Source organism: Prunus mume, linkage group LG2 (assembly GCF_029339155.1).
Source record: "Prunus mume cultivar Tortuosa linkage group LG2, ASM2933915v1, whole genome shotgun sequence".
NCBI classification, from domain to species: Eukaryota; Viridiplantae; Streptophyta; class Magnoliopsida; order Rosales; family Rosaceae; genus Prunus; species Prunus mume.
The window spans coordinates 23,190,059-23,254,057 of NC_142699.1; the positions used below are offsets into that span (position 1 = coordinate 23,190,059).

The 63,999-nt window shown below is 40.3% G+C and overlaps 3 protein-coding genes, 2 long non-coding RNA genes and 3 pseudogenes across 6 annotated transcripts; 2 read left to right on the forward strand and 6 right to left on the reverse strand.

Moving 5' to 3' along the window:
- Positions 1-4,269: 4,269 nt before the first annotated feature.
- LOC103322008 (stemmadenine O-acetyltransferase-like) lies at positions 4,270-5,660 on the reverse strand. Its single transcript, XM_089044462.1, has one exon. The coding sequence runs from the start codon at positions 5,602-5,604 to the stop codon at positions 4,270-4,272; it is 1,335 nt and encodes a 444-aa protein (XP_088900588.1). The 5' UTR covers positions 5,605-5,660.
- Positions 5,661-34,238: 28,578 nt separating this feature from the next.
- On the reverse strand, positions 34,239-35,629 carry LOC107880287 (stemmadenine O-acetyltransferase-like; annotated as a pseudogene).
- Positions 35,630-38,560: 2,931 nt separating this feature from the next.
- On the reverse strand, positions 38,561-41,054 carry LOC148919853 (uncharacterized). Its single transcript, XR_016124782.1, has 2 exons — positions 40,702-41,054; positions 38,561-38,863 (listed from the first exon to the last, which is right to left on the reverse strand). It is a non-coding gene; the product is annotated as an uncharacterized LOC148919853 (long non-coding RNA).
- Positions 41,055-41,456: 402 nt separating this feature from the next.
- LOC107880288 (limonoid 7-O-acetyltransferse-like) lies at positions 41,457-42,730 on the forward strand (annotated as a pseudogene).
- Positions 42,731-42,916: 186 nt separating this feature from the next.
- LOC103321950 (putative ABC transporter C family member 15) lies at positions 42,917-49,808 on the reverse strand. 2 transcript variants are annotated; one of them, XM_008223800.3, is made up of 11 exons: positions 49,664-49,808; positions 48,501-49,452; positions 46,979-48,405; positions 46,786-46,872; positions 46,097-46,693; positions 45,813-45,977; positions 45,297-45,591; positions 44,682-45,202; positions 44,548-44,611; positions 44,201-44,440; positions 42,917-43,990 (listed from the first exon to the last, which is right to left on the reverse strand). In XM_008223800.3, exons 2-11 carry the CDS (start codon positions 49,072-49,074, stop codon positions 43,866-43,868), a joined length of 4,095 nt encoding a protein of 1,364 aa, XP_008222022.3. In that variant the 5' UTR covers positions 49,075-49,452; positions 49,664-49,808; the 3' UTR covers positions 42,917-43,865. The 2 variants fall into 2 exon arrangements, with proteins under 2 accessions (XP_008222022.3, XP_088902964.1); XM_089046838.1 differs by lacking the exon at positions 49,664-49,808 and having other exon boundaries at positions 48,501-49,550.
- Positions 49,809-53,338: 3,530 nt separating this feature from the next.
- LOC107880415 (uncharacterized) lies at positions 53,339-54,948 on the reverse strand. The gene is made up of 2 exons (XR_016123629.1): positions 54,096-54,948; positions 53,339-53,874 (listed from the first exon to the last, which is right to left on the reverse strand). It is a non-coding gene; the product is annotated as an uncharacterized LOC107880415 (long non-coding RNA).
- Positions 54,949-55,640: 692 nt separating this feature from the next.
- Positions 55,641-57,341, forward strand: LOC103321952 (mitotic spindle checkpoint protein MAD2-like). The gene is made up of 7 exons (XM_008223801.3): positions 55,641-55,838; positions 55,956-55,971; positions 56,103-56,233; positions 56,416-56,536; positions 56,652-56,755; positions 56,851-56,972; positions 57,081-57,341. Exons 1-7 carry the CDS (start codon positions 55,766-55,768, stop codon positions 57,135-57,137), a joined length of 624 nt encoding a protein of 207 aa, XP_008222023.1. The 5' UTR covers positions 55,641-55,765; the 3' UTR covers positions 57,138-57,341.
- Positions 57,342-57,537: 196 nt separating this feature from the next.
- LOC148919854 (putative ABC transporter C family member 15) lies at positions 57,538-59,863 on the reverse strand (annotated as a pseudogene).
- Positions 59,864-63,999: the final 4,136 nt, after the last annotated feature.

Genomic DNA, 63,999 nt, shown 5'->3' on the forward strand with positions numbered 1-63,999 from the left:
TCAAGAAGCCTTCAAAGACAACCGATCCTGATGAGTTCTCTCTTTGGCAACGTTGCAATGATATGATCCTATCTTGGATCTTGAATTCCCTTGATCAAGACATAACTGATAGCGTTATCTACTCTGACACTGCTCACGATATATGGGAAGATTTGAAGGAGCGTTTCTCTCAAAGCAACGTTCCTCGAATTTTCCAGATCCAACGTGACATTGCTTCCCTTACTCAAGACCAAATGTCGGTTCTTGCTTATTACACAAGACTTAAGGGGCTATGGGATGAGTTGGCATCATACAGTGATGTGCCGACTTGTACCTGTGGTGCCATGAAAGATCACGCTGAACGTGATGAGAGGAATAGGGTGATGCAATTTCTCATGGGTCTGAATGATTCATATGCTGCTGCTCGTGGACAGATTCTTCTTATGCAGCCCCTGCCATCCATACGCAACATCTATTCCTTAATTTCCCAAGAGGAGAAGCAACGACAACTGGGGACTCCTCATACTACCTTGGAACCTGCTGCAATGGCTGTTCGCCAACACCAGGGACCTTCGAATTCTAATCGCAAGCCTCTTCATTGCACTCACTGCGATCGGGATCATCACACAATTGATACCTGTTATAAACTTCATGGTTATCCTCCCGGGCATCGACTGCACAAATCCAATCGAAACAAGAAAGGCTCAAGTTCCTCTGCAAATCACGTGCAGAACAATCCCACTATGCAAGAATTAAAGTCTGCCATGCCCAATCTATCTGACAGTGAGTATCAACAGATTCTTACCATGATGAATGATAAGAAAGAGCCACAAGCAAACTCTGCAGGTTTGTCATGTTATCCTTTACCTTTACACCGCTGGCTGATTGATAGTGGCGCAACAGATCATATTACATCCACCTCACATTCTTTTACGTCCACAAATAACAACCCTTCCATTCCACCAGTTGTATTGCCTAGCGGTGAAAAGGCTTCTATTATTTCTGTTGGGAATGCTTCTCTCAACTCATCTCTTTCTTTAAACAATGTCTTGTATGTGCCTAGCTTCAAAGTTAATTTGATGTCAGTAAGCAAACTTACACAAGGACTTCATTGTTCCATCTCTTTTTTTCCTAATTGGTGCATTTTGCAGGACTTGGCTACGAGGAAGACGATTGGTCTGGGTAAACAGCAAGGAGGTCTTTACTACCTGGTTTCTTTGGCGTCAGACAAGCCTTCCCTTCTCCCACCATCTTGCAACCATGCTCATGCCTCAACTCACCTCTGGCACAGCCGTTTAGGCCATCCATCATCTTCTCGTCTACAATTTTTAGCTAAGAATGTTTTAAATTTCCCTTTTTCAAATAATGCTTGCGAGGTTTGTCCCTTGGCAAAGCAAACTCGATTACCTTTTAATTTAAGTTCTATTTCCTCTTCTAAACCATTCTCTCTTATTCATTGCGACATTTGGGGGCCACATAAAATTGCATCTTTTTCAGGGGCTCGTTATTTTCTAACTATTGTGGATGATTTTACTAGGTTCACATGGTTATTTCTCATGCAAACTAAATCTGAAACACAGAACCTGCTTAAATCATTTTTTGCCTTTGTCCAAACACAATTCAATACTCAAGTACAACAAATACGCGTTGATAATGGAGGTGAATTTTCTTCCATGCGTCGCTTCTTTCATGAACATGGGGTCATCTATCAACATACTTGCGTCTACACACCACAACAAAATGGTGTTGTAGAGCGCAAGCACCGACATATCATAGAGATGGCTAGGGCTTTACGTTTTCAGGCACATCTCCCTATTTCTTTTTGGGGAGAGTGTGTTCTCACCGCCATTTACTTGATCAATCGTCTTCCCACTGCCCTTTTATCCAAGATATCCCCATATGAGAAGCTGTACCATAAACCTCCTTCTTATAACCACCTCCGCATTTTTGGTTGTTTAGCCTATGCCACCATTGTCCAACCTTCCCATAAATTTGATCCTAGAGCAAAACGATGTGTTTTTCTTGGTTACCCTTTCGGTCAAAAGGCCTACAAATTATTTGATCTTACCACCAAAAAAATTTTTACCAGTCGCGATGTGGTTTTTCATGAGAGTCACTTTCCTTTCCAAACTCTTCCTTCTTCCTTTCCCACGGAACCTCCACCTCATGTTTTACCTCTTCCTTTATCTGATTTGTCATCTCCTCCATGTCTATCTCCTGACATACCCTCACCACGTCCTCCATCTCCTTCTACCCCACCCGATCTCACAACTTCTTTCGACACCGCTGCCCCATTTTCCCTCCCACACTCTGCCGTACCGGATCCGTCACAACCTTCCTCTCCTTCTGTACCACCAGCCCCCATCCGCTACTCTCTTCCCACAAGGTTAAACCAGCCCATCTCCACGATTATGTTTGCTCACAGGTTACTTTACCTACGCTTGACCAATCGTCGGACTCCTTGCCATGTCGCACCAAAGGTACTCGTTATCCCCTTTCTAATTTTCTTTCTTATCACCGTTACTCACCATCACACTTTGCTTTCATTGCTAATATTAGTCGGCCAGTGGAACCTAACACTTTTGCAGAGGCGTTTCTAATCCACACTGGCAAGCGGCCATGCAATCTGAACTTGCAGCTTTGGAATCCAATCAGACTTGGTCCCTCACTTCTCTTCCACCTAGGGAAGCAACCCATTGGATGCAAATGGGTCTATAAAATCAAGCATCGTTCCGATGGCACCATTGAGCGCTATAAGGCTCGTCTAGTGGCCAAAGGATACACTCAAACTGAAGGTCTTGACTACCATGACACATTTTCTCCTACTGCAAAAATGGTTTCTTTCGGTGTGTTCTTGCTCTTGCCGCTGCCCACAACTGGTCTTTGCATCAACTTGAGCGTCCACAATGCATTCCTTCATGGCGATTTACATGAGGAAATCTATATGTCACCTCCTCTGGTCTTGGCGGCGAGGGGGAGCATTTGGTATGTCGCCTTCACAAATCCTTGTATGGATTGAAGCAAGCATCTCGCCAATGGTTTTCTAAGTTCACTGAAGCCATACAAGCTGCTGGTTTCACTCAGTCCAAAGCCGATTATTCGCTTTTACCTGCAAAAATGGCAAGTCCTTCACTGCTCTTTTGATCTACGTTGATGACATCTTGATTACAGGAAATAATTTGGCTGCCATTGATGCTCTCAAGCGATTTCTTAATACTCGTTTTAAGATCAAAGACCTTGGTGATCTTAAATATTTTTTGGGCATTGAGGTCTCACGTTCCAGGAAAGGTATTTCTATTTGTCAAAGGAAATATGCACTGGATATTATTAAAGATGGAGGAGCTTTGGGAACACGTCCAGTAAGCTTTCCCATGGAACAAAATTCCAAAATTTCTTCTGATATAGGTGAGATACTTCATGATCCAGCAAAGTATAGACGATTGGTGGGACGTCTAATTTATCTCACCATAACAAGACCTGATATTACATATTCAGTACATATACTCAGTAGATTCATGCATGAGCCTCGCAAGCCACACTTAGATGCCGCCATGAGAGTATTAAGGTATCTGAAAAGTACACCAGGACAAGGACTCTTCTTTCCTGCTGGAAATGAGATGAAGTTGACGGCATACTGTGATTCAGATTGGGCGGGATGTCCAACCACACGAAGGTCAACAAGTGGCTATTGCGTGTTTCTTGGAAATTCTTTAATCTCATGGAGAACAAAGAGACAAAAAACAGTATCTCTTTCTTGGCAGAGGCTGAATATCGTGCAATGACAGTGCTTGCTGTGAAATTACTTGGTTGCGTTATCTATTACAAGACCTACAACTCCCAGACCCAGGACCAGCTACTTTACACTGTGATAACCAAGCTGCGCTGCATATATCTGCCAATCCAGTGTTCCATGACAGAACTAGACACATTGAAATTGACTGTCATTTTATCAGGGATAAAATTATGGACAGAACAGTGGTTACAAGATATATTGCATCTCAACAACAAGTAGCAGACGTGTTTACGAAGGCCTTGGGAAAAGAAGATTTTTCGGCTATGGTGTGCAAGTTGGGAGTTCACAATATTCACTCTCCAACTTGAGGGGGAGTGTTGAGAAGTCAACTAAATCCCAATATATTTGGGATTGAGTGATTAGCCAGATTATATGTAATTGATTGTACATGATTTACTTTCCTTTATTAGTCTCTTGATTGTATAGGAAATTTGGGTATAGATACCCTTGACACTGTAAAGAGAAAATGATCAAGTAATCAAATATTCTTCCTTTGATTACAATTTTACAAGGAGCACCCCACCGGATGGAGCAACATAGGAGAGCAACTCGCCATCACATTCAAACTTAGCCATGACTTCCTCCTCCAAACTAACATAAGCCTCTATTCCACCACCCTCTTTGGTGTCCATGAAAAGCACAAGGTTCTTGTAGGTGAGTGCCGGTGAGCCGACCCATGTAGGCCTCCCCCAACCAAAATCATTGTCATAAAGAGGAAATCTACAATAGCTACTAAAGCTAAGTAATGTAGCCATCTCTCCTCTCTTAAAACTATCAGCTTGTTTTTTCATCACACCTAAATGCTCATCACCTTGCTTTTGTAATTTCTTTACGTACTCATTGTCTATATTGTCTATTGCTTCTCGTACCACTGGGATCACCACGCCGTGACCACATTCTTCATCGCTACCACCACTACTTGGAATTTGCAGTGGAGCTGTGATGGCCAAACGAAAAAGATTCCCAAAAAAACTTTGAGGCAATGGTGGATCAAACCTCGGACGCAAGTTCACAGCATGTATCACCCTGTACAACTTATTCAAGGTACTATCCTTTGTAACCGCAACAAACCGACTCCATAAGAAAGTGGATAAGGTTTCCACACGTGTTGGGCGTTTCTTCATATTGTGCATACTTTGTTCATATCTTTCTCGGAGGTTCTCTATTTGAGAGGCAGCAAACACAAACCGCTTTGTTACTCTATCCTTTGTGATGCCAACGCTACCATCAAATCCAATATTAAACTCCTTTGGTGGGAAGAGTGTGGATGAGACAAACTCCGGAGGGTTTATGTTGGCTTGGTCTCCACGAGCAATGGCTGCCCAAATTTTGCTAAACATGAAATACGACAACCCATCAGCAATCTTGTGAGAAATGCATTGACCAATTGCAAAGCCTCCACATTGAAATATGTTGAGTTGGACCCCTAGGGGCAATGAATTGGTAATATCATCAAGTTCAAAGGGCATGAACTTGTTAAGCTCACCAGGGATAGGGTTGCTGAGAACATCAGAAAGTGTGCAATCTAGTACTCGAGCTTCGACGAAAGGGATGCCCTCGTCATTGCAATGTATGAACTGGTTGTTCTTGATGCGTCCGGCTAAAGGATAGAAAAGGTTTAAGACCTCGCATAATGAGTTCTTGAGGTGGTTGGATATTTCAGTGCTGTTGGGTTGTGTCTTGGCATTGTGTTCATAAAAGAGGAGCAAAGGGTTGTAGACTTGGGGAGCTATTTGATCAAGAAAGGAGAATTGGTAGTGGCGAAGATGGTCAGGGGTTGGAGAAGATGGTTTGATAATCTCTTTGGAGATTACTTCAACTTCAACCTTCATGATCTTCTGCTTAAGTTCAAGTACCTTGGTAACAAAACAATGAGGGTATGTTTAGCTGTGATTGTATGTGGTTTGTGTTGCTCTTCAAGGAGACTTATATAGAGCTAAAGTAACTCCATGTGCTAAAGGACTCCTAGTAGCTCCTAATAATTTAATGTTGCTTTAATTTATGCATAGTTAAAAAAAAATCATTAATACTAACTATTTTTTTTTTTTTTTTTTATAAAGATTGACCAATCATATTGAATTAAAAAATAATTATAGTATTTATGACTCTCTAAACTAGGGAGTATGATTAAACCCTAGCTTCCTATCTCCCAAAACACCCTCCTAAAGCCGTTTCACTTTGAGGGGAGAGGAAGCCATTGTTCTTTCCTCCCTCCCCCCTATTCTCTTCCTCCCTCTCTTCTCCCCTCATTTTCAAAGACAAAAGGTTTTCCCTATTTGCCTTCGTTTTGTTAAATGATTTTCCTCCAACCATCACAAGCGGCTGAGTTTCGGTGTCAGATCTCCACCACTATCCTTTTTGCAGTTTCTTTATATTCGGAATAAGTCACACAAACTATTAGGGTTCTCTGTGTAGTTTTCACCTCTCCTTTTGTGAGAGCTTTTCACCTCTCTTTTTGTAAGAGTTTTTCACATCTCCTTTGTGAGAGCTTTTCTTCTCTCCTCTATGAGATCTTTTTTCATCTCTCCTTTGTGAGAGTTTTATTTATATTGTTATGGCTTGGTTTTTTCAAGCTTTATCTCTTTTTGATTACTCTGAGTTGACAATCTTAATTGGGATGCTTATGTCAGAGTTTCTTCGATCTTGCATAGTCGTTAGTGGAAGCACACTAGATTATCTTAATTTTGATGTTAGACCGCTTTGTTATTATAATGATTTTTCGTGGCTAGTGACTTTTTTGACTGAATTATGAATGCAATCCTAGAATTTCAAAAAAAATAAAAATAATAATAATAACTAGGGAGTATGATTGGAATTCAAATTTTATAAAGAGCTCGTAAAATAACTTTTTTTGTGTTTTTAGTCAAATTTTAACTAAAGAATAGTGAGTATGATTGTAGATGCTCTTAGTTGTTGTTTCTTTTTGGGATTTCCCCCCTCATATTTCATAAATAAATAAAAATTTAATGAACTAGCTGTACCTAGTAAACCAACTCTTTATTCAAGCTTGAATTAATGCCCATTTATGTGTAATATTGGACTTATCTCATTTATGTGTCCTTGAGGTTCTCTGTATATTCATGGGCCATAACTGACTGACATTAACGCGGTTGAAAATTTTCCATCTCTTTTAAAGTAGTTGAAAATTTAGTAGATATTTCTAGCTAGCTATAGCTGATTGATTCAGGGCAGCATTCAATTTAGTTGTTAATGGTTTTATCACCAACTACTAAAGTCAGGTCTGACATGGATAGCAACGGCAAGTTAACTTCAAAGTCCAAGTCCAAACAATTAATAGCAATACTTACTCAAAAAGCTCATAAATATATACCAAAAAAAGATTAAACTTAGAAGTCAAGTCGTCTCTAAAGATATCATTTGAGTGGTCAGTCTATCTCCCATTGCTCTAAAGCAATGCGAGCACGCAATGACCCAAACAGACCTTCGCAATAATCCAATTCTGAGACCTAGTCTGTATTATGAAAACTAATCTGTATTAATGAATTCACATGATTATGAACTGGTAATGTGTATGTAAATACCTGAAGATGCGCTAAATATGATTTGATATAAGTTTAAATACCTATGTATATGGGCTGAAATACAATTTACGTTTCAATGTGGAGTTAAATACCTGAATATGAGGTAAATATGAATTAAGCACATGTAATACCTACAACATAGGTTGAGAAGCAAAGTGATATGCAATTCGTATAGGACACCATACGTATAGATATAGTATACATACAAAGTGAAACATAAAAGAGCCAAAATCGTAAACAAACAAGCATCTTACCTTTCTTACCTATTAAATAGGTCTTTTAAATTTGTTATAATGTGGTTCCATCGTTTGGGCTTTCGTCAGATATCATCGTTAGTTGCTTAAATATTATATGAATATTTTCTTACAACTAAATATATATATATATAATAAAAAATGTAGGACTCATAAATGTCATGTAGGCAACTAATAGGAAGATCTGATGGAAATAACTCTAACCATAGAACCACATTATAAATCTTTTTAAAGACCGGGGTATGTAATTGTAAAAATTGAGAAGATAAGGACTAACATGTTTTAAGGGTGTAACCACATGATACTAAACATTATCATTAACCCAAAAATAAATGAACTACCTAGCCTCCCCATGCTAATAACACCGTTCCCAGCCCTGTCCAAGTAAGACTGAAGCCCAATCTAAATTTTCTGGAACTTTTCCCTACCTATATACCCAAGACCAATCTTCTAAGAGAGAAAGAAGACCCAAAAAAAAAAAAAAAAAACCCAGCCACTCCACCCAATCTGGTTTTATCTTCCCAAGAGTGACACAATAGGAAAACAATCACAAATGGTCCCTGAGGTTCACGAAATTATCACCTTTAGTCTTTTTTTTTTTTTTTGTGACATAGTTGGTCCTTAATGTTACTACGCATACATCAAATTGGTCCCTCCATAAAAAATTCCCGTATGTGGAGCCCACACATCCAATGATATAGAGTCACGTGGCTTTAAATAATAATATAAAGATGAGCTAAGATGAATTACACACATGACAACTATGATGACTAGACATGCATATTTGACCAATCATACATGACAAAACTATAATGCCTGCAATGCAATGTATAATTTTTACCTTGAGTTCTTGACTTCATTTGAGCCATGACAAGGTCGATATCAACTTCTGTAATCATCTTGAATGTAGACTTAAACTACCCTAAATTCCTTGAACTTAGATGATTACATATAAGATTATAAGTTTGTCAAGAAAAGCTTAAAACATTAGTTAAACAAAACCTAACAACTAGTTAGTTTTGGGAAAACTCATATAAAAAGATAGCAAACACATAAATTAGTATGTGACCACTGACTACACACACTACCACCTACCTAAGCCAGTCATAGAAAAACAAAGATGAGTTCATGCATGACGCTTGACAGAAGTCAAGTATTGAAAATATACTCAAAGAATTAATTAATTAATTAGCCATGTCCCTTCTGAATAATTAATGAAGGAGAAGCAACTGCACGTGGTTTGACAATCTCTTTGGAGCCATGTCCCTTCTTAATTAATGAATTAGCTATGTCCAACATGTTTTTTCTTGGATGATGTAGTCACTGTGTTGAAGTGTCTCATTTTAAGGGAATGTTAACAATCTTCTCTCTAACCTTCTCTTTTGGACATTCTTCCTTTTTAGCTTGACATGTGTCATTCTCCTTACATTTAAAATAATGTCATTAATATATTATACAAACTAACATTTGCTTTCCAAGTTTACCCTTATTAAATGTATTCAATTTATCCAAAAAAAAATTCACAACTTTCTTACCATCTTATTAAATTTTTTTTAACTTCAAATTTTTTTTTAAATGTTTGCTTTAAAAATAAAAAAATAATAAAAAAAGAGGAAATGCCCCTTATTTTTTATATAAAAAAAAAATTTAACACGAAGGGTATAGATAGAAAGAAAAAAGTCCTTATAACAATACCATATGGTATAACTTGACCAGCAAAATATTCATGCATGTCTGAGGTCTAGAAATTATAATTTCTGTATTACATATAGTAGATATGCACCTTAATTAATACAAATATATTAGTAATAAAAACAAATAAATCATATATGACAATTTTAACTACCATTAGGGTGCTTACGGATGTGAAGCACTTTTTTTTACTATCTAAACCCTTTGTGTTAAAATAAAAGGACATTCCCTTTTTTTTTTTTTTTTTTAAAGCAGACATTTTCTTTTTAAAAAATAATTCATAAGATGGTAAGAAAGTTGTGAATTTTTTTTTGGGATAAATTGAATATATTTAATAAGGGTAAACTTGGAAAGCAAAAGTTAGCTTTTATAATATATTAATGACATTGTTTTAGTGTAAGGAGAATGACACATGTCAAGCAAAAAAAGGAGAAGGTTAGAGAGAAAGTTGCTAGCATTCCCCTTTTAAGGAAGGGGAAACAATAGAATACATATTGTGGAGACCAAATCTCACGTATCATGGCTTAACCCATATGTCACAACTAAAATACGTGGGATGATCGAACTTCCCTCCCACTAGAGAAGTGCGGAGCAAGGGAGATGCAAATCGCTCACCTGATCCCACTACCATGAAGTGGAGGACGGGATGCGCAAAGCTTGGGAAGTGGGGCCAAACCCAAGAACTGAAGCGCTATTAAAACCCGGCTAGAGACCCTAGCCAAAGTACGAGAATCCAGTTGAACACTAAAGTCGTTGCACAAACACGACTTGAGCGTCGAGTGGCCTTTGCATGTACTCACCCCATTTCCACCGTTCGACTTCGGGAAAGTAATCTGGAGTTCTTTTTCAACCAAGGAAGCATGCGGGTTTCAGTCAAGAACCTATGAAGGTATTTCTTCTTGAAAGAAATCCTACTCCAACGATTGGTGCCGTCTGTGGGAATCTCGCAAAATTGATCATAAATATGGTGAACCAGCACAAGGAACTCCAAACACTTCCATAACGGGGAATCGATGTCCACTCCTCGACCCGAAGCGCAAGGTCCAACGCCCAGAGGATAGGAACCAAGCCTTGCTGTTATCGAGTTGAGAAATCATGAAAGAATTGCTTGAAACAAGAAAGGTAGCAGAGAAAGCTCTGGAGAAGGCGCAGAACACTGCTTGCCGTGAGGGCTCAAAAGAGGGCAAGAGGAAGCAAAGACATAAGATCTCTGAGGGAGACTTCTCCAGCAGTACATACTCGAGCGTCCGTGACAAGGCCACGGCAGAAGATCAAGACAAAGATCATGACCTGCATAAAATGGCGAAAAGGGTGAAGCACACTGATTTGCGCAATCAGATCAAGAAGATTGTCAGAGGGTACAAGCCACAAACATCTGCGAAACTAGCTTTGGAGGTGGCGAAAGGAATTTGCAAGTCGTCATTCACGGAAGACATCCTAAAAGCCAAGAAGCCAGTTAAGTTCACCCAACCTAAGTTTAAGTTGTTCGAGGGCACGACTAATCCCATTGAACATATCTATCATTTCCAACAACAAATAGTGCTTGAAAGAGATTACAAAGCCCTGTTATGTAAGTTGTTCCCCTCAAGCTTGGCAGGATCGGCCCTGATTTGTTTTAGACAGCTGAAACCAAGGTTTATTGGCAGTTTCACCCAACTCTGTGAAATGTTCATATCTCAGTACAATTGCAATCAAAACAGGAGAAAGGATGTCATGATCCTATTCAGCACGAAGCAAAGTACCGGAGCAAGCCTTAAAGACTACTTGAGGCATTTTACGAAGGAAATGTCTACTTTTGAGAAATGTGATTCTCATATTGCTTCACTGGCGTTTCATGAGGGGGTCATACCTAGAACAAAAATGCACAGGTCTTTAGTGAAGACCCCACCAGTGGATATGAGGGAAGTGATGGCTCGGGCGGATGGAATCATCAAACTATAAGAAGAAGAGCTCACCCAATCAAAACGCACCATTTTCATCATTGAGATCCCAAAGCCTTTACCGGAGCAAAAAGTGGAGAAGCGAAGCGATATTCCTCGAGACAAGAACCTAGCAACGGACCTAAGCAAAGCCGACCCTTCACCAAGCTGAAGGTGAATTTAGCCAAATTTTTTCACGAAAACAAGGGCAAAGATATATTTCGAACACCACCTGCGATCCGCGAATCCCCAGAAAAACGAGACAGGAACAACATATGGCCCATCATAATGACTTTGGACACACTGCATGAGTGCCGAAGTCTCAGTATCAGGTGGAGGCAATGCTGAGAAATGGAATGTTATCCCAGTATCACGTTGAACTTAAGGGTAGGGCAAGTGAAGAGGGTAGGAAAAAAACAATGACCGGAAATATCGTAAATGAAGAACTGCTGGAGATCAACACTATCCATGGTCGACCGAATCCGAGGAAGGAAAATGGGCTCAATCTGGTTCGAAAAAAGACGAGCTGAAAAGGTGAGACACATAAATGGGATCGCCCCTGCCTCTGAATCTGCCAAAGCCCTGGAAAGATTAGAGTCATCTCATTTACGCAGAAAGACATGGAAGGAATTGAGTTTCCTCACAACGACGCATTAGTGGTGACCCTCCGCGTTGCTAATTCGATGGTAAAAAGAGTGACGATTGACGGGGAAAGTAGCGCAGACGTGCTATTCTAGAGCACATTTAAAAGAATGAAGCTGGATGAAAAAGAGATTCAACCAAACCCAACACCGATCTACGCATTTGAAGGGACGAAAGTGCAACCGATTGGAGACGTGACTCTACCGGTCATTAAGGGAGGTAAGATCCTATTTGTCACTTTCGTAGTTGTAGATGCGTCGAGCACGTATAATGCTATAATGGGAAGGAATTGGATTCATCGAATGGATGGAAAAGCATCGACACGTTGCCTGGTGATGAGGTGCATATCCGAAGATGGGAGAACCACAGTTGATATCAAAGGGGTTCAAGTGAAGGCCAAAAGATGCTATAGCATAGCAACTAACATTAAGGCTGCGACTTCGCAACAAAGCGAGGATTTATAGCAATTAATGGAGGACCCCCCAAAACAAGAGGAGGAGGATAACTCAGAGTTTTTGATGATCGAACCACACTAGGAATAAGTTATGGATCCTTCTTATCCTAGTAGAAAAGTGTTGGTGGGCTCCCTCTTATCTGAAGATAAGGTAGAACAACTAATTAAGTTATTAAGAGAGAATAAGGATGTGTTCGCATAGTCACATATAGACATGCCAGGGATCGACCCGAAGATCACATGTCACCGGCTGAACATTGACCTAAACCACCCCCTGCACCAGCAAAAGCAGAGGAGGTTTGTACCTCAGTGAAACTAAATTATTAGCGATGAAGTGGACCGATTGCTCGAGACAAGATTCATTCGAGAAGTGTGGTGTCTGACTTGGATCTCGAATGCGGTGGTAGTAAGTAAAAAGGATGGGAGATGGCGTGTGTGCATAGACTACATCAACCTAAATAAGGCGTGCCTGAAATATTGTTATCCAATACCAAAGATCGATCAAATGGTGAATGCTACCGCCGGGTATGAACTTCTCTCATTCGTGGATGCTTATTTGGGAAATAATCAAATCCTAATGGCAATTGAGGACCAGGAAAAGACGACATTCATCACCGAGCGAGGCTTGTATTGTTACACAGTGATGCCATTCGGGCTGAAGAACGCAGGGTTGACGTATCAAAGATTAGTGAACAAGATGTTCAAAAGCCAGATCGGCAAAATGATTGAGGTTTACATCGATGACATGGTCGTCAAGAGCTAGGAAAAATCCCAACATGTCAGGCACCTGGAAGAAGTCTTCAACATACTAAGAAGATACCACATGCGGCTTAACCCGAAGAAGTGTACGTTCGGTGTTTTCCTTTAAAGATTGTTGTTTATCATTAATTAATATTATTTGATAAATTATGTTGCATTCTACTATAGACTGGTATCGCTAAATTGTGAATATCTCTATTATTATTGTGATATTTGAGACTTATAATTATTCGGAATACGGATTATATATGTTGAGTACCATCCCTCAAATACTAGACATCCCATACGTGGCGTTGGAATTTCCAGCGTATGGGAAGAATGTATGATTACTAGGTCTCACACGTGGCGTTGGAATTTCCGGCGTGTGAGACACTTTCCATACATGGCGTTGGATTTTCCGGCATATGTGAAGAATATATGATTACTAGGTCTCACACGTGGCGTTGAAATTTCTGGCATGTGAGACACTTTCAATATGTGGCGTTAGATTTTCTGGTGTATGGGAAGAATATATGATTACTAGGTCTCACACGTGGCGTTGGAATTTTTGGCGTGTGACACACTTCCCATACGTGGCGTTGGATTTTCTGGAGTATGGGAAGAATGTATGACCATCAGGTCTCACACGTATGCGTTGGAATTTCCGGCGTGTGAGACACTTTCCATACGTGGCGTTGGAATTTCCGGCATATGGGAAGGAAATGTAATTATTGGATCTCACAGGTGGCGTTGGAATATTACGGCATGTGGGACATTATGATTAGGTTATTTGCTCATCACACGTGGCGTTGAATTATCCGGCGTGTGATAGAGTAATAGGGAGAAGAAAAAGGGATTATTTTACTATATCGGGGAAAGAGTGACGCTTAAAAGAATTATGTTTGGTATGGTGTGATTTAAATTAAAAATGGAAAGGAATAAATTCTAGAATGTATTATTTGTATTGCTGTAATGGTTTGTACCATTACTTATTTAGTTTTATGGAATCTGGCCCCTGGGACTATTGGTGATAATTCATAGATGATAGTTGATGCATGCCCAAAATTTAGGATGTTAATTTATGTTATTTGCAGTGGGCATGTATAAATAAGTTTGAGTTTATTATCTGCATTGTTTAATGCATTATTTTGATTGAAGAACATTGCTGGCGGTTCTGTTTGCAATTATGTGAGGGCCAGAGGCCGATTATGTGATTTGCCTGAAATAAATTTGTGCATGCTGCCTGTTGGAATATTAAATTGTGAATTTTGTTTAGGTTAAAATATGGGGAAATGTTAAATTTACAGGGGAGACGCTGCCAAAATTTTGGTAGAAAGTCTCAATCTTTAGTAAGTGGGCCCCGACATCTGTATGATGTAGGAAATTTCCATAGGATTCGTCCCGGGTTCCGAGGAATTCAAGGGTCCTCAAATTAGGCCTTTATGGCTATAAAAGGAAAAACATAAAATGTTTATATGAGGAAGGCCTCTGAATTATTCAAAATTGGAAAGTTCATAAAACTACTGATTCTATAGGTGCGAACCCATAAGTAGCATGGGCTAGTTTGATGGCTAGGGGAGACGATATCAATCCACATAAGGATAAACCATTTTGGCCTTGGTGCAGAAGTGGTGGATACCCTATCTAAATCTGTCACGTATGCCATCAGAATGAGCGGCGGACACGGCGCGATCCGCATCAGAAGATCACTCCGGAGGTGAGTGAGTCACTTGGGCACCGACATGCCAGATCCTCCTTGAGTAAGTCGCGTTCCATAAGCAGCGTATTATGGTCGGGACAGGAGCAATGCGAGGAACACGAGATGGATCAACTTCAACCCGCGCCCTTGGGGTCCTCCTTCTCATAGTAGCCTTTCCTCCACCTCTGCATCACTGCACGGGACCTAGACCCATGAAGTGAATTGGGGACTGCTGAGTAATCTGAGGCATTCATTGGAGAGTCGGCAAGAATTCTGCGAACATATCTCAATAATTCCGTTAAGGCTCTTGGAATCTTGCTGCTGGGACTCCCTCCTTGACAGAGACGAAGTCCTCCCCCTCGGAGAATCTTCTTTGTTTGGAACATCTGTGCAAAGCCGGAAGTGGAGTTTTAGCTTGCGTCTATGAGCCATGAGTGGGATAGGTATGTTCACCTAAAAACTAAATTACCTTTTATATAGAGGTTTACTCAGAGACATAGCTCACGAAAGAACGCCTGCTAAGGTCGTAATGCGGAGATGATAGGATATCCAATCCTTGCTTTTTGAATTTGAATATGGTGATTCATCCTAAGAGAATCTTGGCCAGGTTTGAAAAATCATCACATTAAGCCTCAGGTACTTACGTTAGGGTTAAAATTCAAATTAAGTGAATAACTCATAAAGTCTGATAAAGTGAGTCAGGAATTCTGGGAACGGACTCGAGATAATTGAGTACATCAAAACAAAGACAAAACTGAAAAGATAGAAAATATAACAAGTAGTGAATAAAACAAGGCGCATCATCAAATAGGTCAGGAATGGCCTCCGATGTAAGCCTAGCATAAGTGGAAAATCCAGCATGTGAGGTGAAGCCTGTAAATCCAATGACTTGCCCAATACTGGTAATAGACAATGCAACATTAGCGCTAGGGACAACGGTCCCAATTGACCTAGAAGGGGTTGGCCCATGAAAGGCTGCTAGTGGGATCCTGCGATGAGGGATGTAACCCGTCAAAGGACGATTATTAGGTACATACCTTGAACCAGCGGGGTCAAATTACAACTCATCGTTATAATCATCTGGGCCCGCCACAAACCGGTGCTTAGGGAGCTGTTGACCTAGAACCCAACCGTATCTAAATTCTCTAGCCATCTCGACCCTAATTTGCTTGGTGTTGGCTTGATACTCCTTGTCCCGATTCCGTGTGGCATCCATCAATTCTTGCTTAAGGTGGTCAACCTCCATCCGTACAGTGCTTTGGCCGCTTCTCAAGTTTTGTAGTTCATCTCGCTGTTGTTCGAGCTCAGACTCACATTCCTTGATGTGATTTCAATAAGTTTGAGGATTGCCGTCTTTTCACATATATCGCGGCTCATAACCTGAAACCTCGCCATTTGTGCATTGCGAATTCCAACCATCTGCGAGAAATAAAAAGTGAGCAGTAAACAGGCAACTATGATAAGACATGGCAATTGGATGACACAAGCACAAATCCCAAACGTACCGCATTCAAGCACTGTGATTGGTAGCCCCACATTTGTTCGTCCATACTCGTGAAGTCATTCCTGCCTAGTGAGCTAGTAGGAGTGGGGGCACGAGGGACTTGCTAAGGTCGGGACGGAGTACTCAAAGCGGATAAATTGGGTGAGCCCAAACCCAAAACGACCTATGAAGCATGGCGGGACTTCTTCGCAGACCCGGAGGGCTCGGGCTCTTTTCCCGGTCTCCTTTCCCTACCGCCGAGACCAACAATGAGCGTGGCGCTGACATATTTGACTTATCGACTCAGACCCGGATACGCAGTTCGAGCAGCTTGTGTGTTCATCTAACTCAGCCTCCCTTTCTTGAAAGTCGGCATGGATAAGAGACGCTCAATCTTCGGTGCAACAAAGCTCAACGTCCGACGGAACAAATGTCTTTGAATAAGTTTATTTTGCGTAGGTTTGAGTCAACCAAAATGAACTGGAGGTAAGTCGCCAAACTACGAGCAGTGGAAAGACGAATGAAAGTAGCAGGATCGAGGAAGTGTGTGATATCCCACCCCCGACTAGCCAAGTTCTCCTCCAACCAAGCAATCTGTCCTTAAGAATGAGATACCTTTTGTTTTAAGGAAGTACTGTCCAAAAAGAGGTTAGTTAGACCTGCAAAAACACAATAAGCTGTATTTCAAAGACATAAATATGTATACCAGGTTTTGGGGCAAACGCAAAAGGGATAGGCATGTTAGACATCTCAGGCGCCGCCCGCTCCCTAGTGATTAAGAAAGGTTGGTTTTTCCAGACTTGGTGGAAGTGGGCTTTCAAGTAAATACCTTTTTACCAGATCCAGACGTAAAAAAGAAATTGTGACTTTCCCCCCTAACACAATCCAAGTCGTAGAGGTAAATGAAATCCCTAAAGCTAAGGGACACACCCCATTTCAAACCGATGACTAGAAACCCAGATATGAGAAGGTAAGAATTCGAGTTTAGTTGCATGGGGCGGAGGCCCAAGAAGAACAGGAGCATATGAAATAGGGGATGGAGTGGAAACCTAACATGCTCTAAGTGGGCCTGCGAGAGAATTAAGGAACCCCGAGGGATACCGGCACCAATGTATATATCCGACCCCAAAGGCAGAAGATGGATCCCCACATTGTCAGGAACACATACTTTAGTGCGAGCCTTAAGTATCTCGTAGCTTGGTGGGACATCACAGGACTTGGGCCAAATCTCATGGCTCGACATGAAAATAGCAAAGATGAAAATAGTACTTACTAGGTGGTGGCAAGAACAAGAACCATTCGACGAAGTTCTCAAACGCACAGAACATTTTCCTCTCCCTTACTTGAACTGCAGACCGATCACTATTCACAGCTAATATTGCAAAAATATTTGCACAGGGTGGGTTTCGAACCCCTTCCCCTTTTGTTGCTGGGTATTCCAGCCTCCACTAGAGCAATCAACTTTCTTTGTAAATAATAAGTTTATTTAACCACTTTCTAGTAGAATAAATATTATAAAATATGTTTGGATCTTTTTTTTTGGCACCACTTCTCTCTCTTTTTGGACGGCTTCTTCATCTTTTTGTCTTTCTCTCTCTTCATTCTTCTTCCTTCCTCTGTTTCTATTCTGTCACAGATTTTTTCATCTTCTTCTTCCTCCCTCTCTTATTCATCTCTTTCTTATTGTATGGTAGTCCAAAAAGAACAAAATCATACCAGCCATTTTTACAAAGGGAATAAATAAGTTGGAGCTGTGAAGGTGGAGGGGCAAGCCGCAAGTCGTCGAACCCATCCGTGAGGGCTCTCGAACCCGGCCACCGGTTAATCACCAAAACCGAAAAACCAAACCGCTTCTCGTTAATCGAGTTGGTGGTTCGCTCAAGTGCCAAAAATCTCTCCATCAAAGCTACGGTTCGTACTATTTTGGGTAAAACTCCGAACTAAACCAAATTGTGCTTAGCCCTAATATGACCAATCAAAATTATTTCTATCCAATGCATGCGCTTCCCTGACAGAAAACTGCATGTGCTTCAACAAAAGCCAAATAGAGCAATAGATGTAAGCAATAAGTGGTGCAAGATGGTAAGTACACCTACGGAGCTAGGCTTGTTCACCCCTCTCACGCAAATACTAGATCGTGGACCGCTTGGGAGTCGGTGAAAATGAAAAGGAGAAATTGAGGGCATATGTAGTCCAAAAGGTCAGCCCAAAAAAAAAAAAAAAAAAGGCCGTGAACACCTTCGAGAGATTAAAGGTCCACGGGCCGGAAGGACAGCTAAGGAGTATTGGGGCATCGTATGGACAGCTCAAGCGCAAAGAAAAAGGAAAAAGGGGAAAAGAAGAAGAAAAAAAGTTCGTGAACACTTTGGATCGGTTGAGAAACCAAGGCGCCGGTCCGGAAGGACAGCTAAGTGGTTTGGGGCCTACGTGACGGCTCATGTCACGCCCTAGACCCAGGGTCGATGGAAACTCCGCGTCCGGTGCGTGAGAAAATAAAAATAAAAATAAAATAAATAAATAAATAAAATCCGAAACAAGGGTTTTAAATAAAATTCTCTTATAAAAATATATCCAAAATCTTACAACTTTGCAATAAATAAATAAAGCTCTACTACTCTCATCTAATTCAGCCTCAATTGGTTTATTCTTTTATTGCCCACTAATTCGTCTGAAAAATTAAACAGGGTGACGGGTGAGCAACCACACTCAGTAGGGACATGAGACCTTACCACAGTAGATCGATATAACTAAATTAAGTGACATGCACTCACAAAACCAAAATATCACATTATTAATAATAATAATGCATGAATGAATGTTTTTCATCTACTCCCGTTAATTCATATAACTGGACAAGCAGACCTGCACGTCCCATACTATGCTTATACCACTTGGTCTCGAATGCCTATTTATATGAACTAACACCCATCTCAATCATCCCATAATTCCCCTTTTGTTAGTCATGTAACAACCCAGTCCATAATTAATATCTAATTACTAATTTATTCCATTAAAAGACCATTATACCCTTAGAATATTTTATTAGTTTAAAAGTTGACTTTTTGACTGAAAAGGAATTTGGGGATTTCAATTATACAGTTGCATAGAGCGTGAAGAAACGAGTCCGTAGACATGCAGTGGACTCGAATCGGAGTTGTAACGAAGGAGTTATGATTAAAAGAAGTTCAGTGGCATAACCGTAAATATTGCGAAGTTTAGTAGTTTTAAACCCATAATTCTGCATTTCGGGCAGGGGGAGCAGCCGACTTCGGGAGGTGTTTTCTCTCAACTCCGACCCCCGATTTGAGCAAGACTAGTTTCGTTAGAACCACCACACTTTCCTCTTCAAGTCCCAGCCTTTTTTTGCCCCGATCGGCAGCCGTGGTAGCCGAAAACAGCCAATAAATAGGCAGGTATTTTTTTCATAAACTCGCTGCTCGTTCTCCGTCATCCGGCCACCATTTCCGGTGATCCAGGTATGGAAACTCATCTATTTCTTGAGCCCTAGCTGCTGGTTGGATAGGATTTCAGAAATTTCTAGCGTAGATAACTCAATCTTGGATCCACAGTTTAGCCGGATTTCAGGTTGAGATTCCGGCCACTTCCGGCCAGTTTTTGAGGTAGGTCCAAGAACAAAAGTGGATCCAAATAGGGTGTTATAGCTAGGGTACGAGTCTTGAGCTGTGGTTTAAAGTTTTTTCTGGTAGAGTGTTATCGCTTTAGGCACCACGCGCTGCCGGCGCATGTGGCGGTGCTTGGGCAGCCGGGTGAGGACCAGAGTCAGCCCTAGAATAATCTCCTAGTCCCCACGAGCGAGTAGAATTTTGCGGATCTTAATTCGGATAACGTTTGAATCCCGAACGGATCTCACCTAATGTGTGATTTCCGGGTTCAATACGTTTGAACCGCTTGGATCGTAACCATTTTCGATATGTTAATTTGAGTAATTGCAGGATCGTATAATAGTTGACATGTATCGTAAAACGGTGTCCCGGATACTCTAGGAATGTCAACCCTAGTGCGAAGCCATTTACGGATAAATAAATCGATTCATGTATAAACGAACCAGATTGCGCAGATCGTGAACAGAGAAAAGAACTACGTGTGGCTTGATCCTCATGAAGTGCACGTAGGCGCTTATAGTTATCGGCGCAGCCATGAGTTAGGGCTCAAGGTTTATGTTATTGTTTTCGGGCATTTTGGTCATTTACGACCCACGGTTGCAGTGTCACTTTAAAATAGGTTTCGACGGATTCCAAAGTGGAAATTGGGTCAGTCGTTTCAAGTCATCTTGTCTAACTCCCTTTCGCCAGTCCCGAATCACCCAATAAAAACTATGTGCACTGTGGGATCCCTAAGACCTGGTACCTGCCAAGAGTTAGACTCAACTACACAAAAGACTATTCCCATTACCCTCTTTTCCATCATTATTTTCTCAACCCAACAACTCCAACCAATTACCATGACATGATATAATTATGCCAACATTATTCAAATAGTTCACAATACGTAAATATCCTATATCAAGAACATTATACAATATCACACATAATATAGAGCTGAGCTCACAAAATTTAATTAAATCAATCCCCGTAAAGGCCCCCAAGAAACCCTTACCTCGATTCCAAAGCATTGCTCCAATTTAAGAAAATACAAGCTAAGCTCTATATCTCTTTCAAGAATTTCATCATCTCTCTCTCTCTTGGTTCATTTGCTATGCACATAATGTCCTATATATAAGGAAATAAGTCGGCAGTAAAACACTTCTTATTGGATAGTGTAATGGCGGTTGATTTATACTTCCTAACCAAGTAATATATATAGCAGCTAAGGAAGAATATCTTTGTGATTATTCTTCTAACTCCTCCAATCATATCCTTTTCTCTTTGGTGAGTTGGCTAACCTTGCTACTTAACATAGTTTTCACTTTGACACGTACAAGGACTATTAATAAGGTCTATGAATTGACAAAACTAACTAAAAAGGTCTATTAATATATATATATATATCCATATATATATATATATAATAGAATAAGATATTTATGTAATACATATATATATATATTAAGATATATGTATATATATATATATATATAATAGAATAATATATTTAATAAGATATAAATATATAAGTATTACTATAATAATATAATAATTAATATAAAAGTATAACAACAATATTTACATATATGTACCAAGATAATTACACATACTAATATATATTTAACCAAGATAATTATATATTAAAAAAAACATACGGTTTCACAGCTCAAGTGCAAGAAAAAACAAAGAGAAAAAAAAAATGTTCGTGAAAACCTTAGATCAGTTGAGAAATCGCGCACGGGTTCGGAAGGACAACTAAGGGGTTTTGGGGCCCGCGTGGAAGGCTCAAGTGCAAGAAAAAAAGATGAGAAAAAAAAAAGTTCGTGGACACCTTGGATCAATTGAGAAATCAAAGGCGCACGAGTCCGAAAGGACACTAAGGGGTTTTGGGGCCTGCATGTCAAGTGTAAGAAAAAAAAGGTATGGACACCTTGGATCAATTGAAGAACCAAGGCACATGGGTTCGGAAGGACAGCTCAGGGGTATTGGAATCTATTTGGTAAAAGCTCAAAACCAAGCGCACCCTAAGGGGTTGGGATCAGCTAGCAAAGAGAAACCAAGACGCATTGGACCCACCGGATTGGCAAAGGCTCAAAACCAAGCGCACCCCAACTGGGGTTGGGATCGGCTAGCAAAGAGAAACCAAGAGACATGGGACCCACCGGATTGGTAAAGGCTCAAAACCAAGCGCACCCCAATTGGGGTTGTGATCAGCTAGCAAAGAGAAACCAAGAGGCATGAGACGCACCGGATTGGCAAAAGCTTAAAACCAAGGGCACCCCAATCCATTTGGGATCGACTAGGAAAGAGAAACCAAGAGGCATGGAACCCACCGGATCAGCAAAAGCTCAAAACCAAGAGCACCCCAATTGGGGTTGGGATCGGCTAGCAAAGAGAAAGCAAGGATCATAGGGCCCACCGGATCGGCAAAAGCTTAAAGCTGCAAGCACACCCCAACGGGTCGGTTACAAAGAGAAAAATGTGCATGGGCCCACCGGATTGGTAGAGGTGCATAAATTTAAAATAAAGAAAATGGTCCACTTGTGCATGGGATCGGCTGTCCGCACTTGGATACCCCACATAGGGATAACAGTCTACAGCTAGAACATGAAAAGGTAGCAACGTGCATGAAAATTCATATTTGAATATTTCACATGCAAGGTGTGAAAGCAACATGCATGGATTGGTGATAGGCTAATAGGAATCATATTTTTGGGCTTGACCAACAAGCCCAAGGGAAAAAGGTGTGGCTTATTTAGGCTCAGCCATGAGCGCATCAGGATGTCATGCATTCATTTCGAAGAAATCATGTTCCAAAACACGTGGGATGATCGAACTTCCCTCCCACTAGAGAAGTGCGGAGCGAGGGAGACGCAAATCGCTCACCTGATCCCCCTACCATGAAGTGGAGGACGGGATGCGCAAAGCTCGGGAAGTTGGGCCAAACCAAAGAACTCGAAGCGCTATAAAAACCTGGCTAGACCCCACCAAGGTACGAAATCCAGTTGAACACTAAGAGTACGTTGCACAAATCACGACTTGAGCGTCGAGTGGCTTTTGCAGTCGACCCCATTTCCACCGTTCGACTTCGGGAACGTAATCGGAGTTCTCTTTCAACCAAGGAAGTGTGCGGGTTTCAGTCAAGAACCTGTGGAGGTACTTCTTGAAAGAAATCCTGCTCCAACACATATATGATTAGTATCTTTAAACCATTTTAATTCATTTTACTTTAATATGTTTATTTCTCAGACCCTATCACCGCTCATCCTTCTCCATCCTTCACCACCAGAACCCTCCATTGCCGCCCAATATCACATCCATTTATAGTCATCATCATCACCAACATAGTGGCCCTTTGATCTAAATTTGGTAAATAAAAAAATTTCATAAAAGAGTAGATTGATGTTCTTAAAAGATTCAAGTTTTTTTTTTTCTTCATAAAAGAGTATATTCGGTCAAAGAACATGGAGGCCTTTCAACCCAAACCAAGGGCATAAACTCCTCACCAAAAAAATAATCTGAACTTGTTTCACTTATAACTAGTTCGGTATTGCTATGCTATGAAAATATTCGTTATCAGATTTTCCACTTAAAACTAAAAAGAGGATGGCATTTAGAGCTATTTCCCTCAAATTTAACTAAGGATGAAAATTAAAAACAAACCTTATGGTCACAATTAATTTGACTTGAAATATTCTCTAATAATGAGAAAGCAAAAGAAAACTAACAGTAGGGCACTGGCAGGAAAACACATCCTTTCACTTGAGCTCATGTGGAGAAACAAATGCAAGGAACTCATTGTCACTTTCAAGTTTAGCCAAGTCCTCTTCCTTCATGTTAATGTATGCTTCTATTCCACCACCAGACTTGGCGTCTATGAAAACAACGAAGTTATTTCAAGGGGAAATACCACAAAATGCCATCAAGGCACTTTTCCAAACACCATCCTAGACATTTTGGGGATACTATCTATAAATACATACTTATTGGCCTTCTGATTTTTTCTTCCTTTTTCTTCTCTCTCAGCGCTTTCTCTCTCTCTCTCTCTCTCTCTCTCTCTCTCTCTCTCTCTCTCTCTCTTGTACAAAGCCCATTGTCGAGAACCAAAATCTGGGCAGATTTGTCCCTTCAGTCATGAATGGAAGGTATCGAAAGCAAGCGACCAAGCCGCGAACGGTCATTGGGCAACAACAGTGCTTTCATACCAATCCTAATTCCACCAGGTCCAATTTTATTTAATCGCCAGTATCTGCACTCTATTTTGATTCAGTATTTGATATTTCTTAATTTGAAAAATTTCCCCTTGATTTAGCTCAACTTTCTTTTCCCTTGTCCTGTTTATTTTCTTGGTGAAATTTGCAATCTTGTTCTGCCTGTAATGCTTTATTTTCGTTGGGTTTGTGATTTTCAATCAACTCAATGCATTTGCTTTTTGTTTACGCAGAAAAATGGTTCGGCACTTTCCTGCGCAACTTAGAGATGTTGGGCCTTCGGTATGCTCTGAGCCTCGGTAGGGCATTCGATCTGCAAGATAGCAAACACTCGGTAAGACCTAGGGAACCGGTGTGGTACCGGCCGAAGGCACTCCGATGCTTAAGTAAGTACGGATTTGGTAAGATTGAACTATAGATCAATAGACAGTGTGCTGTAAGTTCTGATTGATTACCTCCTAGTTGGGATAGTTGTCATCTTTTATAGGCCTTGGAGGTGTGCAAATTGTTTAGAATTTCAATGTGGGACTGTGGACTCCAATTGTGGGACTGCCACGTGCCCCCTTGCGCTGGAGTTACCCTAATGTGCGATCGATAGGAACGGCTGTAGTTAGGTGTGTCCGATGCTTATTGGCTGTTCATTTGTGTATAAACAGGAGTCCCCAAGTTCTCTTTTGAGAGTTCTCGGAAGGGGACTTGAAATTGTCTTCGGCAGAAATGTTATCCTACCGTTCGGTAGTGGTGGAGGGGCTTAACTTTGGCCCTTCCGTCCTTGTTCATTCAAAGGCCGCGTCGGGAAGTTAGAAGGTCGCGTCAGTGGACGTGTGAAAAGACATCTGGGGCTTCATCCGTGCCTCGCGTGCGTCGGTCCCCATAAGATGAGCGACACGTGGCGAGAGTAATCATGATGGGCGGCGACACGCGCCGCTTGGTTTTTCAAGGTGTACCGTTGCGTCCCTCTCCCTATAAATAGGATGACTCGAGACGAAATCACTTTGCGTTTTGTGAGAAGTGAGAGCTCTGTTGAGGCGATTTCCGATGAGAGCTTTTGGCATTAGAAGCGATTTCCGACTAGGGCTAACGGTAAACCATGAGATTTTCGGCATTGCGAACGGCAAGAAAGGCGATTTCCGTCAAAGCAATTGGAAGCATAGTTCGTGGTCCTCATCGAGAGCTTGACATAAGGTACCGTTCGGCACCCTTAATTTACTCTCTTTTTTAACTTAGAGTTACGTCCTTCCTTGGTTTGAACTAGACTGACCATAGGGTTCCATTTGGTAGTCTAGTCGCCATAGGTAGCGATGTAGGGATCGGTAGGCTAGTATCCGGCATGAGCCTCGAGTTTCCTTTTTCTTGTTTTTGTAGATGTCTGATAGCAAGTCATTTTCTGAGCGTGAGCCCAATGCGTTCGGTGAGTAGTCATCGAAGGTCTCTTTGACTCCGATAATGAAGCGGTAGGTCCGGCGTCGGGACGGAAGTGATACCGATGTTGAGATACTCGGTGAAAGCCCCACCGTACCTTCACACGGCATCGGAAGGAGCTTATGATGCACCGGTACCGTTGGTCAAGCCTTGCCTCGGGAGACGAGCGTTAGTCGCGAGGCCTACTTCCGGCCGTAGAGAGTCAATCGTCGAACCATCTTGGGCTGAGGTATAGGTAGTCTATCCTAGCAATCCGAGGGTACCGATGGGGTTCCAAAGGAGCACCTATTCGGCGTAGATTACTTGGAGCCCAACAGGAATACTCGAGAGGGAGATCGCGAAATATCGCGCCGAGAGTATTTCATACCAGATTCGGTTCGGATGAGGATCCCAACGGCAATCGAATCTCTAACAAGCCGAAGGATGGCGAAGTCATCTTTTTCACGGACGTACTTTTGCAAGGAGTGAGGCTTCACCGCCTGCCGTTCAGAGAATGTTGGCACAGATAGGCCATGCTCCCGGCTTCAACCTCAACCGGGTGGCGCTAATGGGAGTAGTCACGGCCTTCACATGGTAGCGAGGAGCGCCTTACGCACAGTTCTCCCATCCGCAGTGTCACAAAGTCTAAGTCCACCACGAGGTTGGGTTGAGCTAATCGCCAAGGATACGAACGCGCTATTTTGTCGCTGCCGTAACCGCCGTAAGACGAGAGCAAGCGGCGCAGTGCTTCGCTCGTGATTGGGAATCGCCATCGGGACATCCCGTCTGTTTACATTCCCTACCTTCCAAATAGCCGGGCCCTCTTGCTTGTAGCGCCTTCGTAGTTTAATTCCGTTTCATTTTTTTTTCTAGGCAAATTGAAGCAGCCGATCATCACCCAATCGGAGATCCGCAGATCGACAGGTAAGGTGAAGGTCCCCGTAGAGAGAGTCTACCGAAATTCCTCTTCACTCCCAATCTCATCAAGGCTCAACTTGTCAATCCTGCCGAGAGTAAGTGTACTTGTCCACTATGACTCAGTTTCTTGCCAAAATGAGAATTCTTACCAATCTTGATTTTGCAGTGATTGAAGAGAGGAGGACTGCCGAGGCGAATAGGATGAACGAGTCCTCCAAGCGGCACCTTATGCTCGGCCTCCAAGGGAAGAAGAAGAAAACCGGCAGCCAAAGCGGTACAGCGTCATCGAGGAGTCGACCTTGAAGACCTTACCCTCAACGCGGCCGTCGTCGCTCAACGCCAACGGTGCAGGCCGAACAACGATTGCCGGTCCGTCTCCGGCGGTGTGCCTACCGAGGGCACCTCCTCCAAAGCAATCGACAAGCGCCCATTCACCAATGATGCTATCCAGCCCGGCGCGGTCAGACCGAGCTCGCCGCCATCTTTGCCGCCAAGACGATGAGTCACCGCCAACCCGTCTACTCGCCTGTTTGTCGAAATCGTACAATTTGTGAACCACATGATCCTCGGTTCACAAATGGAGCTCTCGAGATCGAGGACTCGCAAAAGGTCTTCGGGAGGAAGGACGCGCCTTCGCCTTCAAACTTCGTAAGCGTGAACCATTCTCGCTTTATCATACCGCTTATTTCAGCCGTATCTAACATTTTTCTTTGCTCTCCGTGCTTCAATGGACATGTGGTGTGCGTCCAATCGAGCCATCAATGCCGCCAAAAGGCGAAGAAGGCTTATGAAGACGGCAGGGCTAGGTTGCCGAGGTGGCAAGGCTATCCAAGCTCATTCGAACTTGGCGAAGGACATGCAGGCTGCGAATGGCAGTCAAGGTTTATCAAGCCAAGCTCGGTGAAATGTCGGCAACCCAGTCGGCGCGCTAGCGACAAAGAAGGCTCTGAGGCGAATGAGGTGATCAGTGGCCTTTGAGGAGTCGGACCGCCAAGGCTTGGAGATCGAGGCTGCGATCCGAGAGGCAATCGAGGGTACCGTCGGTCCTTCCGAGTTCTCTACCTTGCTAGACAAGGAGGTGGGCTGAAATGGCGGATCTGCTCTCTGTTTAAGCGGTACAACCCGGACAAAGCTCAACTCAACCTTTATTGCGATCCTCCTCTTCAAGATAATCAAGAGATGATCGAGGACTACGAGGAGGAGGATGCCCGTAAGAGGCTCACCGAGGGGACAATCACGATGCCGAGAAGGTCTTGTCGATGCCGGCCGAGAAGGCCACTGCTGACAGAAAGTTTCGACGCTCTGCAATGATAATCTTCTCCAAAAGCTTCTTCTCATTTTCAACTAAAGCTGGTTGAGCTCTAAGAGATGATGAAGAGTACGAAAGGGGAGGATGCCGGAAGAGCTGTTGCCCGATGCCGAGGAGGAGACTGCCGCTTGAGCCTTGTTTAAGTTTTATTTCATGTAATATGTCATAAGGTAATATGTTATGAACATCTTGATGCTGAGGCATCTTTTAATTCAAGCAGTTTTAATATTCAGAGTTGATTGTCAAGCAGTTTTACTTTCGGCATGTTTCTGCTTTAACTTATCTTATGAACTTTTTAAATGTTGAAGGCTAGATAAAAGTTAATCAGCCGTAGGCCAATAACAAGCTAACTTCCAAGTGCAACCTGAGTCGGTAGGAAGTTGATTTAATGCCGAAGGCTGTTAACAAAATAACTCTGAAGTGTACCTTCTATCGGTAGGAAAATCAAGTTAACTGCCGAGGGCTAACATTTTATCGGTAGGAAAGAATAACGTGGTACCTTAATTGCCGAAGGCTAATAAAAGGATTTAAAAATATAGTATACTGCGACCAATGGTCTTTACTGCATTTTTTAAATTAACACACCGAAGGTTGTGAATATTTGTGCCGTAGGCCTTTTCATTAATGATTGCCGAAGGCAAAGATACATTTGGAGTTCGTTTTACAATTGAAAAACCTGTCGTAGGCTAGGGAACTCGATATTGCCGAAGGCTTTTTGATCTACACTATTATCCTGGCGTAGGCTAGGTGACTTCATTTAAAATAATATTTCAAATGCTCTACGTTCCAAGGATGACCGAGGGTCTTTTCGTTGGAGTCCCTGAGTTGATAAGTTCTTGATCACTGGATGCCGATGATCTCATAAGGTCCTTCCCCGGATCCTTAGTTGCCAGAGAGACTTTTCGCATGACCCAATCTCCGACTTGGAAAGTGCGGGATCTGACCGAGTCATAGTACCGCAGAGACGCGCTATTTGTAAGCCGTTCGAACGTTGGCTTGCGCTCGGCATTCTTCGATCAGGTCGAGGCTCAAGGCAGTGCCTCCTCATTCTCCTTTAGGGAGAAAGTTTCGTTCGTAGGAGGATTTTCACCGGGTCTACCGCTTAAGAGCCAAAGGCCATGGAGAACGGTGTTTCCTGGTTGCCGTTCGGTAGGATGTCCGGATGGCCCATAATGCCTCTGGAAGCTTCTCCGGCCAGGCTCATTTGGCTTTGTCAAGCCGCCGTTTCAATAGCTTCTTGACTATTTTGTTCATCGATTCGACCGACCATTCGATGGGGTGGTGGCGAAGAACAGATTGATCTTGAGGCGAATGCGAATCGCCTAAAGGCTTCCAAATCGAATTGCTGCCGTTATTGGTGATGATGACGTAGGGATTCGAACCGCAGCAAATGTTCGTCCAAATGAAATCTTCCATTTTGGCTGCCGTTATTGTTGCCAAAGGTTCGGCCTCTACCCACTTGGTGAAGCATCTACGACGACAACAACATATTTGACTGGCTCTTACCTTGCGGCATCGGATCAATCAAGTCCAGATCCCTACCGAGCGAAAGGTCATGGGCTTACGATCGGTAAGAGAGGCTCGGCAAGGATGTGAGGGACACTACTGAGCCATTGGCATTTGTCGCACTTCTTAACTAGGACGTTTGCATCTTGGTACAAAGTCGGCCAAAATATCCCTCGTCGGAAGACTTTGTGTGTCGGGACCGACTCGAATGGTCACCACGACCCATCGTGAACTTCTCGAAGGGCGTAGTCCCCGCTCATTGGTGAGGCATTTGGATCGACGTGGTGTAGCCTCGCTTGTACAGGACATCGTCGATGGTGTATCTTGCCGATTGGTACCGTAGCTTCCGAGCTTGGGACTTATTAGTGGGCAGCGTTCCGTTTGTTAGGAAGGCATAAATTGGAGACATCCATGTGTCCTCGTACTATACGGTACATACCTCTGCCGTTGCCATGCTTGGCTGGGATAGTATCTCCACCGGCACCTTCCTTCCGATCTTATCGTTTATTATCGAAGCCAACCGCAAGAGTGCATCGGCATGACTATTCTCTGACCTCGGGATCTGCTGATTCTCGTAGGCCTGGAACTTTTGTAGGAGTTGGTGGGCTGTCGATAAGTAGGCGGACATGGAGGCATCCTTCACTGCGAAGTCTGACGTTATTTGATTCACAATGAGTGGGAGTCACTGTGAATGTTGATTTGCTTTGCGCTCATGCTCTTGGCTAGCCGAAGGATGGCCAAGAGAGCCTCATATTCCGCCTCGTTGTTAGAGGTTCTGAAGTTGAATCGGAGGGCATATTCGACTTTACTTCCATCTGGAGTAGTCAACATCAAGCCAACTCCGCAGCCTTGCTGATTTGCCGAACCATCAACATGAAGGATCCATAGAAGGATAGAAGGATCAAAGCGCTCGACATCCGTTTTCCCGGTTGCTCAGTAATAACGCGTTGAAGAACATGCTTCCGATGGTGCAGTGTGAGCTTGGAGATAAAGTCGGCAATGGCTCGACCCTTCTCTGCAGCCTTGGCTTGAATCAGGCGTATGTCAAATTCTCCTCGATCGCCCATTTGACCAAATTGCGGATGTTTCGGCTTTTGAAGTACCTCTGACACAACAAGGGCTAATGCTAGCTGTTCCAAGGATGGGTACCGAAGTTCCACGCTCTGAAGGGCCTTGACATAAAAGATTGGTAGCTCGCCTTCTTTGGCTTCCGTATCAATACCGAAATGATGGCAAGATGATACCGAAAGGTAGAGGAGGAGAATTTCTCCGGGAAGCGATTTTGACAACAGTGGTGCCTTGCTCATGTAGTTCTTCAAGTCTTGAAATGCTTGGTCGCATTCGGGAGTCCACGTGATATGGTGTTTTCCCCCTTTCAAGGCTTTGAAGAACGGTACACATTTATCGGTAGCCTTAGAGATGAAACGCGTCAAGGCTGCGACGCCCGGTAAGGCTTTGGATGTCCTTATGTGTCCTCGACGTCTCCATGTCGATTATGGCTTTGATTTTCTCGGGATTGACCTCGATTCCTCTTTGGCTGATCATGAATCCGAGGAACTTCCCGAAGATACAGCAAAGGCGCACTTCGTTGGGTTCAACCTCATTCGATATTGCTTGCGTATATCGAACATGAGGGCCAAGTTTTCCAGTGCCCCCCTGCCGTTTGGCTTTTCACCAACATATCGTCGACATACACCTCCATAATGCCACCAATATGTTGTGCAAAAATCCGATTGACGAGCCGTTGGTACGTCGCCCGCATTCTTCGGGCGAAAGGCATGGCGTTGTAGCATACAACCCGCGGTCGGTGATAAATGTCATATGCTCGCTATCGGCGTGGTCCATGAAAATCGGGTTGTACCGAATAGGCGTCCATGAAGCCGGCTCGTGTCCAGCGATTGCGTCAACGAGCGGTGGTCGATCCTCGGCAATGGGAAGCTATCCTTTGACGAGCCTTGTTCAGTCGGTATAGTCGACATTCGCCATCCTCTTTGGCCTTCTCAACCATGGCCGAGTTGGCAAGCCGAGGCGGTACGTAGCTTCCCGATAAAGGCGATGGCTTTAGCTTGTCCACCTCGACTATGGCCTCATACCGTTCGGCATCATACGAGCGGCCCTTCGGCTCGACCGGTTTATGGGCGGGAGATCTTGAGCTTGTGGCGATGACGCGTCGGTGATATGCGGGCATGTCATCGTAAGACCAGCGAAGACCTCCACTGTTGCCGCAAAAGTTAATGAATTGCGCTCATAGGTTAGGATCTTGGGTGGTGCCGATCTTTACCCACCGATCGGAAATTCCCTATCCAGGGATTACCGTTTGAGTTCTTCCATAGGCTGCGCTACCGGCGTTGGCGTTTCCTCTCTTGGGTCGTCTATAGGCCCGCTACCATTCGGTAGTTCCTGGTTCAAGACGGTAGAACCAGGTTCAAAGCAACTCCGGTAAGGGAGGATGGGAACAACAGTGCATTGCCCCTCATCGCCGAGGCCCTTGCATCCAACCGCCGATTGGAAGGAGTGAAGGTGCGTCAAGGGGTCCTTTCACGCGGTGTAAAGCGGTATACGCAACGGCTGTACCTCCTGTCTAGTCTGGACTTCTTGATGTGCTCGGTAAAGGGTCCCGGCTGAGTTTCCCTAGTCGAGCTCCGGATCGGGTTCGGTCATCTTCCATCTTCGAACTCTCTGGAAGAGCAGACGGATAGCGGGGTCTCGGCTTGGGACCTCCTCGGGCGAAGTCTTCGAAGTTCTCCTCGGACTTGGTGGCCTCGCCAGTATACTCTGTGGGAGTTTCGATCGGTAGTTTGATTCGGTGCCCTTGGACAGGGCATACTCGTCGTCAGATTCTACCTCTGATTCCAACCCTCGGACTTTCCTGAGGAGTGATTTGTCTCCAATGACCCTCATCCGTGAGTCCCGTAGGCGAGCATTGATCCTAATTGGGGACATTTGCCGTTCGGCATCCTTGTCGTTGATCCAATGTCGATAGTCGGTGTAGACCTTCTTCGGTACGTGAGGCTGGTCCCGTGGGGCTGGACTACCAGCTGTTTGGAAGGCGCAAGCGTTGCCTTTGCCCCTTCTTTCCTTTCTTACGCGGGGTCTGCGCAGACTGGGAAGGTTTGTAGACCAATATTCTGCGTTCCTGCTGATTAAGCAGTTGTTGAGTTTCGTCTACTTTGGACGAGAGGAGGTTGTTATGTTCTTGGAGCTTGGCCATTTCCTTCAAGGGAAATCATTTGAGCGAAGCTCCGCTTCGTAGTCCGCGCGGAGGATTACCGAATAGAGTGCTAGGTGCAGCGCGGGCTTGCTCCGCTTTGCATACCGTGATAGTCCGTCCTCCGTAAGAACGTTTGTCTGAAGTGGTTCCCATGTATTTTTTTAGGAATTGTAGGTTGATTATTATCGTTTCCCATAGACGGCGCCAAACTTTTAACGCAGAAAAATGGTTCGGCACTTTCCCGCGCAACTTAGAGATGTTGGGCCTTCGGTATGCTCTGGGCCTCAGTAGTGCGTTCGATCTGCAAGATAGCAAACACTCGGTAAGACCTAGGGCACCGGTGTGGTACCGGCCGAAGGCTCTCCGATGTTTAAGTAAGTACGGATTTGGTAAGATTGAACTATAGATCAATAGGCAATGTGCTGTAAGTTTTGATTGATTACCTCCTAGTTGGGATAGTTGTCCTCTTTTATAGGCCTTGGGAGGTGGGCAAATTGTTTAGAATTTCGATGTGGGACTGTGGACTCCAATTGTGAGACTGCCACGTGCCCCCTTGCGCTGGAGTTGCCCTAATCATGCGATCGGTAGGAACGAACTGTAGCTAGGTGCCGAAGGCTTCCATAGCTATAAATTGGTCCACGTGTCCGATGGTTATTGGCTGTTCATTTGGGTATAAACACTTTTCAAAGTCATAAACTTTTTTATGAATTTTGTTGATTGACATTTGATGTGCAACCCAAAGGAGAGGCGATATTAATTGTATTCTTGTAATTGGTATTGCTCGGAGAACATTCTTGGAATCTGTTTATGGAAGATTGCAAATAGAATACATGGATAGAACAAAGAAATATATTTGTTGGTCCATAATGCCTTAAAAAATTAGAGCCTACAGTGTGTGTTATGGATACAGGTCAGGCTTGTTCATCCCATGAAAAGTAAATGTTGCTATTAAGTTTTACATAGATATGCTCCCTTAAAAGAAATGGACAATCAGTTAGATTAGGGTATAGTTTCACTCAAAAAATTCAATAGAAATTAGCCATTTGAGAAGTTTTGCCAACAAATGTGTTGAGAGATTTCAGTTTCTGCTGTAACTTTGTTCTCCATGTCACATTTTCTGTTCCTGTAGTCATATTCATATACATGCCTTGAAAAGTATATGGTACATCTTCAACTACATCCCATCAAGTTGAAGCTCCCATTTAAAGAATTTGATGTTGTGGGTATATGGTTTACTCACCTGTTTTGGTTCATATTCTTATGAAATTGAATTTTTTTTTTTCTTTCCTTTTTCATATGTCAGGAGGACTTCAATGAATTCACTTAAACTGATAAGGTCTCTAGTCTGAAAAACATTAATTGGTTATTTACTGTGAATAAGTTGTGTATCTGTTATTGATGTAATTTTAAAAGAACTCTTTGCCAATGTTAACGGTGAACCCAGAAGAAGCAAGTATTCTAATAGTTGCTGTTATACATTATACAAATGTTCTTTGGTTGAGTTTTTTTAACAAGGGTAGGATTTTGAAGGTGGACATTTATGAGCTGGAGGTGAAGTCATTGCTTGCAGTTGGCTTATACTTAGTAGCATGCAATAGTCATCTTCTTAAGTTGTCTGAGAAGTGGAACTTATTTGGGCCTTTGAAATTCAAATTTTTTTTTTTTTTATTGCTTGTTTATTTCCATTTTATTGCTTTTTTCTTTGTCATTCCATTGCCATTTTATTGCTTTGTGGTGGACGGTTAACTTTACTTTTAATAATGGCGAACTCTCTTCCCTCTTAATAATTTTTTTCACTATTAACTTCACTTTGATACAGAGATTATATTTGTAAACTAAATCTACTACATCAAATGGAAACTCTCATTCAGCAAACACATGATGATGCTAACTCTCATTCAATTTAAAGACGTGCAAGTGGATTTTCCTTGACATTACCAATTGGGGAGCCAAGCAACGCCGTGAACTCTTTGTTATGTTCGAACTTGGCCATGTCTTCCTCTTTCAAGCTAAAATAAGACTCAATTCCATCAACATTTCTGGTGTCCATGAAGATTATTTGATTACTGATATGCATAGCAGTCATGCTCACCCATGTAGGCCTTCCCCAACCAAAATCTGCGTTGTACACAGGAAACTTGCATACACTAGAAAAAGTCAATGTGACCAGCTCTCCTTTTGCAGCCTTCTCTATTCTTTTCTTCATGAAATCCAGATGTTCTTGATACCCCTCTTTCGAATTTCCACATATAGTTACTGTCAATCTTCTCAATTTCCTCTATAACCTGCCTCGCCAATCCATGATGCTTCTCACTTGTAGGCAGAGTTGGAGCTGCCATGGCAGCCCTGTAATAATTTCTGAAAGTATTGATGAGGCAGAGGTGGCTTGAGCCTTGAACGAAGATCCATGATATAAACAACTGCGTACAACGTTTGAGATCTTTCCCTAGGCCTTGACAAACAAAGATGTCCCATAAAAAGGCAGACAAGGCCTCAACTTTTGATGGCCGTTTTTGGGTTTTTGAGATCTTGATGCTCTGTTCATATTTTGATCTCAAAGCCTCAACCTTTGACACATCAAACACAAACTTCTTGGTTTTGATCTCATGCCTGTTGGTGATAGGAACCCCTAAATACCCATCCATATTTCTTGGTGGGAAAATTGAAGCTGCAGAAAAATCTGGACCCACTATAGAATTTTTGTTCCCCTGTCCACAATTAGAAGCAGCTGCCTAATTGTTCACAAATGTAAAACATGAGCGGGCGTCTGCAATTCTGTGTGAGATGCATAACCCAACAGCAATTCCTCCACATTCAAACACATTGAGCTGGACACCAAGGGCTGTTTCTGTGACTTCATCCAGCTTGAATGGCAGCAGTTTGTGGAGCTCAGAGAGGCAGGGGTTGGTGATGACATCAGAGAGCAGATGGGTTTTGACTTTAGCTTCAGAAAATGGGATGCCTTGGTCTTTGCAGTGAACAAAAAGGTTGTTTCTGACTCTCCCAGCAAAAAGGGTAGTATTGGGTCAAGACTTTGGATAGAGAAGTCTTGAGGAGGTTGGAGATTTGAGTGATGTTTATGGAGCCATTGAATTCATAGAAGTAGAGAAAAGGAACATAGACATGGGGTGCTAATTGATCCAGAAAGGAGAGCTGGTGGTGGTGGAGATGGTGAGGGATTGGAGAAGATGGTTTGATTGTCTCTTTGGTGATTACTTTAACTTCAATCTTCATCCTGATCTTCTTTGCTAGAGAACTTTTGATCGATCCGTTTTGCTATTGCTAATTAAATTATGCGAAGTTGGAATCCTTCACAGATAATCACTTTTTTTTTCCCCCATTTTAATTTTTTTTTTTTAATAGGTCTTGCATTTCTCGGTGGAATAAGGTAATCCAACTTGGTGGAGATGTTTGTTTTGAGGAAACTTGGATGAAATTTTTGTTTGTATTGATAGTCGCATATGCGATTGGGACTGTAAATTTATATGAAGAAACCAATGATCATACGAATTCCAACCAAAGATGTCATAAACTAATGACCATAACAAAATACTTACATTTAACTATATTAAAACTAAGTGATATTGTAGGAAGGTTGATTCGAATGACCATGCCTCGGATGTAGGAATAATTGTTTTTAACTATTAAAATGAAATATTTAACAAAATATCAAAGTACACCGGAGGCCACGAGAAAGAAATTTGACATCTTACACATGTTTATTATTGGAGAACACACAATTTTATCCAAATTTTGACAAATTCAGATATATTAGATTTTAATTGAGATGAAAATTAAAACAAACCTTATAGTCACAATTACTTTGACTTCAAATATTCCCTACTAATTAATATACTCATTCACAAATGCAAGGAACTCATTGTCACCTTCAAGTTTAGCCAAGTCCTCTTCCTTCATGTTAATATATGCTTCTATTCCACCACCAGACTTGGCGTCCATGAAAACAACCAAGTTGTTGAAAATGAGGGGAGGTGAGCCAACCCAAGTGGGTTTTCCCCACCCAAAATCAGCTTCATACAGAGGAGATCTACACAGACTAGTGAAGCTCAGCGTCACCATCTCTCCCCTGAAGAAGTTCTCAGTGCTCTGTTTGATGAAATCCAAGTGCTCACTGCCCTGCTGCAGTTTGCTGACGTAGTGTTTGTCGATTTGTCTCACTTGGCGTCCTCTAGGTTCACCGATCGTTTTTTGTCCTCTAATCCAACGACAGCTAATTTTTTTACAATAAAATAATGAAAAAAAATTGAATTTTTTTTTTTAAATACCCAAAAATTAATGAATTTTTTTCCTATAAATATCAACCAATACTCTTCACTTTTAACACCAAATCCTCATACATTTTCTTCTCCTTCAACTGTTATTTCCTTTCTACTCAATATTTTTTTCACTTTCTAAGTTCTATTTTTCTATATCATCTTATGACTTCTTCTATCGAAACTAGAGGGGGCATAGAGCATCATGGAATATGTTTTGTTGTGTGAGTGTTGAGTTTGAAAATCTGAAATTTATTTGAAATTTAAAACTGAAAATCTTTTCCAAAAATTTTATCCGATTATGAGATATGAATTTTATAATAAATATTGACACGTACGAACCCAAAAATCTTATCCAAATTAATTGTTTAGGTAAAAAAATTTGTGAACAAAACAGAAAAATTAATAGTATTTGTCATTTGCCATGACAATTGGTGAAAGCACATATCTTTAAAGCAACCACTATTCATGTGAATAGTAATTTCTGCCATACAATTGGCAAATGGGTGGAGTTGGAGGTCAAAGTTTGATTGCTATCATTGTGTGGTGTTGAAAGGATGGGGATATGATGGCATTATTTGGATTCCCACTTCATAGCAACCACCTGGAAAGTGGATACTTATAATTTGTTGGCAAAAAGTCATTTTTGTCCCGAGGTTTCAATTTGATGCAATTTAAGACAATTCTCAATTTCTGATACTTATTGAGGGGCATTTCAATCCAAACTTGCAGCCCTTCCCTAACCCCCTTGACCGCCACTAGCCCTCCAAAAACTCTCCCTTTTGTAAACATTGACAATCCCACCATCTAAACCATCAACAAAACATACTCCTTGGAGTAGGTACCATTATACAACCTTCATTAATAAATTTTTTAGATATTATGTTGAATTACATAATGAGAAACTATCAAAGCTTGTGACACTGGCACAAGGTGCAGTAAGAGCTGCAATTGATGATGTTGTTGTAATCGTAGGCTACTATTATGAAGCTTACAAAAGACTGAAGTAGACTTGCTCTAGCTACCTTGTTTTTCTTTTTTGGCTAGAGATTACCTTCATCCCTTATGAAGAAATGAGATGGATTACAATTATAATTGTGAGTCTTTCTTCGGGTTCAGAAAAAAAATAAAGAAATGTATCTCCCTTGTGTAAACCTAAGACCCACTCAATTATGATTTTGTTAGTTGATGTTTATGCATAGATGGCCATAATTTTTATCAACAAAAATTCAAATGGAGCATCGTTTGTTGCTGGTTTATAACATAGATAAGTTTTTGGAGGGGCTGCTGGGTGGCTGTAGGTGGTTGGGGAGGTGCTGCAACTTTGGACTGAAATGCCCTCAATAAGTATTAGAAATTGGGAATTGTCCTTAAATTGGTTCAAATTGAAACCACAGGGACAAAAGTGATAAAATTGAAACCACAGCGACCTTAGTGGTAAAAATGATAAATCACAAGAACCTAAAATGACTTTTTGCCTATGCAGTTTATATGATACATTGGCTAGCTGATGCTGACTTTCCATGCAAAACAGGAAGCATGAGCAGTGCCAAATGTGTTAAACGTTGCCTTATTTTTGGAGTTTATTTTCTCTCACATTTTCTCTGACGTTTGGAGTTGCTGTGTAAATCCCTCAACACCAGAATATGTAAATAGTATAATTTTGAGGCTGCTTATTCATGTGAGTCAAGAACATAGGTTCAGCGGGAGCAAAATCTAGTTGGATAGGGTCTCAGAAAATTTCAGTGATTTGCTGCAAGAAAAATCTAACTGAAACTTCGGCTTTTGTCATGATCCTCTGGTTTAATCCTTCTTTTTTTCTCGCTGTTATAATAATATGTAAATGCAGCTCTTACCATCTGTTCTACAAACACATACGCAACCAAGGCAAGCATATTTTCCACCCCACCCCACATAACACTTTTAAATATATATAATTTTGAATTATATTCTGTCAATGTTTTGCGTCTCTTTCTTTCATTACAAAATATATAGAATTATAGAAAACTGAAGAAAGATTTTACCTATTGTACTAAAAAATAAATAAATAAGCACTCGCTTTCTTTCTATATTTCTTATCAAATAAGTTTTCCCTTTCATGTGAGATTTGTTGGATCTTCATCAGCAAAGGAATCCCAAATTTATCAAGTCCAACCAAATGACTTCAATCAATTTGATAACATATGTGCCATTTGATCGTTGACCAAAAACATCTTGACTGATCTATCAAAGACTTCCCATGACCAAACATTACGAATTTGGACAAGTCAAAACAAAGAAAAATATAAATTTAGCAGCTTTGATGGATACCAGGAATGGATATGAACTGAGTCAAACACTTTTACTTACTGTGAGCAAGCAATTCATAACATTATGATCATGAACAAACAAACACCATACAATAAGAGCTAGTGAAGCTGAAATGTAATAAAACTTACGAGTTAATTTATTCTGCAGTAAGTCCAAACTCATGGAAATTTAAAAAGAACAAAAATGAGAAATTAAAAAAATTCCAAACAAAAAAAAATAAGGAAAAGAAAATCCAACAATTATCAAACTCAGAAGCCAAATAACCAATCTAATCAAACCAACTAAAACTAAATTAAACCCCAAACGAAGCACACGTCTTACACATCAATAATTATCTGCTCATCTTGTTTTTCAGCTCATATTGTGATTCACAATGTGAAAAGTGAAAAAGAAAAAGGTTTTGACAGTGCATGTGATAATTTCCTATATTTGCTTTCAGTGGGAAGCATAATAATTGATCAAGAAAGTCCAAAAAACATATAACTAAGGAATGAGCAACAAAGGTAATCTTTACCAAGAACAAAACATTTCAAACAAATAGAACCACGTATAATCACATTGGCAATGCTGGTTATCTAAACATAGAAAATAGCTGAGCATAAGCTGCACAGAAATTTCTCATATTGAAATAAAATTCCAAGACATCTATCAAACTCCTCACCCTTTGGCTTAATTGAACCCAACTCCCTTTTTGTCTGACCCTAACCCAGTCAAAATTGAACCCCAAATCCATCTCAAATTGAACCAAAATCAAAGAAAGCAAGTTGGAAGTGACCCAAACTCCAGAGAAAGAGAATGTTTATATTCTTTAGATTCCTGTGCAAATTACAGAATTTTCATTGAGCTAGAAGCAAGTTTAATTTGTTTTAACATAGAAAAAAGATAGGAACAAAATTTCAAGCTACCTTCCCAAAAAAATCAGTAGATGTTAAGATTTGGAACATGATATCCAATCTTACTTTATTTATCAACAATGTTAATTCACGGAAACTTAAGGAGAATAGAGAAGATAATGATTGTAAAAGGTTGAAAGTTATGATCTTCCATCTACAACATTTACTCAAAGCACTGGGGAAGATCAATAGCAGCAAGAAACACTGAAAATATTCAAGGAATGCCAAGTTTCTCTACAAATACTAATACTTCAAGGGATTACACTTAATTACATCGATGACAACAAAATTATGCAAACAATGTTGAACAAAAAAATCTGCCTAGATCCTATTATCACAGTCAAATAGAAAATGAAACCAAACATTCAGAATTTTTTTTTTGAAACAGACGGAAAACAACTTGGAATTACAAGACCAACCACAAACAGCAAACCAAGTTTCAAATTGATTGAATCTGATTGAACCTTCATTTTATCTTTGAGGAACATGAATTGGTGTAAAGGTAGAAGTGACTTCTTATGTTGATTTGGTTCATTATGTTTTTATTTTGACCACAGCAAAGAACCTTGACGATTACCCAAAAAGAAAAACTAAAAAAGAAAATGCAAAGAACCTACAAAGATCGCCGCAGTTATAATCAGAACACTATATGATAAAGTTACCATCGTCACCACCAAATGATGTTTGTCTGAGAGAAAAAATCTGAACACACATGGATACCCTAACCCTTTATCTGAGAGAGAAACGCTAATCCAGTCAAAATTGAACCCCAAATCGATCACAAATTGAACAACAAAGAAAACAAGTTGGAGTCAAACATTGAATCCAATAATCACAGAGAGAAAAGGAAAGGGATAAGAAGTTCTACCGTCGTTCGCGTCGTTCCTCGTTCGTTCGTGGTTCATCGGCGTTCGTCGTGGCTCGTCGGTGATGGTCTTGGCTCGTCGGCGCTTGGTGGTGGCTCGTCGGAGTTGGTCGTGGTTCGCGTTGGAGGTTCGAGCGTGAGAATTTCCAAATAACGTGTAAACAGGCTTTACTTCAAGTAGGGATTTGGGCTTTACAAAATCTCTCCTTCAAATCCCAAGGATTTTTGAAGTTCCTCTTAGTGGGCTTTCCAAACTAGGTATTTAGGGCCCTAGGGATTTGTAAATTCCATAGCAACCCAAATCCCTCGACCAAATCACTCATTCAAACAGGCCCAGAGATCCATAATCTCAGGCAAACTACAGATGTAACTTGTAAGCCATAGCAAACCAGAGGTCCTCCTCCTCGTCTCTGACGGCCCAGAGATCCACAACCTCATTGACTATAAATTCCTCCTTCTGCGCAATCCGTTTCCAGCCCTTAGTTAAAAGCATGGCAACGGTTTCTCGATGGAGGATGTAGTTTCAAAGAGTTTTTTTATTTAAACTACACACTTTTCTTTGTTTACTTTAATACTTCAATCATTAACCTTAAGTTTTATTATTGTGTAAAAAGACAAAAAAAAAAATTATCATCCAACTTAATACTCAACCCTACTACATCTATACACACACTCCACGCGCCCCACCACTCTTCGTATTAAGTTTTAGAAAAAACATCAAACTCCTCTACTTGCCCATTCAATTAGTTGACAATTTCAAATGTGAAATCTCATATCAAGTCTTCCTGCTATAAATTTAATGATGCAGAAAGTGTAATTAAGACCTAGATTTCAATCCTATATAGCAGGAACAAGAACATGGCCCAGGAGATTTCAATCCTCAAGAAGGAAACCATAAAACCATCTTCTCCAACTCCTCACAAACTTAAAAGCTTCGAGCTCTGCCTTTTGGATCAGCTTACTCCTGTAGGATATATGGCCCTCTTGTTCTTTGCTACCCCACCAATGAGGTTACAACTTACAACAGAGAAAATATATCAGCAGCTAAAGAAATCACTCTCAGAAGCGTTAACTAGCTTCTACGTACCCACTTGCTGGAAGAATCAAAGATAACGTCTTTATTGAATGCGATGATGAGGGGGTTATCTATGTTGAAGCTCGAGTCAACGCCTTTATCTCAACCTTCCTTGACCCACCCAATTTCGACATACGAAAATCATGCCTCCACATTGAGATTGGATCCCCTGAAGCAGCCACAGGGATGCTACATTTCTTTGAGTGTGGTGGATTGGCAATAGGTGTTTGCGTGTCACACAAGCTTGCTGATGTGCCAACTTTGGGCACATTCATCAAAGCTTGGAAGTGCGCAGAGACCTATAAGAGTTGAAGCTGCCACTAGCCTCATTTGGAGTTGTGCAATGAATGCATCAAAACTAAGTTCAGGGTTTTCAAAGTCATCAATGGTGTCACATTCTGTAAATATACGCAAACGGGTTGTGCCACCATTGCCACCAACCTCAGTTGGGAACCTTGTGGGCTACTACGCTGCAATGGTGGAGGAGAGTGGGATTGAGTTGAAGGAATTAGTTTCTCGACTGCGGAAGGGATGGTTGAATTGAATTTAATAAAAACCATCCCAATAGATTGAAAGGGGACAATATGTTTGAAGCCATTTGTTAGTATTTTAAGGAGATAGGAAATATTATGAGTGAAGATGACATAAACTTCTTTATCCGTACAACTGCATGCACCTTTGGAATGTAGGAGATTGATTTTGGGTGGGGAAAGCCAATTTGGGTGAGCAAACCTGGTGATATACTCAAGAATGTTGCTACTTTGATTGACACGAAGGAGGGTGATGGAGTGGATGCATGGGTAAGTTAAGTGAGGAAGACATGGCCTTATTTGAACGTGAACCGGAACTTCTTGCTTTCACTTCTTTAAATCCAAGTGTATTTGGACCTGTAACAAGGAGATCTTCTCTTTAGTTTCTTAGGATTTATTTGGTGTTTTTGCTGGTTTTTCTCTTCTTCTTTTGGGATAAGAATTTTGTGTATTTATGTAGTTTGAAATTGAATAAAATGCAACTCTGCAATGCCAAGGAACTCTACACTTGATGGCATAAGTAAACTGTTTAAGCTAATGGCAAGTACAAAACACTATTTTAAGAGATTTGCCAAAGATGCTTTACTTTTCAATGGAAAATGAAGACAGAGTATTAGCAATACCCTATGAATAATTATAAAACCTTGAAAATGCTACATTAGTCGGAATTTAATACATTTCCTAAATTTAAACAATTCCGTCGTGAATGCAAAATGCATATGTACAACCAGATATGCTTTGGGTTTATTTTAGCCATCAACTTCTTCTCGAGCCAGCTTCAGGCATCCCTTTACAACTAGAGAAATGAATTACCACTTTGTTCTACAATCCCATTATTCTAGGACTTCAATCTTCATGAAACGAGCTCCATGAAATGGCTCTCACGTTTTACTGGAAGTGGTACAGTAACATCATCAGGTCTAATAGACATGTTTCCAAGTTTGTTGCCTTACTTCTGAAGTCGACAGGTAGGGGTAGAAACTGATCTTGCACCATTAGAGACATTGAAGTCGACAGGTAGGGGTAGAAACTGATCTTGCCTTACTTCTGAAAAGTCGCCAGCAGTTACTCTGTTGTCTGAGCCATCCAAGAAGTAACTTCTTCAGGAGTTTCAACTTCTATCAGTTGTGCACCTGACCTTTTTTTATAGCACTTCCTTTGATTTTGCAGAATCTCATCCTTCGCTCATAAACTTAAACATTTGGGATGTCACATGACAACTTGAACCAAGTGCAACATCATTCATAGCACCTCTACTTCCACATCCTATATTCATGAACATTATGCACCGCGGAAATGTCTACTCATAAATTCCTGAGCCTTTAGGCATCCATATATTTTATGTTCAACCAAGGAAAATCTCTATTTTCTGATTGGGAGGAAAAAGAATTGTTCGATAGGACCGAACCCCTCAAACTGAAGCCATATCTGATCAAACAACATGGGATCATGCCCCTTGCATGGATCAGCATGATAACCCGACATAGGACTGTGCAGAAAGAGTATGAATTCTAAACAGTGATTGAAGTAATTGAGGTTCATGCACATTCTGTACCAAATATTTAAGAAGGATCTCTATAGTAGTTGCTCATGGAAGATCTCCTCAAGAATTCCGCCACCAATTTGGAGAATGCAGAGGAACTATCGTCAAGTAACCGAGTTGGAGAATCATACTCTAAAACCTTGCCTGTATTAATCAAAAGTTAATAAAATCAGTTCAATTCATGTCACCTAAGCAATTTTAAGTTTTTCAATTAACCGTAAATGTTATTTCAGATTTTTCTTTGCCACTAGATCCAGGTTTCAATATTAATATGCTTCAACTATACTATCTGCTAAAGTGGAATGTTCTATCCATTTTGGAACATATCTACAAAGCAGGTTATACTAACAATACCTTCACCAAGAACTAGAACCAGGTCATTGTCGATAACCGTAGGAATCCGGTGAGCCACAGTGATCACTGTGCATCCACTCGTTTCTTTCCTTATTGTCTCCTGAATTAGAATATCGGTTGCGGTATCAATAGAAGCTGTAGCCTCATCCAACACAAGAATTTTCCTTTTCTTTAAGAGCACTCTGGCGAGGCAAACAAGCTGCCTCTGTCCAACACTCCAGTTTTCTCCATCTTCAGCAACTGTTACAGTGTTTGAACCAATTAAACAAGTTGGTAAATGAGACAAAAAATAATAACTGAACTTCTTTGGTTGCTTATATATTGAGTGGATTTTTTTATCTTCATACCAGGTGCATCAAGAAGCCTTTGATCCTGCCTAACAATCTCTGCCAGTCGACATTGATTCAGAACCTGAGTTATTGAATCATATAAGTAACATTACCACAATATCATTCTTGTAAATAAAGGCTTTGACCCTAACCTCCCAGAGTTCTTGATCAGAATGCTGTTGCAAAGGATCCAGATTGGTCCTCATGGTACCTTGAAATAAAATTGGGTCTTGTGGAATAATGCTCAACCTTGACCTTAAGTCCTGCAGGCCTATTTTAGAAATATCCACACCGTCAATAAGAATCTGCCCTCCTGAGGGTTCCACAATCCTAAAGAGAGCTTGGATCAAAGTGGACTTTCCACTCCCTGTCCTGCCCACAACTCCTATTTTCTTCCCTCCAGGGAAAGTGCAAGTGATCCCTTTGAGAACAGTCGGGAGAGCTGGATTATATTGCACATGAATGTTTTCAAGTTCAATTTTTCCTGCCATTGGCCATTCAGGAACTGGTCTACAGTCTTCAATCACCAGTGGTGCTTCACTTGGTATATGTGTGAACTGAAGAATTCTCTCAACTGATATCATTTTGTTTTCTACATTACACATATTCCATATCACCCAAGCCTGCAGGACATTTAGGTTTAAACCATAGGTAGCAGCCAATCCTGCCAAACCTGAGACCAAAGCAACATAGACAGTTAACTTTTAAAGCTTATGGTGATCATAATCATATTACCTCAGATTTCATCGGGGATTGGAGGGGCTTACTAGGATCAATAGCAGACCTAGGCAGGCTGACCAAGATGATAAGAAGAAGGAAGAAAACAAGGTTGAACAGAAAATTGGTCCGAACAGACAGCCATTCCATTGTGGCATAATTGTGAAAGGCTACTCGGGAATAATCATCAATCAGGTCCATTGTTTTCATCAAAAAACGGTCTCCTTGATTGAAACAACGAAGTGTTCCTGCACCTGTGATTGATTCTGAAAAGTGATGTAGAATTGGAGCCTTTCGAATTCCAACCATTCGGGCGAGTTCTCTGGCTGTGGTAATGTAATAAGCCTGCAAAAAATATAAAACAAGATAAATACCGGTGCACCAAAGTACTTAAATATGAGCTCGAAGAAACATTAACTTTCTCATTATGAAAAAAACAATAACCCATAATATTCTTTACAATGTGTGATGCACGTAGGGAAATATGGTTTAGATTTCCTTGTAGGTAGGAGTTTGGTTATAATAAAAAACATGGAAAAATAAATTCGAAATGGGGTTTTTCTTACTTGATACCACATGGAGAGTGCAAGAACGCCAAGGAAAAGAATGAAGACTTGCCAGGCCACTTGAGACACAAGGATGATGATGCTTATTAGCTGGATGAGGGCAAATGCCAATCCAGCTATTCTATATGGAATATCCATGTCTACTGTGCTTTGATCCGTAGAACACTGTAACCATTGTAATTTTTTCAGAAAGAAAAATAAGAGTTAACTAGTTGAACTTGACATATACTTCACAGAGTTAAAATTTATTAAACTTTCAAACAGGAAAGAAATTTAGAACTGACCCTATTTAGGATTCGACTAGAAGGCGTGGAGTCGAAAAATGAAATTGGTGCCCGGAAAACTGAAGTAATCATTCCAAGGAAGAGACGCTGAGCAGTCTGAATAGCAATAGTTGACAGAAAAAGTGCCCTTCCCAGAATGAAGATGGAACTCCCAGCAGATAACAGAGCAAATACCCACATCAACCGCTCTTTGCTGACCTTGTGTTCTTTCTCTGTTGCCCAAGCAATCCAGTAATTGCTCCCCATTTGTAGTCCCTGGAAGAAGACTTGACAGAGAAGGATGACCGGAACAAGAGCACCTCTATAAGCAGAAGTGACAAAGGTTGAGTAAACACGCCATTTCACTCGACCAGTTTCTGCCTCTTCTTCGTTACTTTTTCCTGAAAGCTTCCCATTGTTGATGGCCTCTTTTTCTTCTAAAACCTCTATTAGATTAACTTGATGAGGTCTTCTATTAAAGGAATCATCTTGTTGGCATGTGTTAACTTGGTCAAATGATTTTTTATGCGCCGACATTTGTCTGACAAGTTCACTGTTGGGATCCGCAATCAAATCCTCATATTTTCCAGACTCAGCAATTTGACCATCTTTAATTACCTATTGACAATAGAATTGGACTGGAGAAATAAGAGACTTGACAAAACACGTTAGTATCTGAGTAGGGCAGCAAAAGAAATCCAATAACTTACCAAGACAAGGTCAGCTGCTTCTAAAAATTCTAATTGGTGGGTAGCGTAGATGACAGTCTTCATGGACAAGTGTTGTAAGAGACATTTCTGCAAAACATTCTAATTTCTGATTAAATCCATTTTAAGACATGAACACAAATATATAAGTACATGAACACAATTTCTGATTAAAATGATAAGAAATTTGGCTTGCCTTAAACAAGTGTGTTCCTGTATGTGCATCCACAGCACTGAAAGGATCGTCCAAAATGTAAACATCTGAATCACTATAGACAGCTCTAGCCAGTTGAATTCTTTGCTTTTCTCCACCACTTAGGTTCATCCCTCTCTCCCCCACTACAGTCAAATCCCCATCTTCCCACGTATTGACATCATGATCCAAAGCACAAATTTCCAAAACATACTCATAACAGCCCTCATTCATTTCCTTGCCAAACAACACATTCTCCCTTATTGTTCCAGTTTGAATCCAAGCACTTTGTGGAACATAAGCTTTTGTTCCATAAACCTTCGCTCCTGCCCCAGAAATTTTGGGAATCTCACCAAGTATACTAAGTAGTAGGCTTGACTTGCCAGAACCAACAGAGCCACAAACTGCGACCTTGGATCCTTTCATTATCTCTATCTTCTCTGTAACTTTGATTGTAGGTTTCTTAAAGTCTTGCTCGGTTGTTATCCATGCATACTCTCCTGCGTCAAGAACAACCATGACATCGGATACTTTTGAAGTATGGCAAGGAATCAGCTTCATTTGATCATCTTTGACAAATTCTTGGATACGATCAATAGATACCTTTGTCTGAGTAATCATGGAAATGAGCTCTGGCAGGTTGTAGATAGGCTCTTGTAGAATTCTAAACGTAGCTAAAGCAGACAATACCCTACCTACTGTTAACGGTGTATTTAGTCTTATGCATACACCAAAAGTGGTAACTGAGACTAGAGTTGGTGAAGCCCAGAAGAGAAAGGCCACTGCTGAGCATGTATAAAGGTATCTCTTCAGCCAATGCCTCTCTGTTTCCCTGAGTTGAAGCAGCTTCTTCAAGAATGTGGGCTCCCATGAGTGCAACTTTAGAACTCTCATGCTCTTCAGAATCTCTGATGTTACTTTGATTCTTGAATCGTTCGCTTCCATGATCTTGGAGTGAAGCCGTTCTTGCATATTGGCCAAAGGTGTGTTGCATACCATGATCAAAACTGTGGAAAGAAGAGCAGCAGCAGAGGGCGCCGCACCAAGATTCCTGTAAAGGATAGCCAGTGCCAAAACTACTTGAAGTGGGAGCAACCAAATACCATGAATGTACCAGCAGAAATCTCCAATTCTTTCTACATCCACATTGATTAAATTAATAATTTTTCCATTGCTTGGACCAGAATACTTTATGGAAATAGATTTCTTGTAAATCAACACAGTGAGAGCTGCTCGTACTCTTACACCAATGAGGTGAGCACCAAAATACCACTGCCTCTGACTCAATGATTCCAATGTCTTAGCAATGAAGAATATGAACGCAAGAATCAACCCATGGTGGATGCTTGAATTGTCATTCTTTTCAAGCAAATAATTTACAAAATTTGTAATTAGGAAAGGACCTATATATGATGCAGCCGTATTGGCTCCTACAAAAAAAATTGAAAAAAGGCATATAAAAACATGCACGACAAAACTGAAAATGAAAAGGAAAAGGAAAAGTGATTCAATAACGAAGAGTTACCTGCAAAAACAGCATTTATGGCTAATGATCTTCGTATAGCCCGCATTATGGATTTTGGCAAAGAAGAATCTTCCATTTTCTGTTTCCTCAGTGACTCATCAAGCACATAGGAAGCATTTTCTGCTCTTTCTGAGGGAGGAACATGTGGAATATGAGGTAGTTCCAGTTTCTGGATTCGACCCCTTTTGAAAAGTGGGTTCAGCCATTGAAATGTAGCCTTGCTCCAAATTCCGGCTTTCGTGTAAGTATCAGTGTTTTGGGGGGGAGTTTCATCTTCCTTCTCAAGTAATGGGTGCTTAAGGTCATTTTTTTCCTGGGCAGCACATCTAAAGGCATTGAAGAAAAGTAGTACTGACAGAGGAAAGGAAGCAAATTCAACTATGTTAGCCTTGGGAAGAATATCTGGGAAATCTATGGATCTGAAGTGAGTAATCAGGTAAAGGCACAGAGAAAGTGAGTAAAAACTGCAGGAAAAGATCCACCAAATAATGAGGACCCAAGGCCACCTATTTTGCTCACTGAGAATTGTGTTCTTGGAGTAGACTGTAATTGGTGTGGCTAAAACCCAAGTCATGCCAGAGAAGATTGATTTACAACTTATAATTCCACCACCAACCCAATACTCATAAATGCCAAAACCAAGGTAAAAAGTTGAGATTAAGGCATTTGCAAGAATGGTAAGCAAAGCAAGAACTTTACATCCTCTGTCTGCTCTATGTATCAAACATGTACGATTGCTACCACCACCTCTTCTTCGTTCTCATAATATCCAGCAAAACCCACGTCAATAAACCTATGAAAAACGCTACACTAACAATCTCCAGCGATATATCCATGGAGAGCAGCTATAAATTCTAAAACTTTCAGAGTCAAATTAGTTCTGGACCAATCTAGAACCGAAAGATGTCCAAAAATAAACTACGTACACAGAGAGTTGAATCAACGACGAGACCTGCGTATAAAAACGTCAATGGGATAAGAACAATGGCAACCCAATTCAGATAAGCACTGAAAAAATTAAACCCAACCCAATTGCCGTTGAAATATCGCAGCAGCAGCAAACAAGAATTTGGGAATATATATATATATATATATATATATATATAAATTGAGAAAAAACAAAATAACTGGCTAAGAGCAGGGTCGTTTATACAGAAGCAAACCTGTGAATGTATGAAGGACGCACGTGGCTCTTCGGTGCGGGGTGGTGACAAGAAAGTATCAAATGTAGGTGAATGATTCAATCAAACGCCTAGTGGCTGTGTCTATGCACTGTGCACAGTCCTTTGGCTTCTTATAAAGAAGAAGAACCAGCACTGAGGGACGTAATAAGCGTGCCCAAGTTGGAATCTTTACGTTGCTATTTATAATTGGAACAATGTACCCACCATTCCCCCTCATTTTACAAAATTAAAATAATATAGGCATATATATTTTATTTTTTTAGATGGAATGAAAAAAATTATATCATACTATAAAATGAAGGAACCATCCACGTCTTACAATCTTTGTCCCACACCCTGCATCTCTATCCCTTTCAGCCCTATGAGAAATTGTTATTTATTTATTAGATAAAATAAAATAATCATTAGTTTTTGTAGAATATCAAATGGGACCAGCCAGAATCTTAACGTCATTATCTACTTATTTATTAATCGATTGGTATCTTCATCTGTGGCCTGAAATTCCAACCTTCGAACATCATGAAACCAAAGAATGTGTTCATGCATGTCTTCATAATTTTTCACTTCGAGTACACATTTCTCCTCTTTATGACCTTTCTGTTTGGACTTTTAATTTTAATTTTAAATAGAACAAGGAATTAGGCGAGATTAGCTCTGCAATAATGGTCATCAAATGAACAAACATCCACAACCCTCAAAAGGGGGAAAAAGAAGAGAATGCAACACAAGGAATTTAAATGGTGAGACAAAAGTTTCCGTCATTAAACGAAGGAGTTTGGATCGCCTAATATATTTGAGTTTTGGTAAGGGATGCTATAAACTTTTGTGTGATGAGTAAAAACTGTTGTGATGATTCACGCATAATAGTTAACAAAAATATGAGAGAACATGCCTTATTACCAGTTGTGTGCACAGTGCACTGCACCATACAAGCAATGACACTCAAAAAAACTCTCCGAAAATAGACACATAAGTAATGGGTTAGAAAAACCTAGTATAAGTTGGTGACATTAAACATGATTACCAAAAAAAATATATTCATTACCACATTGGTTCCTATAATCTTTTAATTTATTCAAAAGTTGCCTACTCCATGGTGTATACCTTTTTGTTTTTATAACACATCACGTTGTGTGTGACATGACGTGTGGGTGTGACGTGTATACACTCGGGATAGGTAAGTATTTTTGGCATTTTAATCCAGCAAAGATGGTAATTGCAATGACCATAAGAGAGTGTGTGGAGTGATGAATTGGCGTCCAGCTTGTTGAGGGCGTGTGTGTTGCTGAATGGTCCGGACCACCGTACTTACTTTAATAAAAGCTGCCACATGGTGGTGGGGCTTGGTCGTGTGTGTGCTGGGTAAAAGCAAACTCACTGTAACTGTGTGTGGACCTCATGGCAATATTACATTTGTTTTTCTAAAATTATCAACAATCACTTTTCATGGTTGCCTTGCAGTTTGCTACCCCACTTTAACAGCAGCCACCATCATCCAATTTGATACCACTAGTTCATCCCACATGCTTTATTAGTTTGAGAAAATTATAATATTCCCTTCCTCCAACACATTTTTTAAATTAAATATTTGTTATTTTTATTTATTTATTTTTGTTTATAAAAAAAAATTTATAAGGAAATTGGCTACTCTCACCACCAGAGGTATAACATACTCACAATCTCGAACTGTAGGAAGAACATATGTGGCCCATTGCTAGATGTCGTTGATGTGGATTTATGTAGAAATTACAAATTGTGCATCAATGAGGATTGTTGTAGGACTCGAACACTGGTTGGACTACACACAGTACATGAACCTTACTAACTAAACCAACCCTCATTGGTTATTTTTATTTAATTTTGATTAAGGCATTTCATAACTAAGATGATTTCCAAATCTGACCTTTTTCTTGTTGATAATGCTTTTTTGGTATACCAATGCTCCTCATTTTGTGAAGAAAACAAAATCATGAAAAGTGAGTAGCAATTTAAAAGTAATGATCCAAGCTCAAAAGTTTTTCTAAGTAACCATATTGGTCCGGCCTACAAAACTTGGATCATGGAAATTAGACGTGTTCATTTCATCTTTGTCTTCTAAATAAAGGTCGTCAAAATGATTACTTATAAGTTCGAAAAGATTTATTTTTAACTTTTGTTAAATTTCATGCATGCATCCAGAAACACAAAGTGGAAAAATTTGACGACTTTAAAATAAAAAATAATAAAAAATAAAAACTCAAATTTGAATTCCCATTCTTGTTCAAAATGATACCACAGACAGATGTCCTGTCACGTTGTTTTGGAATTTTCTCCAATAAAATAGTGAATCTTCTGCAGCTTTCGATCCTTATTAGCAATACCCCTTTTCGCCTTTTTTATATAATAATATTTTAAGTGTAATTTCCAATCAAAAGCTTTGAGTGAGTTTGATTGTAAATTACCGATGGCTCATAGGGAAGGACTGGATGGATTTTTAGACTTACAGGCCTAAAAAGAAAACAAACTCAAATTTTTATCTGGTGATGATTGGATAATTATACTCCATAAAATTGATTTTGGGGCAGAGACATGAAGAGGAAAAAAAAAGCCAGAACGTAAGGAAGAACCCAAGAAAGATAAATTAATAAAAAAACTTTGGATTTTAACCATTCCGTTAGTTGGGTGTTAGGGTTTTTTTTTTCCTTTTTTAATTAGGAGTAAATTGGGTTTTTGTTTTAAGATAATGTGTCAATTTGTAAATCTATTAGATTAAATTTTAATGAAGTATCGTATGGATAACAAAAATAAAGCAAATCATGACAAAGAAAATTATAGCAGAGGATCCGAATCCCTATAGTAGTGTGATTCATGTTCATTTATGAAAGTAACGTTATCCTTTGTCCTCTCCTGTGCAGTGCAGCCTCTTTATTTTATTCCCTCCAGCCACCTCCCTCCCGTTACTTTTGTATATAACTAATTCAACCCATGTGACTTTTGGCCCTCTTTTCTTTTTTGTTGTCATTCAGCCCAACAAAAAAAAAACATTTCAAATCATTAGATTCTTGAACTACATGAGTGTGGAAATTATTTATAATTTATGAAAAGAAAATAGGTATATGGCAGCCTCTGAGGACTTGGAACTTTTACTGCAAACCAAACCCTAAACTTGACCCGAATATTCTAAGCTGCTGATATTATTGCTGAAGATCAGGCCAAATGGAATTCATGAGGTACATGGGTTTCTTTCAGAAAAAGACGGCATGTTAAATCAATGCACAAATTGCAGGGAATTTGGTTGAATTTTAAACCGGAAAACTACGTGAGTGTTTGCACAGATGAGGAAATGAATGAACACATAGTGTCGACATTTTTTCGAAAGAAAATAACGTAAGAAGGAATTTGCTTGGAATAGCTAGGTCATGAAAATGGAGACAGGACCACGCATGTACCTAACCGCAACCAGCCTTTTGGTTCACGCCTATTGTACCATCTCCTCGAAAGATCCAGATTCTGATGATATTCATGATAATTCATGCAAGTGTATAGGCACTTTTGAGTCTGGCCACAAATTTTTGGCAATCAAAGATATGACCCCACAGCCATGACTGTGTCTGTGGAGAAACTTCACTCGCATAATTGTTATTAATTTACGTGTTATAATATAAATGGACGATATAATTAAAAATTTTATAAATCTAGAATAAGTTAGTAATACATATTTTATAACATAAAAAAAATTAGTAATATTACGTGTCTATACGACGATCGCACAAAAAATTAGTTACGACAATGTACGCATGTGTACCAGTTAGCTTTAATTCTATGCGCCATCTTCTGTCATGTTCATGAAGATTTAAAGTGGCAATCCAATTTAATGGAGTAGACTTGTCGTGTGGGTTGGGCATGATTATGCCTTGATATTCATTTTGAAAGTTCATCCCAATAATACGAGGGATTGGGCCCTATAGATATTTGGAGAGAGGTCAAGAACAGTAAGAATATTATATCATAAGACAATCAATAGTACGTGGCTTGGTCAAGGACATCGGACAAGTTAATTTGTAGGCAGTTCCATCTGTACTGGAACAGTAATAGGATCCTTTTCATCTGTACTGGCCCAATTGTCTTTTTGTTCAAGTTTAATGAATCTTGCTTTCAGTCCAAAAAGAACACGTCAACTCAGATTCATGATCAGGCTGCCGTACTGGCTCCTTCACATATGAATAAAAAGCATATAAAAACCTGCAGGATAAATATGAAAATAAAAATGGAAAAAGAAAAGCGATGCAAGAACAAAGAGTAGCTGCAAAAACAGCATTTGTTGCTTGTTTGTTCCTATAGCAGTTCAAAACATGTCAAATCCACAGTAACAATTGAAAGGAGGTTTCATGATGAAGTGATAACATATGACCATGAAATATAATATACGTACTTCTATACAGCATAATACGTCTGAGTTTGCACAGGAACCACTTTCATGACCCACACAAGCAGATCAGCCAGGCCAGCAGCAACTCAATTATAAAGCATGCATGATGATAGAAATATACCAGGCCTGATCAGGATCATTAGCAGGGCAGAAACTGCGGCTCTTTCCAAGCTTGCGATTGTTCTGGCAAGTAGTGGGGTGGTTGAATATGATAAAAGCGGAAAAGGCCCTTCAGTCTTGGCATCAATCTCTTCTTGGAAAGCTGGACAAGAGAGACACTTCAAAGAAACTTTATACTTTCTTCTTCGCTCTTCCCCCACGTACAGAGCCATATAACCTTCTGGAACTTGAACTTGATCTCCATGCTTATGCTTTTTGGACTTCTCAGAGGCATGCTCCAACTATTGGTATGGTTTCTTGGAGTGGAAACCTTTGCCTGATTTTTTGCTGGACAAGACTTGCAGGGTTCATGGTGATGGTCTCTCTACGTGAAGTAGAAGGAGTGTTTCTAATTGGAAGCTAATTGGGCAAGAGAGAGTTAGAATTACTTGGAAGAGAAGGAAGGGAAAAGGGTTGAAGCAAGGAAAGGAAGCCATTATTGAAGCAAAGAACTTTCACTTCAGAGAGTTCAAGGAAGAAGAAGAAGAACCAGCAAGAAACGTAGGGCGTTGTGAAGTTTAAAGTTGGTAAAATGCATTATAAATAAGGAAAGAAGCCACACCCAAATGGTTGTGGTGGGCCTAGGGACGAGGGAGGTAGAAAAACAGTGCAAACCCTCGTGGCCATATGACAAACTTCCTTAAATTTTATATCACATCTTCGTATTCAATTGGGATTTTCCCTCCCTCCATTTTAAACCTTTGTCTTGTTGTCCGCGTTAGCATTTCGTAATTTAGATGAATTTATATGCGAATGTTTTTCTATTAAAAAATAATTAGTTATTAATTCCTTTCTCATTTTGTTGATGAATTACTACCATCGAATAGATAGTTTATCGGTTGATTTTGGCGGAGTTTTCGGTTGAAAATACTAGACATAAGGCAATATGAACATTTTTCTAAAATTATGCAAAAATCACACTTTTCATGGATGCTATCATCCTACCTTTTAACAGCAACCCCTAGTCCCACTCCCACGTGCTACTTTTCACAAAATTAGAATTCTTCCACTACAACAAAGACAAGGGTACGTATAAATAAATTCAAACTTACGCCAATAAATAGAGAAGCTGACCACCTTGTGTTTGGACCTAAACTCAATTTCACTAGCAAACTTTTTCCTTGGTGATAATTGAATCATTCTGTTTAAGGAAATTTAAATACGACAAAGAAAAACAGGCACGGGTTCCATTTATTTGATGTCGTATTCGTTTAATCTGACCAAACGCTAGATGTCGTACTCCTTTTCACCGGACAACACATGATACCGTAAAAATGGTGCAAATTTAAAGAAGATACCGTTGCGTTGGCCCGCTTGACGGAGCCCAAATTTTTAAAAAAACTAGCCGTTACAATTGCACTACTTTCGTTGATTTTCTCAATCTCTAAATCTATTTCTTCAGCCTCCTCATCCGACGAAACGTAAGAACCCCTTTTCGATCGGAAAGTTCAAATTTTTCTTTCTTGTCTATTGGTATTGGATAGAATCGTTACTGGGTTTGGACGTGCACAGTGATGGCTTCAAGAACTGCGACCAAAGACATTATCACTCTTCGTGGTTCCGCGGCTATCGTCAGCGAGTTCTTCGGTAATTTTATTGTCTATTGGATTTGACTGTCATTTGTCTTTGTTGGGCTTTGTTCGGTTTCTAAGAAATCTTCCGCTGATCTCTGTGTTTCGTATTTCTTTGCAATTCCTCTTTCAGGATATTCAGCGAACAGGTAATGATGACACCGGATCTTGATCTTTGTTCTTGTTCTTTTGTTATCTTTTGGGGTTTTTCCCCTTTTGGCGATTTACTTCTTGGATCTTGAAACTAATTGTGGTTGGATACATGGGTTTTTTCTTTTAGCATTCTGTACAATCGAGGAGTGTATCCTGAAGAAAGCTTTGTAAAGGTGAAGAAATATGGGCTGCCCATGTTGCTTACTCAAGATGAAGGCCTCAAATCCTTCATCGCCAACCTAACTGCTCAGCTTTCTGGTAAGCAATACCTATTTAGGGTTTTATCGTTTGGGGTCTGTTTGTGTCTAATTCTTAATTTAACAACTCAACTTTGAAAGTATGAAACGATTTATTCATCTGCACCAAATACAATTACATGGGTTGATTGAAATATATTGTTCTTGGGTGACTGATATTTTATATTCTTCAATCTTGTAAAGAATGGCTGGAATCTGGCAAGTTACAGAGAGTTGTTCTGGTCATACTGAGCAAGGCGACTAATGAGGTTCTAGAGAGGTGGAACTTCAGCATTGAGACTGACAATGAGGTCGTTGAGAAGGGGTAATTCAATTCAACTTTGTATTTTTTTAACTGTGTCCCTCATGTTGCATACAGTTATCAAAATTTCAATTCTTTTCTAAATCTCTTCTCACTGTTTTGTTTGGTTTGATTGAAGGGAGTCGAGGCAAAAGAGTGACAAGGAAATCATGAGGGAGATTCAAGCAATCATGAGGCAGATTGCTTCAAGCATTACTTACTTGCCGTGCCTTGATGAAGCCTGTAAGAGCACACTCATTCATCCAATTGAAAAAAATGGATTTCTTTGACCTTGGTGTTTGTCAGGTTCATGTGTTCTGTTCTATTGTTTGCTTTAGGTGTGTTTGATGTTTTGGCATACACGGATAAAGATCTTGTAGTCCCATTCACTTGGGTCGAGAGTGACCCCAAACTGATTGCAAATCCACAAATTGTGAAATTGCATTCCTTTGACACCAAGGCAAGTTCCAGAAATTGAATCCCATTTATTTAATCCATTTAGAAATCTCTTACCATAAAAAAAAAGGGAAATGGCTGCTGACAATATTTTTGTTTGCTGATCATGCAGATTCACAAGGTTGACACTCTAGTGTCCTACAAGAATGACGAATGGGATGAGCAGTAGCGGAAGGAGAGGGGAGGCGATATCCATGTTTGCTTGACTTTTGGAACTGTGAATCTTTTATTCACATTTGGTTGGAAAAACTAGTTGGAAAGAGAATGATGACTTGATCTTATCAGTAAGATCTTTTCCACCTTGGTGTTTGCTACCATTGGATGTTGTATTCATTTCATATAAGACAACTATCTGGCAGTTTTCATACATAAAGGATCTTGTAGTTTCCGTATTCTTCAAAATGCATTCGCATGATTCATGCTGAAAAAAATAAGTTTAATCTGTCCAAAAATGAAGCATAGCAGAAACATGAGAATCACGTATACCCAAACATAAAGTTTGAATAAAATGCAACTCTGCAATGCCAAGGAACTGTACATTTTATGGTATAGCTGTTTAACCTCATGCCTCATACAAAACGATATAGGGAAGATCTCCTCAAGAATTCCCCCACCAATTTGGAGAATGCAGAAGAACTATCCTCAAGTAACTGAGTTGGAGAATCATACTCTAAAACCTTGCCTGTATGCATCAAAGAGTTGGTAAAATCAGTTCAAATCATGTCACCTAATCAATATCAATCATCCCTAAATGTTATTTCTGAATATTCTTTGCCACTAGATCCATGTTCCAATATTAATATGCTTCAACTATAGTATCTGCTAAAGTGGAATGTTCTATCCATTTTGGAACAAATCTAGAGAGTAGGTTATGCTAACAGTACCTTCATCAAGAACCAGAACCAGGTCATTGTCGATAACTGTAGGAATCCGGTGAGCCACAGTGATCACTGTGCATCCACTCGTTTTTTTCCTTATCATCCCCTGAATAAGAAAATCTGTTGTTGTATCAATAGAAGCTGAAGCCTCATCCAACACAAGAATTTTCCTTTTCTTTAAAAGCACTCGTGCTAGGCAAACAAGCTGCCTCTGTCCAACACTCCAGTTTTCTCCATCTTCAGCTACTGTTTCAGTGTTTGAGTGAATTAAACAAGTTGGTGAATGAAACAAAAACTAATAACTGAACTGCTTATATGATTGAGTAGATTTCTAGATCTTCATACCAGGTCTATCAAGAAGCCTTTGGTCCTGCCTAATGATCTCCGCCATTCGACACTGAACCTGAGAGTTATTGAATCATATAAGACTTTGATCCTAACCTCCCAGATTTCTGGATCAGAATGTTGTTGCAAAGGATCCACATTGGTCCTCATGGTTCCTTGAAATAATGTTGGGTCTTGTGGAATAATGCTCAACCTTGACCTTAAGTCCTGCAGACCTATTTTAGCAATATCAACGCCATCAATAAGAATCCGCCCTCCTCAGGGTTCCACTATCCTAAAGAGAGCTTGGATCAAAGTGGACTTTCCACTCCCTGTCCTGCCCACAATTCCTATTTTCTTCCCTCCAGGGAAGGTGCAAGTGATCCCTTTGAGGACAGTCTGGAGAGCTGGATTATATTGCACACGAAGGTGTTTGAGTTCAATTTTTCCAGCCATTGGCCATTCAGGCACTGCTCTGGAGCTTCACTTGGTATATTTGTGAACTGAAGAATTCTCTCCACTGATATCATTTTGTTTTCAACATAGCATGTATTCCATATCACCCAAGCTTGCATGACATTTAGGTTCAAACCATAGGTAGCAGCCAAACCTGAAACCAAAGCAACATTGACAGTTAACTTTTAAAGCTTACAGTGTTCATATTTCCTCATAGCATAATTGTGAAATACTATGCGGGAGTAGTCATCAATCAAGTCCATTTTTTTCATCATAAACCTATTTTCTTGATTGAAACAACGAACTTTTCCAGCAACTGCAATTGATTCTGAAAAGTGATGCAGAATGGGAGCCTTTCGAATTTCAACCATCCTGGCGAGTTCTCTGGCAGTGGTAATGTAATAAGCGTGCAAAAAATATAAAACAAGATAAATACCTGTGCACCAAAGTACTTGAATATGAGCTCCAAGAAACATTAACTTCCAAATTTCGAAAAAACAATAAACCATTATATTCTTTATGTTGCATGATGCACGTTGGGAAATATGGTTAAGATTTTCCTCGTAGGTAGAAGGAGTTTGGTTACAATCGAAATGTTGAAACATGAAAAAATAAATTCAAAATGGGGTTTTCTTACTTGATACCACATGGAGAGTGCAATCACACCAAGGCAAAGAATGAAAACTTGCCAGGCCACTTGAGACATAAGGATGATGCTGCTTATTAGCTGGATGAGGGCAAATACCAATCCAGCTAATCTATACAGAATGTCGGTTTCTACTGTGCTTTGATCCGTGGAAAACTGCAGCCATTATTATTTTTTCAGAACAGGAATTTGTTGACTAGTATAACTTGATTTATAGATTTATACTTCAAAGAGTTAATCAAACAGGAAATAAGTTTAGAACTCACCCTATTTAATATTCGACTAGAAGGTGTGGAGTCGATATATGTATATATGTGTGTGTTAAATGGAATAATAGTTGGAATTGAGTATATCTCCCTGAGTCATGAGTCATGCGTGGGGAATTGATGGATTTGTCTACGCGCGTATGACATTGGCCCACGAGTATCGGGGATGCCCGAACCGTGTGGTGCGATGATTTGCGTTCTCGGGTTGAGTGTATTTCTCTGGGTTTTGCGAGGAATGCGTCTCAAGCCGACCATGGGTCCCTTGAGTTCTGCGAGGAATGGCTAACCTCGTGTCCCTCGAGTTCTGCAAGGATGTATCAAACATGTGGCCACATGTGTGGTACTTGGAATTGATGGCATATTATTGGAATTGATGGATTATGTTTGAGGTACATCTATGTGGAGATTAGTGCAGTACCAACGTGTGGTATAGTTAACAAGATATTATTCACCACCCTGCTCATATTATCTGCACAAGGTTGGCCAGGTATCCCTAGCCACATGCCCGACTTGTCTACCCAGATGGTTAACTAGTTTCCCTTCCCCTGTTGCCTTTGGATTTGATGATGTTCCCATATACCCCTTCGTGGGTGATTACATGATATATATACTATGCGCATGTGTGAAACCCCATATTTTTAAAATATGCATACTAATATTCTTGGAAATTAAATATTTAAAATTAATAATTTTAATAATTAATATATATATATATATATATATATATATATATATATATATAAGTTGCATGGCAAGCCACGTGAAAGCTTTTGCTATAACCTATCAAATCTATTATATGGTTTTATAACCATGCCAATTCACTTCAATCTTATTTAATATTTATATACAAGCTTTTAGAAAAGCTTTTTATTGCTTACTAAAGTTTCTCCTAAGTTTGACGTATTGGTTTTTAGAGTCCTCAAAAACCACAATAAGCATGAGGTGGTGAATATTAGTATGAGGTGTAAGAACAATAGGTAGTCTTGTATATATAAATGTAATTGGAAAGTGCTTACTAAGCACTCTTTGAAGCCAGCACATAAGACTAAATGGGGTGGCAGTTTTACCTTCAAGCCACCCATGTAGTCTATAAATCCTAGGATGTAGCCTAGAAATCCCTAGGTTAGTTATGTGGCACAATGTTAAGCTTCATCCATATTTTCTTTACCGACTCTAACTTACTATAAATAGTCCTACCTAATAGTTATTGGATCATAAGTTCTTCAAGTTATAGTAGTTTCCTAAAAAAATCGTAGACAAAAGAAAATAAGGGAACTAAGTGTGGTGAGGTTTTGAAGAAGCTCAAAGTATTTGAACTTACAACTAGGAGTTATACAATAGCTTTGGATTTGAGGTAGGGGTTTTTCTTGGGGAGGTTTTGCATACATTGATTTAATTAAATATTGTAAATATTATATTATGCTTGGTAATATTATTTGATTATTATTGTAAATCCTATATTATGCTTGGTTATATTATTTGATTGTTATCCTTGATATTGGATGTATACGTGTTGTCAATTATCATTATAATTTGATTAATTTTGACATATTTGGTGGTGGTTGGAATTTTTGGGTTGATAAAGAAATTATGGAAAAGAGGAATAATGAGAAGAATCTTTTGTGTAGTTGAGTCTAACCATTGTAGGGACCAAGTTCAGGTGAGCTCGTGTGCACAATAGATTAGGAAATCAACGGTAAAATTATTGATTGGGTGATTTGGGCTTGGAGATCAATGATGTAGACAAGATGACTAGCAAAAGGGGAATTATGAGATGATTGAAATGGGTGTTAGTTTATATGATGGGGCATTCGGAATCTCAACGGTATGAGACATGCAGATTTGCTTGCCCTATTATATAGATTAACGGGTTAGGTAGAAATGAAGTTCATTCATGCATTGCAGAAATTGTACATCATAAATCTCACCAAACACATAAGACATAGGACCCCTACTGAGCATGTAATGCTCACCCCTCATTGAATCCATTACATGCTTTGAATCTGAAGTTTAGTTTTTGCTGAGGAAACAAGAAGAACGGGTTGTGGATAGTTTTGAATGTTTTGTTTGTTACTTTCTTGTTATTTTGCTTGTAATGGTACAATGTAAATTATTTTGACTTAAATAGAAGTTTATGTTCAATTTTCATGTTTCTTGATATTTAAATTTTTTAGTTTTTCTTTTACCTCACATTCCCAAATTTATAAAAATTTAAAAATTTAAAAAAAAATTGGGGTGTGACAGCTGTTGAGGCCCAAAAAAGTCCACGGTTGGGCCCAAATAAGTTTTTGGTCCAATACGCTACTGTATTAAAAAAAATCACATATCTGAGTACACAAAGGCTCGTCATATACGAGTCACACCACACGCGCCATGCCAAATACATAATTCGTCATGTTAGGAATCGAGATTAAGATTATAAAATGCATTATCTTCACAAATCTATGCTAATTATCCCGTCAAGCATAATAATTGTAAGCATGTCAAGTGATATGCCATGCCAAGTAGGAAATCATTATTACACACCCAACCACGCTACAAGCCTAAGTAGGCCCAAGCCACTCGAATGCCCGGGGCTTGCTTGAGTGGGTTGTGGTATGGATGGTAATAAATCAACATGAGGCCCATTGATGGGCTGAGAAATGGAAAGTTTTGGGTTGCTTGGGAGCCTAGAAACTCAAGCTCATTTCTTAGATCCAAACATGTGGGTGAGCACAAGAGAGAAAAGTAGCCCAATAACCCAAGCAAAATAACCTAACCAAAAATAACCCAACCAAAAATAAGCCCAATCAAAATAGCTTATTAACTCAACTAAAAAGCCTAAACGTTTTAAATAGCCCACTTGCTTGATAAACCATCTTGGCCCATACAACTACCATAATAAGCTACAAAGGCACCAGCACCTAGCTAAAGGAACAAAAGCCACGAAGGGGAGGTCTGGAGGTTCCAGCACATGGAAGGAGCAGGTTCCAAGCAAGAAACATTCAAAGTACCAAAGAATATTAGCCTACGAGCTGCCAGGTGCACCCTTTGAACCAGCATGTATATTCAATTCCTTCCCTCATCAGACCTAGCCTTGGAAGAGGAAAGAAAAGAAGGAAGAAAGATGGCTGAAAATAGGAGTCTGAAATAACCGCGGGAAAGGGGGCCTTGAGCTCTAAAAAATCCATAATTTTGTGCAAATGGGCAGAGAAGATTTCACCAAAAAAGGATGATTGAAGGGATGAAGGGAGAAAGGAAGGGAAAGACTTGACAAAATGGGATGGAAGCCATTAGGGTTTCTTGGGAAGTGATGGTTTCCAACTGCTATAAATTGAGGCCTCTTCAACCCAACGAAATCAACCCACATCTAGAGAGCAAGCTTCATCTCTCAGCATGAAATCTCTGCAATTTCGTGCCCTATTCCTCCATCTCCTCCCACTTTCCATTCTGTCATGCCATTCTATAGTTTGACATAGCTTTTGTCAGGCTGCTGGAAACTTACCCAAACCACCAAATACTTCACCATTAGCCACAACTCAGACCCAGAGAGCAAGCTTTCTCTCTAACTTACAAAAACCCAGCAATCTCGTGCACTGTTCATCTTCTTCTCCATTTTGCTCTTCTGGCTGCTGCCAGAAGAACTCTGCTCTTCATTTTCCCTTTCCTAGCCAAATCTCTTACAAAATTTCTCCTTCCTTGCCCTAACACTTCCTTTTCCCTCAAAGCAAGCCTAAATTTTCTCTTAGTGCTAAACTCATGTTGATTTTGCTCCCATGCCACATGCCACTCACGCTGAGCTTGAGAGTTTATTTGTAAGCATGAAGAAATTACCTGTAAGCTGCCATTATTTTGGTTGGTGAAGGTAACCAAAATACTTCCTAAGGCTCTACAGCCCTTTCGAGGTACTTTGGGGCTTAATTTTCGAACTCAGGCAAAGGGGACAATTTCATCAGTCCGCCCTTTACAAAGAACCCGACCTATTTGCAGCTGCTGGAGGAAAAAGTTCCCTACATAAATTGGCGACTCTGCTAGGGATTAGGCCATTATCTTCATCGATGCCTCCAAAGAAGAAGACCAGAAGAGACAACATGACTTCCCAAGACGAGCTGGACCACGGTGACTAGGAGTCAAGGCAAAATGTCTCACATAGAAAAGAAGAACATGCAAGTGAGGGAGCTTTTACCATCATCGACCTTGTTGCAGCCATCCATGCCATGGGGAAACCCAGAGGGGGATGGTGGACACAATCAAAGAGCTAAAAGTTCAGTATCCAAGCCAAGCAAAGAAAACGAAAGACCACTCCAAGAAGAATTTGTTGCTGCCGGAAGGGTGTCTGAACAAAAGGGGCCATCTTTTGTAGCCCATGAAGATGTCATCGCCATGCTGGAAAATAAACTAAGCCAAAACCAGGAAGATTGGAAGTATGTCCCTCAGCCGCCGTATCCATCATGCCTATTCCAGCAGCCATATCCTAATGGC

Bases quoted from the DNA above. Each gene is read 5' to 3' on its own strand.
- LOC103321952 (XM_008223801.3), top strand. From the start codon at position 55,766: ATGGCTTCAAGAACTGCGACCAAAGACATTATCACTCTTCGTGGTTCC. The intron at 56,537-56,651 runs GTAATTCAATTC...GTTTGATTGAAG, and splicing joins AATGAGGTCGTTGAGAAGGG to GGAGTCGAGGCAAAAGAGTG. The intron at 56,756-56,850 runs GTAAGAGCACAC...TGTTTGCTTTAG, and splicing joins GCCGTGCCTTGATGAAGCCT to GTGTGTTTGATGTTTTGGCA.
- LOC103321950 (XM_008223800.3), bottom strand. From the start codon at position 49,074: ATGACTTGGGTTTTAGCCACACCAATTACAGTCTACTCCAAGAACACA. The intron at 46,873-46,978 runs GCAAGCCAAATT...AATGTTTTGCAG, and splicing joins CAGGAACACACTTGTTTAAG to AAATGTCTCTTACAACACTT. The intron at 43,991-44,200 runs GTATTGTTAGTA...TGATTAATACAG, and splicing joins GGTTCTAGTTCTTGGTGAAG to GCAAGGTTTTAGAGTATGAT.
- LOC103322008 (XM_089044462.1), bottom strand. From the start codon at position 5,604: ATGAAGGTTGAAGTTGAAGTAATCTCCAAAGAGATTATCAAACCATCT.